Below are 60,948 nucleotides of genomic sequence, written 5' to 3'. Positions count from 1 at the left end.
TATGAACGGCTGTGGGAAAAGCTGTAAAACACATAAAAATACAGTTAAAGGTCCAAAAATGTATGCTCCCCTTCATATTTTCCAATGCCACCCAGTGGGCCAGATTGGAGTCTTTTCTGGGACGATTGTGGCCCCCGGGCCTTTTGTGTGACACCCAATAGAGCAATATAGCACCTTTGGGATGTGGTGAATGCAGAGCCTACAACTCTGCAGCAACCTTTGCTTTGAAGAGTTAAGGCACCTCCGAAGGCAAAAGAGGGTCCAACGTACCTAATAAACTGGCTGGTGAGTGTTTGTCTCTGTGCTTCTAATCAATCTTTACAGCACTTTAAATTACTTTTTGTTCGCAAATAAAGCTGACTGATTAACCATTTGTGTCACAGTGAAATCCAGTGCAATAAAAATGCAATCTCCAGCTGTTAAGCGGAGCAGGACTTGGTTGCGTGCAGCAGGATGTCGTGAGCAGTAAGAAGCTCTAAGGTCAATAACGGCGGCTCTATCGCTCGCACGCTTTATTGTTTTGGTTTCTTTTATCCCGGCTAATGGCCATTAGAGGCTGACAGCCGTCTGTCGACATGCAGGCAGGAATCTTCTTAGCCTGCAGATTACGCCGAGCCCGTGACTCTATTTTCACTCCCATCATGTACCTGTATAGTAAAATATGTCAGCGAATGAAGTCATGTTTCAGCAGGGCACTACCGGAGGAGTATATTGCAATGCTGACTAACAGAATGACAGATGCTTTGAGTGTTTCGCTGTTGAGTGACAGCAGACTTGTCAGGGCTTTTGTGTGGCTCTGCTGCCATCTTTTCATTTTGGCTGCTGCCAGTGAGGGAGGGACGCATCTATGCAGCCACAGCTGAGTGAAAAGGCACCTAGGAGGCATTTTTCTGAGCTTGTCAGACACAAGAAATCTAATCCAGACAGCCAAGAATTGGAATGTAAATGAGAAACCCGAAAATAGCAGCTGTCTCTGCGTAATTGGAACAAATGGAAGTTGGATGTGTGGTAGAAAATAAAAACAAGAAAACAACTGGGATGTAACGTGACACTATTTGCTGACAGTTACAATAAGCTGGGGAGAGCCGAGCCACAGGCAGGCTGTTGTTTGTAGCCAGGCAGCTTATAGTTTCTGTCAAACCGCTGCTGATCTCAGATCTTGAAGGTCGCAATTATGTGCCCCCCCTACCCCCCCGCCTCCTACTATTCCTGCTTCATCCCTTTCTGCTGTTATCCTCCTCTTTTCCTTTAAACCCCCTCTGGTGTCCTAAGCAGCATTTAATTGTGGAGGGCTGAGCCGAGGAAGGAGTAATCAGATGAGAACGGAGGCAGGGGGAATCACGTGGGCACACATTCACTAAAGGGGGATTAATAACACTGGCGTCTTGATTGAACTTCGGCTGCTCTCCGAAGGTGGGGCAAGGGGAGAAAAATAGTGACACGGAGAGAGGAGGCAAAGAGACGAGAGTTGTAAAGACGAGGACGATCGGAGGTTCTCAGATGAGAGCAGCAGGGAGAGGAGACACAGATGAGGAGAGAAGAGGGAAACAGAGAAAGGGAGTTAGAGCAGTGAGAGGGAGTGGGAGGAAGAAAGAGCGAGGAGAGGAGGCAGTGCAGCGCAGTGCGGGGGGGAGAGAGACAGGAAGGGAGAGAGAGAGAGATGTAGAGACAGGAAGCCTCCACTGCCACTGAGCCAGTGAGATGCAGGCAGGCAGAGAGAGACGACAGAGGGAGAGAGAGGCCCTCGGCATCTCCACGGCTGGCCCAGCGAGGGGGCGAGGGGCTCAAGAGCACTACAGCGGAGAGAAGAGTGGGAGGGGAAGCTGAAACTGAGGGAAAAGAAGAAGGGCGATACAATCAGAAGCAGGCTTTGCCAGGAAAAAGGGGAGTGGGGTGAGTGGGACTAGAGCTGAGGAGGGAAAAAGCAGATAAAAGTTTTGGAGACGGAGTAAGAGGGGGAGAGGGAAGGGGGGGACGAGACTAAACATCAGAGCGGATAAAGCCCGTTAATGGCAAAGGTAGGAGGAGATTCGTGGAAGAAGAGGACGAAGCTTTCGGTGTCTCAGGAGTCCTCCCGTTCCCCTTTTACTTCGTCTTCATTCTGCCAGGCTGCCGGACATCATCCATCACCATGTTCTCCGACAGCAGGGCTCCGGCGCCTGGGGAGCAGAAAGGCTTCAAGTCCCACACCCCTCACTTCATCCCGTGGCTGCGCAATAGCTTGAAGCCTCACCAGAGCAGCGACCTGGGGCTCAACGGACCGTACAAATCCAACTCAGAGACCCGAAACAGCCTGGCCCCGCTGGAGAGAGCCAAAGGGATCGGCTTTTTCTCCATCCAGGGGAAGGACCGCGGAAAAAAGGCTGAACTTCGGTGCAATGGGGTGGGGAAGGCGAGGATGCTGCCAGTTGCGCTGAGGGGGCACCACATCCTGCCAGGGAGCCTGGGGAAGCAGAGGGAGGACAGTCCTGCCAGGTGGAACCGGACTAAAGAGCTTGGCACAGACCGCAACGCACAGATCAGCCCAGGGGAGGGGCCGCAGGGACCAGCCAACAGCTCCTCCGCTGCTCAGGGCAACCACACCTTTGTTAGGAACCACAGCAGCCACCTGAGCCCCCATCAGACGCAGAGTGACAGCAGTAGCAACTCAGTCAAGAAATACGGGCCACTGCTTGGACCTCCTGCTGCTCCTGTTGCTGCGCTGCTCACTGAGGAGCCAAACTTTAACGTGCCTGTTGTTATGTGTATTGAGGGCAAAGAGGGGAGGGTGTGGGACTACGCCAGTCACACCACCCACCGTCAGAGAGACCACCGTTCATCCAGCTGGCTGAACTATGACACTCAGGGACTAATAGAGAGGCAGCATGGATTCAGCTCCAACTTCAGCTACACCAGTAAACACAGCAGGAGCTCCCAGAGCCAAAGAGACCTGACAGCGCTGCGGGAGCCACCTGTGGAGGATCTAAACGGAGTTATCTTCTCCACCGAGGTTCCTCACAGGGGGCTGAGCTGTACGACAACTCTACAAGGCCCCGAGAAACCCAGACCGAGCTCAGAGCGCACCGCTTTCCTGGCTCAGAACCAGACGTGGGCCCAGCACAGACCAAAGAGCGAAGGGGAGTCACAGAGGAAAGAGGCCAGCTGCAGGAGGAAGGTGGTGCGAAACCAAATTAAACGGGTGGTGGTCAACCTGGAGCAGGTTCTCAAAGCCCTGAGGGATGTTCATCAGGAAATGAAAGAGGTAACATGACGTATTTTTCTCGACTATGACTAAAAAATGAGATGAAAGCTTTTTCAGTGTCAGATTCAGCCACGTCACCCTCTCAATCATCACATTTCATTCGAGCGACTGAGAAGTGAGAAATACAAACAAAACAGGACAGAAAAGTTACTGCGTCCTTTCACATTCATTTTCTGAAAGTGTTCATGCTCGAGGGCCTGTGCACTGACGAATAACAAGCCGGTCTCCAAATGCACGTCCTCAGCAAGAATTTGCCATGCATTAAACAGTCAGCAGCACGGCTTGCATGAATGCAGCACCAAAATTTCCCAAATTTCCTCTGTCGTCTGTCTGCACGCTTCAGCTCGAGTCGTGTGCACATTTTCATAAAGGTGAATGAGACACTAGTCATGCCCCATTTGCCTGATGCGTTCAGAGGTTGTTGAGATGAAGGATCTCTCCCTCCACTCGCTCTCCTTATGGACAGATGTGCTCCAGGCACAGCTGGATTGCGTCCGACGCTTTTTATAATCCATTTATGTCTGAGTTTCTCTGTCTCACACAGTAAAAGTGACACATAAATCTTGCCTCTTGCCATTTGATCTGCGTCTGTGGGGTCACAGCTAAACCCGAGGTAGTGACCTCATCATCCTGGCTGCGAGCTTTATTAATAAAACCCCAACGAGTGCACACACAAAGAAGGGAAAGAGGGGGGTGAGTAAGCAGACACTGAAATAGAAAAGTCCCAAATTTTCACAACAGAGGCAATAGATGAAAAGAGAAATAAGGTACCAGAGAAGACTGGTCGCATATTTATTCCAAAGCTGTGTTTTTTATTCCGCTGCATGAGCAGCAAACCTCAGCTTTGTTTAATATTCATCACGGCTACGAAAAGAAATTAGTGGAGGCCTTTGTCTGAAGCTAAACAAATATTACACTAAAGATCTCTCTCACACACTGGAGGAGGAAAAGACATCACAAAAGTGGGCTTACACTTGAATATGGTAGCGATCCTCTGCTGAGGCGCTTTGACAGATCAAAAAACTGAACTATGACTCAGAACTTCAAGAGAAACAACAACAGAATTGAACTTAAAGAGCTAAACGCAACTTAAATAACGGCGCTCCACAACAAACGTCTCTCGGTACTCATCAGGAGGACCTGCAGGGTCAACCCCCCCACACTGCTTCTAACAAACACCCTTGGGGGAAGCACATGAAAACCAGGGTCCTCTGCACTTTTATCTCATCTGATTTCTGACATTAACGAGCAGCACCTGCCCAGAGTCACTGGATGCGCATATACACGCTGTACTTCAAAGCAATATGAAATGCCTCGCTCAAACAGCTCCAGCATTAAAAAAAGACAGAGAGAGACAAATCAGGTCATCCACTGACATCAGCAAGGATATTGAACACAGCGAACAAAACAATCCAGCACGGACCGAGGATTTATCTGTGCACATTGAGCAGGTGGCGTGATGGGTCAAGCATTTTCCCCAGAGTAATTTCCTCCAATCTCTTCCATCTATGTATGGCTGTGTGTGTGGCTGTTTCTTCTAGTCTTGTTGTGTGGGTTGTGTGTGTGGATGCTCTGCACGCACTTGGATACATGCACGTGTGCCTCGTCTGATTTTTACTAAACTGGCAGGACAAATCTGATTTGTTTTACCAGACTGAGCTGCACTGCTTTAACTTAGTTCTGTATGTTATGAAACATTTATTTGAGGTTTGCAGGGATTCATCTTTGTACAGCTCTGTTAAGCTCCTGCCAGTGTCTCAATTTTGGATGAGATCTGAGGTCTGTGGCAGATTTGACGCTGCGCTTGGGATCACTGGCCCCTCGCGTGATTCAATTTCAGCCAAGCTGTAGCCGTCGGACAGATGGCCTCACATTTACTCAAGAATACTTTGGTATACGGAGGAGTTCACAGTGGACTCAATGACTGCAAGGTGCCCAGATCTGCAAAACCAAAATCATCACCCTGCCACCACCGTGCTGACAGATGGTATGAGAGGGGTTGGTGCACTATGGTCAAACATCTCCACTTTGGTTTTGTCTGTCCAAAGAAATTTGTTCCAGGAGTTTTGTGGTAACATGCTAGCTGAGGCCTGTAGGCTCTGAGAAGTAGCTCTTGGGTTCTTTGCAGTTTCTCTGAGCATTGCACAGTCTGACCTTAGGGGGAATTTTCTGGGACGTCTGCTTCCGGAAAGATTGGAGCATTGTGTTCGACACATATAGAGGTGGTATATGTGCATATTTATAGAGGTGCTCAAACTTGCTGATGATAAAATAATGACGTATATATGAGACGTACTGGCTGCTATTTACCTCTTAATTCCTGAGGAAGCAGAAACGGCGGAGTTAGCGTTTCACATCCTGGTGGATTAGGGGATCAAGCTGATAAGCATTTAAACACAGTTTCCCAGCTGAAATTCAGCTGCAGATCTTTGTGGAATTATGAATCTTTCCCCTTCTTCCCTCTGCTTCAGCGCTGCTGTCTGCTGTCCAGGCAAAGAATATTTCCTCTTGTCAGCTAACTGAGGAAATGATCAAATTTAAGCCAATAGTTGTTAAGTGTGATTTGTTAAAATATCTATCATACATAATGCCAAATATTAACTGTTTCCAGCTGCACTCAAATTTGTGCTGCTATCGAGAGATTTGCTTTAGGAGTTTGACTCTTGGTGGTCAATTATGCAGAATTTATGGAGAAGAAAAAGCAGCAATTTGCAGATGGAAGTGTTATTTTTCTAGTGTGTTATTATCTCTATAATAAATTATGTATTGCAGCACTTTTATAAAACGAGTGACTCACAAGAGGCAGGTTAAACAGAGGATGGTGCTACACTGATAGCGTTAAAGTGAAAATGCAGCTCGTGGTGTCTTTGATTAAACCCTCTCTGCCCGGTAACAGAGGCTTTCTGACAAAGCTCAAAAACTCTTTGAGTTTAGTCTAAGATTACTCTGATGACATCACCATGACATCATCTGTTTTCACGGGCTATTACTCACTGCCAGAGGTGAACTGATCTGTATAAGGAAACAATGGAGAGCTCTGTTCTCAATCTATCGCCTCTCTTTTCATTCAGCACACACAGCTGGACCAGCAGCCAAGCAGAGTGGGCAACTCCCAAAAAGCTCAGTGTTTTACTTTACTCTGTATGTGCAACATTTAATCAGTCTGCTAATATGTGTTTCTCCAAAGGGGAACCTCGCCATCAGGTCCTGCATCCTCTTTCTTGGAGCAGTGGCACCAAAACCCAAAGCAAACAAAAACTATAGAAGACATTTTTCAATCACAGAAACTGGAGGAAAACTTCACTTACTGACTCTATCTTTATCTGTCAATCGTGTATTTTCTAGGTGGTGCAGCAGATTGACCATCTAACATCAACCATTGATCTGAGTGAGGAGGAGGAGGAGGAGGAGGAGGAGGGAACTGGAAGAGAAAGCACCAAACCTCCCAGCGACAGCAGCTACAGTTCAGGCTCGAGCTCCAGTGAAACAACTGTGGGCTTCCCACATCAGAGGCTGTCAGAGCCTGCAAACCAGCCAGAAACTGTGTATTTATCTGGCACCCTGAGGGGAGAGCATCATAGCAGGAGCCAGTCTCCACCCAATGTGCAGCTGCGCCCACTAACCTCTGGACTTTTATCGGAGAGGAGTCGGACTCTTCACCTCACCGGTAGTGTTGGGGCCTCACCCAAACACGGTGGGAAGCTGCCATACTCCAGTAACCTCACGACCCACGACCACACTCACTCCCCCCAAAGAAGCCTCCCTGCTCGGCCTCCAACTCCTGGTCTTTCTCCTCTAACGGTAAACTTCCATCTCCCCAGTAGCTCTGGTTCTCAGCCTCACTCTCCTGGGGCTACCTCCTCCATCAGGATCAGCCCCATCTCACCTCCCTCTCCCCTGTCTTCAAAGGCTAACCCACCCCCTGCTCTTAGCCCGTCTGTCATCATCCAGACCAAAGTGGGGTCATATCAGACCACACAAAGCGATCTCCCATCTGCTGGGCCGCTCTCTCCATCGTCCAACCTGCTGCCGTCTGCCAGCTGCCCACCCACCGACTCAGAGACTGAAACCGGGTTCGCCGCTAACACGGAGAGGCGAGCATCCTCAGCGGGACCGTCACACGTATGCGGCGCAGCACAAGGCCACAGAGGTCGCAAGCCTCCACCTTACCCACATCACAGACTCTCTGAAAACACAAAGAAAGTGAAGGAGCCCCGCAAAGCTCCTCCGTACCCTGAGAAAAGAAGGCTGCTCTCGACCACAGTGTGAGACAATGCAGCAGGAGAGGGGGGCTGATCGAATGGAGCCATATTCACAGCACCAGCCACAAGTCTGCAAGAGTGGAGAGTGATTTAAGGCTTGCCAAGCTGAGCTGAGACCAAGTTTCCAAGGTGACAAGGCGCAGACGCAACTTTGGGTGAGTATGTCAGGAGGAACAGCTTGCTTCTGCTAATGTCCTCTTACTCTCTCCTTCTATACAAACCTCTCGGGTTCACACACTGAACATACACAGGGCATCGTAACATCTGTCTGGTTAACTGCTCTGGTAACAAGAGCCTCTATACAGATGTTCACTTTGCACTGCAGATCTCAGACTCCCACCGACTGCACAGTTAAAGGGCAAGGGACTGAAAAGGCCTAATTAGAGAGAAATTGCAATTATTGCAAAATGACAAGGCAAAGCAAGAAGTGATTACCTTAGTGCACTTCAGCCCATGCAGCCAAAGAGGTCCACTCACATGTATCAGCATCATCTGAGGTGGATAATTGCTGTCTCACTGCAGCTCAGGCTACCTTGGCTTGCAGTGTTAAAGAGCACATGCGGGGGAAGTGAGGTCAGAGATCTGTGACAGAGCTAGAGACAAGAAAACGTGTCATAATATGAAAAACTTTGCAAGAAAGTGCCCGAGCCCAGTGTCCCTGCTCCGACTGGGTCACCAGCCTAGCACTGGGGTGCGCGTCAGGGGAGACAGGGGGCAGCTGGCCATTCGTTGTACCCTTCACCGGGCCCCTGGTGATACAAAAATCCCATCTCCTTTGCTGCCTCTGGCTTGACCGACCCAGCCACAATCTCCATCTGTTCCCCTCCAAATGTCAGGAGATGCAGAGAGAGAGAAATAGGGGGCAGGTGCGAGAGAGCAAAGAGAGAAAAGCAGACACGGGAATGCCAGCCGGATTAACTACATAAACACAGCACAGCAAATCGATGGCTCATTCATTTAGGTCAGCTTATGTTGTCCTCTCTGAAATGTTGCTTTGGGTTATTTCAGCTGGCTCTTTATTTTTCTCAAAGAATAAAGCTGAGGTTATTTTATATTCTCTCTCATGACCAACAGGCCCGATAAAAAGAGCCTGTTTCTCAATAGAGTGACCTAATGGTTACTGCCTGTGCCACTCAGAGGTACACATCTTCAACAGACGTCTAGTTTCAGTCTTTGTACAAAGACTCAGCTATTTACCCCAAACACTGTAGATTTTTAAAGGTTCCTTAGGACAACAGGAGTGCATTTTATATATATATATATATATATATATATGCTGTCAGCGTTAATCTTGTTAAAATGACGTTAACGCCATAACCGGATTAACGCGGCAAATCTCCGATAGCGAGTTAACGCGACTCGCCCCGTGCTTGGGGCTGGATGGCGCTTGTGCGTTAACGTTAGCGCGGTTCCTCAGCCTCACAAACAGCTAGGAATGAATAACCACTGGTGCTCCAGAGAGCGCTTTCATCTCCAGCATGGTATATGTGGGATTATGTTCATAATGAATATCACACAGTGATACTCTGTGACTCATTCAAGCATTTTTAGGCAAATGTTGAGATAGTTTTATTAGTAATTAGTCATTTTTGTGCAGCTCTATCCCTCAGAGGTGTCTACCATCATGCTACAAGTGCAATGCTTACATGCTTAAAGCTGGAGCGCCAACATGATGCTCAGAAAGAATCACCTCCTGAGTGTAATCTGCTAACCTGTTAACTTTAAGGACTAAAACCTTATGTGCAGCTGAGGTCAGTGGAGATCTTGTTAGTGTTGCAGGTAAACTGAATGGTTTTCCTAATAATGAGCAGTTCACAGCTAAAAAAAAATGCCACACTATAGCTGTGCAAAAACAAAACAAGTTTTCAAGTAATGGAAGTGCAGTCCTGTGGAAAAACTACATACATCCTTACTGCTTCCATAGGAACTGAGAAGCTACGTTGCAGCCAGGCGCTGCTAATTCAATGCATTTGATCAACTGATCATAAGCAGACGTTTTAGCAGTTTGCAGGTCTGAAACATTCAGGTGTGTGTTAACTTGATGCCAAGGAGAAAATACACCAGCAGTGATCTAAGAAAAGCAATTCTTGCTGCCGATCAATCTGAAAAAGGTCATAAGTCCATTTTCAAACAATCTGGTCCATCATTCTGCCGTGAGAAAGATTATTCACAAGTGGGAAACATTCAAGACAGCTGCCAGTCGTACCAGAAGTGAACATCCCAGCAAATCGACCCCAATGTCATACTGTGCAGTGGTCAGGGAAATTGAAACAACCCCAAAGACTACTGTCAATCCCTACGGGCCTCCATTAGCACCTTAAAGTTCATGACAATACATTTAGAAAGCAAAGTTGCACAAACCACAGACCACAAGGTTGGCCTTTGCCACTGGACTATGAGTGGTGATGAAGACTGAGGCAGAGTACGGTAGAAGGCAAGTCAAGCCGTCCAACTGCAACACAAATCAGACTTTCTAATATTCTGTTTCTAATTAAATATTATATATTTTAATCTTAATTAGCGCCATTATGAAAACACTCCAAACCCCACGTACAGGAATTCCCCACACTCATGTGACCCATGGCCTCTACTGGACCCCCGGGGAAACATCTGCACACACAGACAGGCGAGTGATCTCATCTCCACAAGCAAGTTTTACTCAACAGTAGACCTTATTTGGTGCCAGTGTCTTTGAACATACAAGACCAAAAAGGAAATGCTCGACAATAACGCACAGCACCACGTTTGCAGGAAACCAAACGCAGCACGCCAGCTGCCGAGCACAGTGGTGGAGGCGTGATGATTTGGGTTCGTTTTGCAGCCACAGAAACTGGACGCTTTACAGTTATTGAGTCGAACACAAACAGCAGCGGCTTAGCTGAAATATGTTCATGCAACAGAAAAAGCACAGCAGTAAATCTACAACAGAATAGCTGCAAAGGTGCTGCAGTGACCGAGTGTTATCCAGACCTCACCGGGACCTTGTTCCTGCAAACCTCAGTTCCTGCAATGCTGTAAAGACCAGCGGCCAAGATTCCTGCGCAACGATGTGGAAGACTGATAAAGTCGTACAGAAAACAATTCAAGTTATTGCTGCTAAAGGTGGCTGCAGAACCACACTGATTTGCTTTTGGTCAAACATCTCTTAACCTCCTGAGTCCCGAACTCTTTCATGGCAGCATTTTTAATTTCTCTTTGATATTTGGGCACGTTGGGACCTGATGAATGTAAAAACAAAGAATTTCCAGATTTTTGTTTCTGAGAGGAATGAGATCCACATAGGAGCACATTCGTTTTAAATTTCAGTAGAACAGTGGCAGCATAATGTCCTCGTAACTGCATATCAGGCCCTTGTGGAGCAAAATGTATTATTTTGGTCTAGACATCCCAAAATGTGATGTCCACATATGTGGACGCCAGGTCCTAGGAGGTTAAGGCAACAAGTGTACAAGCTTTGTTTTAAGGGGTCACAAGAAGATGGCAAACATCCTCCTGAGGCCAAGAAAGTTGTACCCCTCAACCCACAACTCCATGTTTAATTTTGCTCCATGTTTCTCTCCTGTCGGCCTGCACACCCTCTTGCAGTGGCTTTGTGAACCATTACAGTGTGTCTGCACCACATTTGAACAGTTAGAGGTATTTCAGTCTGGACAGCAGCGGGGTGGCAGGGTGGGGGGTTCTGATCAAAGCTCTTTAATTGACGTCATCATAATCTAGGCCAATTCTTTGCAGGAAAGTGTATTAATTCTTTGTGATGGTTGTACTGTAAAGGGAGAAGTTGAAAGTAAACATCTCTACCGCTGCCAGATGGTAAACAGCAGCGATATGTGTTCAGGGTTTGCCTGACAGCATCGAGTCCCATAGACGGAGTGAAATGATGATAATCAAAGAGCTACTGTGCAACAGAGACCTATTACTCGATGGAACAACCAACTCGAGAACAAAGTGTCTCATTTTTCCCCCCGCAAGGCCACAAAACTAGAAACGAGAGTCTGAAAATGTCCCCGCTTTGCTATAAGATGCTTTAATTACAAATAAGAGCCTCTGTGGGAGTTTCATCGCACAGCTTGTTGTGATCTTAGCTCTGCCACACTTGAGATTTTCAGATGTTTCATAGTCACGGCTGTAAAAGCAGCGCTAAATGTGCTGGTTACAGTTCTGACGCTACGCTTCAAACAAACTTGCGCCGATATGCCGACAATCTAGATTACAGATTTTTCTCTTTGGCTTAACATAAAATGAATAAATCCCCACCGACTTTCTATCTCTATAAACCCATAAAGATCAGAGCTCTATAGATTCCCATATGTGCCTGTGGATTTAGAAGAGCCTCGCTCCAAAGCTTTTCTCCCCAGAAATAAAGAAGAAACAATAGAAGCTCTTTATCTCATGGCAACATTTATCTGAGGACAATATATGTTAATTTCCTACGCCAGCAGAATACATTTTAAAACAACATTTCTTATAATGCTTATTTTAATTGCAAGTTTTGCTCGGGGCCTCAGATGTCCTGTACACTGTGTTTATGCTGCTTATAAACGGAGTCTAAATTAGGAATGCATTAGCGCTGGTACTAAAATTACTGTTGTTCTGGATGGGATATGATGGGGTATAAAAATGCTTTCCACCATGTTTACTGTTGCCCAGCTTTGACAGTGCTGCAAATATTTATTGTCTCAATGCTGGCACTCAAATCTTTCCTCTTTTTATGTTTACCCTCTAACAAGCTGTGGGAGCTTCAGTGAGATCATGACTGACATTAACAAGACACAAACATTGAGTTATCTCCAGAAAATGTCTTTATTGAGACGCCCATCACATTTCATCATGAATCAGAAGAATCAACAAGTAGAAAAAGAAAACGTACAAAATAAGTAACATTGGGTTTGTTTGTTTTTAAATCTGTCACGCCAGGATCTGGAGGTGATTATTTCCAGACGACGCATCGACATCAGCGGTGACAGCGAGGAAAAGGGGAAACGCTCCTGCTAAGCATTTCCTCCGTTCCTTAGGATCACCTCCGGACTGACGAGGGAAACCGATCCCGGGCCAAACAAGGCAGAGAGATAACAGGTAACACAACCACACAATCAAATCAGCAAAATCCTCAAATCTGAAATCAATCGTCCTCTGGAGACTGGCGTGGATCTGAGAGGGCTGGATCAATGACGGGGGGGATAAAGGTTCTCGCAACATAAGAGAACAGGGAGAGTCACGAAGGGGAGGGGGGGACGAAATAATGAAGTCCTTGTGAAACCTGCACATTATCCTCGCTGATCCACACATGTGGCACCGAAAGATGAAAGTAAAGGGTTCAAGAAGGACTCAGAGATACCTGCTGGCATCTCTTTTGCCTCGCGTGTTATCATCCAAGCGTCTGTGCATGCCCTACATTTTAGTATTCTGTGGTTAACAATGTAACTGAAAAGTTGTTGCAATAAACTCAAATTAGATCCATTTTTAATGGGAATTTCTTTGAGAACGATTTGCATCTTCTGCTGCAGAATGATGAAGATTTGAAGACATTTACAGAGACGGTGTTTAAGCAGGAATACATGTGTCCTCTTAACATGTTTAAAAGCTGCTATCTGCTGCATTATGGCTTCTGGCAAAAACACAAAACAAAGATTTATCACAAGAAGAAGTGATTGGTGGTTGCTGGGGATCAAATGTGGTGCTTACAATCATCTGGAACGGATAAACAGAGAGAGATGAAGACAGAATGAGGCAGTTCGCTCAACAGCGGCTCAGAGCAGAGCCAGACTGGGGAAATTGTTTATGTGCGCGCAGTGACGATATTGGGGAATACTCACTTTCCTCTGGGGATTACATAAGATGGATAAATCCTTCCCTAGTCTAAATATGTTATCTATACTCCACAAAGCCCCCAGACATCCTCTATACAATCACAGACATCCCCAGTGTATCAGAACACAACTCTTTGTAAATCTTGTAGCATAAGAAAAATAACAACTATGGAAGCACTTTATCTCAGAGCAAGCATTTTGTTGTTGTTGTTGTTGTTTTTTACTCAACTGATCCCTTTTGTCCCGTGTAGCTCCGATCCACTATAGCAACAAAGTATCAGGTAACTTTTGTAGCGACACAAAGTGCTGTCAGGGCAGTATCCAGTTTATCCTTCTTCAATTTTTAGTTGTAACTCAGGAATAAATCCATCCTTCATTGATCACTGAGGGAAAAGCAGAGGCTCGAGTCGGAGCTCGTCGGGATGCTCTGATTGGTCAAAGCGCTTCACTTCTGACCAGCTACAGCTCGTCTTTTCGTGTCCGTCCAATCACGGTCAGTTTGGAGAGTTGAGCGCTGAACTTTCCATCCCTGTGGGTCACTTGAGGTTAAAAAAGAGAGGAAATGCATTAAATGCTGCCACAGATGACGACAGAGCAAAAACAATCATTCAGCTGCAAACAAAGCACAAGGAGAATAACAGGACATCACGTCTGTAGGTTTGATGAGCTCCACCTGCAGGTGAGCTGGTGTAAATGAGATATTCCTGCTACCTGCAGGCAGTGAGCCCAACAGCAACGTTGCTGATCCTGTTAAAGACCTCAAACACAAACAGCATCTTTATCTTTTATGTATTTGAAAAATTCGATATTTCAGCATTTTTCAGACATGCACTAAAAAAAAATGCTTATTTGCTTTTTCGAAGAGTGGAAAGAAAAAAAAACCACATGAATCTTGTGTCTGTTTATTATACGCAGAGCTAGAAACCACAGCGTGGCGAGCTTAGCTTACAATGAATGCAAATGATAATTTAACCTTTATTACACTGGGGAAGATATTTATACAGGAACTAAACATATTTTTATTCCAGGCAAGCAGTTCCCATAAAGCAGGGGTGGGCAATTCATTTCCCCAAGGGGCCACAGCTTATTGGTGCGGCCCTACACAACAGTCCCAGTGTATCACGTGGCCCCTTGGGAAAATTAATTGCCCACCTTTACTCTAAAAGCTTAAATATGATCAGTTATTTTGTAATTTGATGGAGTCGTACATTAAAATACATTTTTGGATTCAGGGGCTGAATAGTTGATGCATGTTGTAGCTGTTAGCTTATAAACAAATGTAAAGGAAAATGTGTAATAAGTGGACTTCAAGCAATTTAATTAAAGCCTTACAAATTAAGAGCCTAACCATAACCTTAAAACACGTCCTAGCCTAAAATAAAACAGCACTTATAATAAATCACCAGCTGTAACACTCACTGCCTCCATGTGGCACTAACATAAGCAAAAGAAAGACTCTTTCTGTAGGTGGACATGTCAGCATGTCTTTATCTGCACGTCTGAGCTTCAGTTGCTCTCCTTTCCTATAGATGCTAAAGGCTACTCGTAGGTTTGTAATTAATACACTCTCCACTGTTAAGCAGTCTATCAAAACAAATCCAGACTGCAAGTGTTTTCCAGCATCTGTACCTGTAGCGTTTAATCTGCTGAAAAAGACACAGGAAATTGCTGGTCGGCTCGACTCGTCAAATCCTGCTAATCACAGTCTGGAGCCTCGGTTTGGGTGGAAACGGAATAACAAGAAATAATGCTACAGGGACAAATGACAACCCACTCACAGCTGGAGCATATGCTTTAGAGGGAAATCAGCAGGGTACTTGCAGCGTGATGGAGAGGGAGGGAGGCAGACGGAGAGAAAGAGCAAGGGATTGATGTGACAAGCAGAGGGAGTTGATTGAACACTCGGAAACACAATAAATTTCTCACCTGTTGATTCTCCGATGGTGAATTCTTCTGGCTTCAAAGGCACGTCACTCTGTCCTCCTGCTGCCGACTGAGACTGGAAATGCAAACAGCAGCCACGATGAAGACGAGGAGGAGGAGAGCAGGGGAAGAGAGACAAAAAAGAAACAATGACACAGAGAGGGAAACAGGATGGGAGGCGGCACAGATGACAACAATTTTGTTTGGAACAGACGGGCCGGGACAGTAGGAGGACGTGACGGCAAGGTCAAGGAAATGCTGCGCGGGGGTGGCAGGTGTGTTTGTTTGTGTGTGCAAAGTTATTTCGGTCTCATCATTTAGGGAAGTTGTGTTTTTTCCCCTGTGTGTTCGTCTTTGGCTTGCAGGGCACGGAGCTGAGCGGGAGGAGGAAACATGCGCTCGCACTAATGACAGAAAGTGTCAGGACTGTCCTTGCTGTGGGAAGGAGGCGTGTCGAGGTGCGCTCCACTTCACAGATGACCACATCAGACAGGCAGACCGCCGTAAAGTGGCTGAGCTCAGACCGGGCGCGGACATTAACCTTCCACGAGACATTAAAGTGCACAGACTCGATTCCGAGTGTGACGTCAAGAAGAAATAAAGTTTTCGTGCTACTTTGACTTACTCGACTTGTGTTAGTTTGTCAAGGGCACATTATGGGTTTGTTGTATACAAGTGGAGGGAAGATGATATGTCCAACCCACCCATGTCTAGCCGGGACCTTATGGTCGGGTACATTCTCCTACTCGGGTGACAAATCCAAGTCCTCAGGCTACAAAATCCCGCAGCTGCAACTTTGTCGACTTTGTGTCTGGGGGCACGCGTTATGTAACGGGCGCCATCGTTGTAGTAAAGCAACATATTATGCATTCGCTTTTCATTGATTTCTAAGTAGAGGGACCCAGTGCCGCCCCTTTTTGCAGAAGGCTCGTGTGCCAACATTTAAAGTTGAGCAGTTAATCAAACATATTTGATAGGTGATAAATCACAGAACACTGCAAAACATCATCTGCTTCCAGCTTTTCAAATGTGAGAACTGGCAGCTTTATAATCACTGAAAAATTAACCGTGAAATGCTTTGGACAGCCATTCGATCGCACCGAGAAACCTGAAGACGTACTCTTGGGCTGCGAGATGGAAGTTATTAAAATGGTAAGCTGCTGCTTCTTTCTCTTTGAGTCCGATTAGACAAAAGTCTGAAGGCAGCTCATCCTGTTCACAAATCATTAAATGTCAGACTTACAATAATCCTCGTTCGTGCGGAGACGTGGCACGCACTCTGACATTTACATATCCAGGAACGAGGCGTCATTATCAAACTGTTTAATTAAATACAGCTCTGAGATTTTTTCTCTATTTGTCGCACGAGACGAGATAAAAGTGCAGATGGCGACAGCTGTTACGATCTTACAGCCCCTACGTGCTGGAGAAAAAGCATATAAGAAGCTGCTGCGCACAAACGTCTGCCTCAGATTTGGTCCCAGAGGCTGATGAATGTGTTGCTGGTATAAAGGTGGATGTTTTATTATTTGCATGCTATGCAGAAATGCTCATCAACAGAGTTTCGCCTTGTTTTTCCTGACAACTGTGCTGATGAAGCTTTAATCTCTGCACTGAAGGGGCGCCTGGAACGGCGAGGCAATACAAAGCAGAAAGTTTTTGTTTGTCCTGTCAAACCAACCGCAGAACGGGGAAAAGCCAAAGGGGCAAAGTCTGTGAGGGGTTATGATGTGTTGCACCGACAGTATCGCAACTACGCTGCACAGGTTGTGGTGCAGTTTGACTACCAACAGGCAAACTTCAGTGCAAGGAAGAAAGACCTGCACTGAACCGCTGGCTTTAAGCGTGACTCATCTTGAATTTGAAAAAGAAACCAGATGAATCCAAGCTGAATGAGCTTACAGTGCTTTCATGTGATGTCAGGAAAATGAATCCCTGACTGGAGATATTCACATGTCTGAGAAACCTCTGGCTCTTTAGACAGAAACACAGCGAACATGACGGCAGAAACTCTTGGTGCAAATTCATGATTGGCAGGAGATTTGGTGCAGCGTCTGCATTAATGCGGATGGTGCCTGGGCTCCGGCTCGGAGAGGGGATGAGGAGCTTGGTCATTTGCGAGGAGCTCAGAATCAAGCTGACATCGTACGGAGCCAGCTGAGGTGGTTCGGCCATTTGATTAGGACGCCTCCTAGGTGAAGTGTTTTGGGCATGTCCAACAGTGAGGATAGCCCTCTAATATGCTGTTAGGCTGTAACCATTAGTTACCATCTATGCAGGCTGGGCTAGATTAGTGAAAGAGGTTATTTATTAGTAGTAATTCTGACAGAAAGTCAGTGGAGCGCTGTTCTGGAATCAGCTAACACAGCGTTGTCCTCCTTTGGGCCATGAGAGGATGGACGCGAGCCTCCTTGTGGACATCCTTCAATAGTTTGCATCTTCAAGGACCAGCCCGAAAACCAGTGAACCAACCACACACCTGCAGGCGAACTCCAGCCAGCTTTTTAAAGAATCATGTGGAATGAATATTTATCGGCAGTGTCCACAGCAAGTATGATCCTGGTTTTAAAAGCATCACTGAAGGACAGTCCTCCTCTGGAAATGGATCAGCCCACTGACAGTAATAAATAATAAACTCAGCAGCACAAAGAAAACAAAATCCAGCAATCACAAAGTTTTTCAGCTTTGTCCATGTTGAGCACTGGGATAATTTGACAACTCAAACACAAATGAATGAACACAGGCCCACTAAAAGCTCAGCTAACAGTTTCTTTGTACTTACATACGCGTTGGCATACTCGATTTTGGTTCCCTTCAGTTCAGCTTTGAACTGAGTGAAAAACAGGTACGACTTCCCCTGAGGCCTGGCGGGAATGAAAAGGAAATATTTGCTGTCAGTGTCATTTGCATAAATTCATTTAAATCAGAGGTTGGAAGTTTGCTGTGTTGTTTCCCCTGCTAGTCTCTACCGCCACTGTCACGATTAAGCAAAATCAATAAGGTGACTCAGCAGACGCACACATTAGCGGTGAGGGTGCTCTTAGCATCGGGGTCACCGAACTGAAGAAGAGTACCTCCGCGGGCTGCTCATTGGCCTGTGAGTGTTGTCCTGGTATAACTGCAGTTACGGGGACCTAAATCTGGTTACACAATCACAACATGGGGGCCCGACTTCCTTATGGGGACATTTTAGGGTGAAGGCAGGCTTTAAGGTTAAGGTGAGGTAAGCAGTAGTTGTGCAGCCTCCATTAAGCCAATGCAAGTCAGTGCAGCGTCCTCTAAAATCTGTGTGTCTCACCTCCACACAGAGCAGGAGAACAGTCTGTTGTCATCAGTCAGGCCCACACTCATCAGCCATTGCTGCGTTACAGAAAAAAGGGACAATATTTTAGCATAAAGACCGCAGTAATCAGTGATGTGAGGCTGGAGACGCACAGTGAGAGAGGGGGAGGCGCTCACCTCGTTGGTTCCTCCTTGGGAGGCGTACGTGAAAGAGCATTCATACTCCCCCTGCAGAAGGAGAATGAAACCAGGTGTTAGTGCTGTGTTTTGGATTTACCTACAAAACAAGAAACTCTTTGTTCCACTGATCTCACTCAGGTTTCAGTTTAACCTTACATAGAAATAAAGACAGAATATGGTTGCATGTAAACTCACATCCTTTCCAATAATACCCTGAACACTAACACTTTACTCTTTAGGAGGAACCCAAGAAGCTCTGTTCTGTCTGTGCATCGGAGGTTAGCGAGGGTGGTCTCTGCCAGACAGCTCCCCTTAGAAAAGCCCAGAAACTATTTCTTTATTTTGTACTGAGGTCTCAAAACCTTTCTTAATGCTAGAGCGTGTCAGATGTTGTTTATGGGGGAAAGAGTTGAGCCAGATTAAAAAAGCCATAAGAAATTACCGCTGGTCTTTTTGGTTTTGGATGTTTCTTTTGCTTGTTGATCATCATTTAAAAGAACGCCGTTTAAAGTCTGGTCTACGTGACCTGGTACAGATGTTTAGAATTAGCCTGGGTACTGCTAAAAAAACAATTTCTCTCTATTCAGATTTCAGCGTAGCACGACAGACACGCCTGTGGTTATTTTCTGCCATATTAGTACCAGCTTTCACCAGTTTCAGCTTGAACAGTTCATTCATATTAAGCTTTTCAGCATCACATAGACTGAATGGCTCCGTAACGTAGTGGTTAACATATTCACCTAACGTAGAAAAAGGCCCTTGGTTTGATACCAGGAGGAATCACAAACTGTTTGGGGTTGGGTCAGGAATCTGGTAAATCCAATGTGTACTGAGCCAACCTGAAAGTAGTTTTAAATATATTTAATTGGTCCTGAAATGACCTAAATGAGCTAAACAGGGCTTCCTGATGTGGAGATAAGATGTGCATGAAGCTTTAGACCAGACTGCTTTGGAAAATGTGAATAAGGGCAATAATGTTGGACATCTAACTGCAACATTTCCTACTGATGAAGGCCTTCCTCTGGACCATTCATACTATACTAAAGTAATTAAGTAACAGATTGAAAAAATGAAATGAAAGAAAAATTCCAGTTTTTTCACTTTGTAGTACAGAATTAGTTTACACCTTTATTTCTTAAATCTCGCTGACAGATCCCTCTCATTTACTACAGCAGCATTTGTCTATTACGTAGAAAGAAATGAGGTAAGGTTGTATTTGCACTTTTTTTTCTTATATCCAGATATCTGTGGGAATAAATGTGCAGTTAATCTTCGGTCCACTGACAGAGAAGGGGAATTCCACTGCTCTGGACTCTGGTCCACTTGAGATTAAAGTGGGCTGTTTGTGGCCAACGACGCAGAGGGAGTCTGACATTCCTGGTTTAGAGCATGAAAGTGAGTCAGAGTCACACCTCTGACATCAACAATGAGGAAATAACAAATAATAAGTCCAGCTACAGCTGGACGAGTCAGCGAGTTTCTTTTTCTATTTAAAATAATAATGTAATGTAACAGCTTGTAAAATGACTTTGACTTTTTTAAACTGCGACTTTGCAAACACCTCCCACGTCAGAATATTAGAGACACGTAATGGTTTTCTTTGTCACCGCTGAAACTATCAGGGACACCTGAGCTTTACCTGCTGTGACCAATGACAAGTCAGCTTTTCTTTGATTAATCAAACAAGAAAAACATTAATTCATTAAATAATTAGTTCGATCGTTAGTTTAGCAACCAGACAAAAGTTGTTTTTACAATTTAAAGTGAGCAGTCTTTCAGTTAAAAGAAAAGAAACTCTCAACCAATCAAAAGCGCCATTGTGACAGCGACGTGTCAGCCCCTCACAGGCTGTGTCGTCATCAGACAGCGACTAAAGCTGCCCAGCAGATTGTAGTTTTTCTCTTTTGTTGTTTATAACGTCGATTATTTCCGACTGTAGTAAGAGAAGCAGACCTCAGCTGCTCAATAATAATTAATTTAGTTATTAATGTGTTAATAACTGACTGATAGATCACATTGGAGTGGGTTACAGTGAGCTGCGCGGTGAATTTACTTGAATTCAAATTTAATCCACGTAAAATTAAATTTTACGATTCAGGATTTATCGGTAGCTCCGTGTTTCCCTGCACGAGGGCTCGTTTTAAAGCGGGAGATTTACAGCGAGAAATAAAGACACCGCTCGGCGGAGGCACTTACAATGCCCTCGGAGAAGGTGTGCACGACTCCTCCCGGTTTCACGTTGAACTCCACCGTCTTCGCCTGCTCCTCGGACGCCTCCGCCGGGACACGCGCTGCTATCAGCGCGAGCGCAAACAGAAACGCCAGATTACCGGCGCAGGTATTACTTTGACGAGCCATGTTTTCCTCCTCTGACCTGCAGCTGGTGCGAGCAGCGCCTCCGGTGTCCCGTCCACTGTGAGTGTCGTCACACTCACGTCACGAACGATGTAAATCAGAAACAAAAAGGGCTACGAGTAACATCACCGCGCGTGACTGACAGATAATAATAATAATAATAATAATAATAATAATAATAACTGTGTTAAACGTTGACTGAATAAAGTTACTTTAATGGAGACGCTGACCGTGTTGGCCACACGGTGTCGCTGTAGTTCAACCAATTTTACACAGTACTTTATGTTTAAGGGATACTAAGGGTATTATTATTATTATTATTATTATTATTATTATTATTATTATTATTATTATTATTTAAACACGAAGAAATAATTTAATTTTAGCATTTTATTTTACTTATTGTTATTATATAAGTGATGTAACAAAATAGAGATAAATAACAGAGAGATAAGAGGTGTGAAAGAGTTTCTATATTTGTCCTTGTGGCAGTAGAGATAATTCAGTCTGTTAGGAAATGTGCTCTGCTGTCTGTCCCGTAAGTGTTGCAGGGGGTGGTCAAAATGACTGAAGAGTCACCACCACACCTGCAAAGGAGTCCAGTTTGCAGCCCATCACAGAGTCGGCCTTCATCAGCTTATTGGTGCTTGTGTGTGTCTAAAGCTCAGATGAAGCTCCCCCGGCAGACCACAGCAAAGTATGCCGTGATCACCACAAACTGAGTGGCAGAAAATGATCACTGAATGATCTCAGCCTCCTCAGACAAGAGAGGCTGCTCATCCCCCATCATGCAGCCGGTGTGTTGCTCTTCCATTTCAGCCTGTTCTTATTTATAGGCTAATTTGTAGCATTACGCCACTACAACCTTTTTAATTCTACACTCTGCCGCATTTATCTGCCAGTTTACAAATTCTTTGTGCAAATCGATTGAAATCCTGGAAGGCAAAATAGTTAAGCCTGCAGTATGTCATCTATAATTTTTAAAAAGGGGTCATTAGTTGGTGCAATCATTGGTAAAATGTCTGACGCTCTGATGCTGGGTTATTTTATATAACGCCTTTAGATTACTTATACAGAACAATTAGTGTTTAAGCAACATGTTGCTGTTTCTGCTGCTGAGTTACTTTGAAGTATTTCATGTGCAGAAATATTAATATGTGGAGGCCAAATTAATCAGATGCGTCCAGAACTTTAATTAAATTGAATTTATATAGCAGCAAATTACAAGGCACTTTATACTGGAAGGTAAAGATCCTACAGAAAAGCCCAACAATCCGAACAAGGCTGACATCTGTCTTTATTATTTTTTAACCACCTGGCTGTAGCCCTGAATGTTTGGCCAAGGATGTCACATTCAGGTGTGAAGGGGTGAGGTCAAAGGGCACATTTTGTCTTTCCAAACACATGCAGCAGTTTAAGAGGAGCATTAGCTGCTGGCTCATTATTCTTATTCTTTCGCTGCACAGATACTGAACGCGATAACATCCTTCATTAAGATGAAAGCTGATAAAAGGACACGTTTCCTATAAAGCACACTGCAGTTACTTCCCCAGTGTGTCCACATTTTCTCCACAACTAGCAATGTTTGTATTTCCTGTCTGGGATTTAATAACACACTCGCAGCCTACATATGTACCACAGCCCTTTTAAAACTGTCTATGCTGCTGTAGTTATAAGTTTTGTTATAGAGTTTTATGTATAGTATATTTAATATAGTATATTACACACTGTGGCAATGCTCACAAGCATATACAAAGCGGGATGAATGAAATACTTAGATCAGCCTGTCTGGCACCAAAGTCCACGCCACATTCAGAGTGACTTTTAAAAGAACCTTTTTCCTGATTTTGATGTTCAGTTTGAACTTCAGCAGGTCGTCTCGGCCACGCCTCTATGTCTAAATGCACTAACGTGCTGCCACGCGGTTGGCTGATTAGAAATTTGCGTTAATGAGGAGTTGAGCAGGTGTACCTAACAAAGTGGCCGCTGAGTGTATATAACCTCTAGTGTAGAAGTAAGAATAAGTACTTAAACACAGCTCTTGCTGTCACAGTTAGACCTAGAAACTGTTACTGTCACGCTTCTGTACAGAACCACAGCAGATGAAATGAGTCAGTTAAGATGCAAATGAAGAGCAGAATCTCTGCTTTAATCCGAGGGGTTGAGCAAAGATCCTGCATCAACACTTGATGAACAGCTGTCATTTTATTTACTCAGATGTAATTGGACAAATTAACATAATAATAAACGAGCTGTGCATTTTCAAAACTTTGTCATAAATCCAGTAAGATTATTTGTTTTGTAATCCAGACATATTAAATCCAGATAGGCGTGTGTAAACTGAATTTCTTTGGCATTGCTTTTGACTTACTCGAGATTTCTTTAGGCGCTGTTTGAGGCCCGCTCTGCCTCAGCAGGCTGTGATTCATGAGGCAACCCTCTGATTAAACTTTGCACTAGTCTCGTGCTCTTACACGAAAGCATAATAGCAAACATGTCGACAACTGTCTTTTTCACACTGCAGTAACATTTTGTTTTACACGAGGCAGCAGCACAGTCTCACGTCTGCTCACGTCTCCGTGGATGTGTTTTATATGTCTCCGGAGCCAACATGCGTCCTCCCGGTGTAGCGTGAACAGATGTTAGGCACGGCAGGAGACACGCTAACGTCGTCTGACAGCCAAGTGTAAAACCCATAAAACAATATGAACATTAAGAACAGAAATAAATGGAAGGCTTCAGCTGGACGACCCCCCGCCCTCTCTCCCCTGCACCTCCTCATCCAGACCTCCTCCCGGCCCCAAAATAATACAATAACAGGATAAATAAAACAGCATGCATTTGCACAGGGCTGTCGAGTGTTTGCTTCAGGAGGGAAACCACACACAGGATTCTTCTCATTCAAACAGGGGAAGCTGTTGAATCTACAGCGGTGTGTAAACGGCCCGGTTTAGAGAGCCCTCGTCCCGTCCAGGTAAACATTGTTTCCACTTTTGGGACATCAGACGCCGCCGGCGGGAGAGCCGAGAAAATGATTCAGTCATTTCCCCCCCGCTCGCACAAATAGCTTCGACTCTTTGCTTTAGACAAACAGTTCACTCACAGCAAACAGAGCACGGATGGAGGAAGGGAACATTAAGTTGACGTCGAATAATTTCACTCGTGATGGAAGCTCGTATTCCAGACTTTACACACACACTCACACTCACACAGTGGGAGGAAAACAACACAGCAGCACGTCGGTGCTTTTATATGTATGTATGTGTGTGTGTGTGTGTGTGTGTGTGACTCTACAGGCGTCAGGGTTCATTTGGTGCTTTTATTAGTTCTGAGCAGCTGCTGTGGAGCTGAGTCGCCCTGTGGCGAGAAAACTTTCCAATTTCTTCCTCTTAGTTAAAACAAACAAACAACCAACACAGGAAAACTGTATCGTTTGTTTCTTACCTCTGGGTGATTGATCACTGTGGCTACAACTGCAATGTTTTGGTATTTATGTATTCATGGTGCTGATGTCTGCGATCTGAAACAGAGTCATATGTGATGGTTTTACGCTGTTATGAACATCTGGACCCACAGTGGGCCGGGCCTCGTGGTTTCTAACTGACAGGTGCTGAATACAGGAAGAGATCACACTGTGCACGTCGTGATGCGGCCACTGGTGTTTGGTGTTAACAGCAGATTGTGACTACATTCATCTGACACTTTATTAGGTACACCTTGTCAGCTCTGCTGTATTTCTTCGTGGCTCTGATTTTCACTGGAAACATCCCTGGGATATTCTGGTCCATACTCGCATTGCACAGCTGATGCAGATTTGTTGGCTGCACAGCCATGATGTGAATCTTCTGTTCCACCACATCCCAAAGGTCTCTTTTGGATTGAGATCCGTTGACTGTGGAGGCCATTTGAAGACAGTGAACTTACCGTCATGTACAAGATACTAGTTTGAGATGATTTGTGACACAGTGGACAGACATGGTCAGCAACAATACTCAGGTAGCCTCATTCTGATGCTCAGTTCGAACTTCAGAAGGTTATCTGAATGATATCTACATGACTATATGCACTGTGATTAGCCGATTAGACATTTGCAATAAGATGGACTACACCAGGTATACCTAATGAAGTGGCCAGTGAGCGTATGTTTGAGTCAGTTCCAAAATCAAAATGATCTCTTTTCAAAAAGTTTAGTTTAACAGATTAACAGGCATCTCTTCGGTGCCCCTCTTATTGTTTCTAGTGATACGTATTAACATCATTTTCTGCACAGTGTTAACATGCAGATGAATAGGTGTACCTAATGAAGTGGCTGGTCAGCGCTGTGAAAATGTTCTCTTGGAGTGCATTAAAGAGAACACTTGACATCGTGGCGCATAAAGCTGTGATTAAGTGAGTCTGTGACCTGTTAATGTGTCCTTTTAAAATGTGTTTCAGTGATCTGGACACAAGTGGAGCGCGTCATTGTCCACACCTGTTATTGTCACACACCTCCAAGCTGCCCGCTGTGGTACTTTGCACAAGCTTTTAGTGCTGTCCATTTGTGATCTGATTGCATTTTAAAAGGTGATGTGTTTTAGTGTCTTAGAGTGTTTTCTTACCCACAGTCTGTGGCAGGAAAAAATGAATTAAGAACAATTACCAAATACAGAGTAGAGTTAAATTGCACATAAATGTCTGACTTTGTGTGCAGGGGATGATCAGTGTTGTGCTCACATAGGCGGTTATGCTGCCACTAAGTGACTGTAAAAATCTGATAATGCATCTTTAATACAAGTGTGATGCTTTAGTGAAGTCACAAGACAAGCGTAACAATATGGGTGTGAAACTCTAAACACACGTGCATATTTTTAGTCTGTGACTGCTTATCGACACTGTTCCAGTCTAAGTCTGTACCCAGGAATATTGACGTCCATCATGTGTCGCTGGGGTCTGGGCTCTTGGCTCGGACACTTGTTGACTGGGCGTCTCAGACAGTCTGGGCACGGCCTCACAGACACTCAGCCCACAGTAAGAATGGCTCCGTCGCTGATGTCAGCAGTTTGCAGTCGGGTTTTCCTGCCCGTCAGTGGATCTGTGGAATTTCTCTCCTCCTTGTCATCTCCAGCCGGAGCGACCGGCAGCTCTGCCCACACCCTGCAGGCTTAGTGCACCAGCCCACCCTTAGCACACAGCAGCTGGGAGCGCTGGAGGAGGAGGCTCTGCCCTGACCCTCTTTCACACTCAGATGGTTCGCTGGCCAGAGACGGTGTAGGTTCAGCACAGAGTCCATGTTTGGATAAGAGGATGAGTGAAATGGGTTTGTGATGCGGTTATACAGGATGCGGTGCAGGCAGCATGCTTTCCATGTCATCTCTGGTAGTTTTTCCATCTCTTGCATCAGTGTGTGTATTTGATTTCCTCTGTGTCCTTAAAACATAACAAATAGAGGTGACCTCATCAGGACCGGCAGACTCTTACTATTATTGTGCGAGGAACTGGAGAAGTTGGCGACAGGCTGTGACTTGATGCTGCCACAGACAAACTCTGCAAATGATTCAGTGAATGTGATCCTAGAACAAACTCCCGTGACCCCGCTCTGCACCTGTTAGCATATGCATCTCATTAAAATCCTCTTTCATTTAGGCTTACTGCTGCTAAAAGCTTCCATTTTACTACAAGAAGTTTTCTGCTGAGGTTCAAATTACTGCAGTGGGCATGTTTGGTTTGGAATGGTTCCCACGACAGTCCTGCTGTGCCTAATGACGAGTGCCAAAGAAAAAGCCTGTACAACACAGGACATACCTCCTGCTTGTTTTTCTGCCAATCCTCTGTGAGGCAAACAGGCCTCATTAAAAAAATAATAAAAACACGGAGCAAAGAGGAAGAATTGTGTTTTGCGCTGGTTATTTCCTCCAGACAGCGTCCCAGTTGGTCCCGACTAAATTCGGTGACAAAGTGTAAACAGAGCGAGACACTCACAGGCGTCTCACATGGAGCCACTGCCAGGTGACTAAATGTTTTCCCAATCACTCACCAGCAATAACACAACACAACAAGCACGCAAAAACACACTAGTGTCACAGCGCTCTCATTCTCTCGCTGCTATTTTGATGACGTTAATGAGCAAAGTGGGATCATTTCAGGTATTTCTCTGAGGTGTGTTATTCCTAAAGCATTTAGGAAATGTACCGCTCGACACTGAACCGGCTCTCAGCCCGTGTTAACTGGTGTTAATGGGCAGCCAGATGAGTTCAGGTTGAGAAATATTTGCTCCCAATTGTAATTAGACTAATTCAATAATTAGATGTCGGGGTTGCCTTTGTTTTCAGAAATCTAAATAAGTTTTACCATAAAGTAAAAAGCTTTTAAAAGTCGAGCCTTGTCTCAGTAGAATACATAAAACTATAAACTGCTGCTGGAGCAAAGCATTGCAAATAATCCACACGTGACAGCTTTTGAACTTTTTAAATAAGAGCAGCGGCACGCTGTATACTTCAGGGTATATTTGCTGGTCTCTGACAAAATCCTAATAGATGTGATGGAGGAAAGCTGGAGCACCACTGCTTCCCCACAGTAAGCACCAAGTCAGTCTCACAGTAACAGCTAACAGCACAAAATCCACTTAAAATGAATATTCATATAAATAAGTAAAAGGTCAAATTGAGCCATCCTGGCTTTGGATACAATAAATCATATAAATACAGATTCATTTAGAAGCAAACAAGTGATGGTATCAGCAGCTGCTCATTAGGAGCAGTAAGAAGAGATTAAGTACATGTTTGCCTGTGAGATGTTCAGTCTTCTGTCAGGTCAGCTCCTGTGAAGCAAAGAAAAAATACTTTAAACATTTTTACCTCCAGTGTCACTCGTGAAAATCGGGAATACTTGACCTGACGTACACAACGATCCTGCAGTTTCTCGCCTGGACGTAGCTTCCCGTGTACCTGACGTCACACTGAGCCTCGTTGTTGGAGAAGTCAGACTCCTCGACCAGGTGAGAGGGGTTCACCGTTACCTGAAAATCAAATAAACAACAATCATTTAGAGATGAAATGTGAGTTCTGATTTAGATGATCCGATAATATAAATCCGTCCTGCAAACCCACCTTGAGTATGTAGTTCCCCGGCGGCACATTAGTGATGTCGATCCACTGGCAGTCGATGTTGGCGTGGTACGTGTCATAGCATCCAGGACTGAGACCCTAAGAAGAGGCCAAACTTACACAACCTGCTTCTGCGATGCTTTAAAAGTGGAAATCTTTACGTTTTTACGAGAAAGACGTAACCAGTGAAAATCCTGCACAGATAAAAAAGTGCAAACTGACTTGTGTGTGAGTAGTGCAGGCAAAGCGTCGCCGTACTCCTGCGTCACACGACGTGTCCTCTAGACAGAAACTGGCTTTGTGTCCCTCAGCAACCTTCAGTCCAGTGGAGACATCCAGCAGGTCGTAGTTACTAAATGCTTCCATGCTGTGGTAATGCCTGAAGAGGAGAGAGAAAGCTTCTCTGCTAATGTGTTCAGGAAATCGTCCTTTCTGCTGTATTTACAGTACGTAACATTCTCTTAAATCTCATGTTTCGCTTTTTAAAAAAACAAAACGTGTAATTACCCCAATTAAAACAGATGAAGAGATTTGGTCTACTCTCAGCTGTTTCTGAACTGTTGGCTCTGTATGATGTCAGAGTGGATGTTCCTAAAACGCTCACCTCAGTCATCTTTGGCTGAGAAACTACAGTTTCCTAAAATTAACTTCTCCCTCGGACATGTTTTAATGTTTTATCTGTTAGTTATAAATCCTGTGTCCACACATCACTCTGCAGGAACTGGGGTGTGACTTTGAGGACATATATGGTGTTTCCAACTCACTGGTGACAGCTGTGCCACTCCCACTCATGCCTGGGTCTCACCGGGAGGAAGTCTGCTGTTCCCTGGTTCTTCACTCGCTGTGGGAAGCGCAGCAGAACTCGATAGTCGAGGTCACTCACACTCGGGTGATATGCAGAGCTGAAGGAAAAGGAAACAGGAAATGAGCCAAGATACCTGGAGCACCTTCACTGTGTGCCGAGATAAGCACTCAGTGCGCAGCCGGAATCGACTTGCACCACCTTTTTAAGTCTTTGTCCTCCACACATACATGCCTCACTGCACAGTTTACTCTATTTCCTGCTCACCGAGCGGCAGACGCAATGATTTACTGCAGAGGTGGTTTCTGGTCTTGCCTCAGCAGTTTTTGCATTCACCTCAGAAATCCTTTGCCTTTCATTTCAGAGTTTATTTTATTTGGCAGAGTGGCTGCTCAGATCAGAGGAGAGAATCTCAGGCAGCAGCCAGGTTTGCGTCCAGTCATTCTGTCACTCAGCAGTAGCATCCAAATGGGATGTGGGCCAACACAGTGAGGCAGGCTCAAAGAAGTCCTATCTTTTATTATCTCGATGTAAATGTGTTTGTCCTGCCTGACGTCACACATTTCTGTTGCACAGCAGAAATAACCTGTATTGTAAAATGTCAGTGAAGAACAACTTAAATTATTTTTGACTTCACAGACAGATTCATATAAAGCCCAATAAAGCACCTGGAAAGACAGTTCTCCTCAGCTGCACAGCGAAGTGCATACATCTGTGCTCTCTGAATGTACGAGGCTGCTTGGATGTAGTAAGGGTCAGGAACCAAGTCTGGAAGACCTGCAGAGGAAAAAAATCAGAAACTTAAACGATTCATACGTAAAACAACCTAAAGGCAAAAACTGGGGCATCAACTTTCCACTAATGGGATTTCAAACTCATTTTACTCGTCAAGAGTCACATAAATGTCCACATTTAATCCCTCAGATATCTGAATATAAGATAAGGGCAATTTTAACAGAATATCCCAATTTTTCTACATGATAAATGTGTAAAATAAAAGAAAAAGTGCTCTTAGATCACTGACCAGACTGTCCTGTACTTATGAGACATAAAGCTTTGTTGATGGAGTCTGTCTTCTCTGTGTTTGACAGCTCTGTTCTAAACTGTCTAATAAACTGCATCTGTTAGTGTTGAAAAGTGCTGCATGTGTTGATTTGACTATGCAGACGTCACGAAACCTGTATCTATACAGATCAGCATAATAAGAATCTGCTTGGGAAGAATAATGAATGGACAACTTTAGATACTTATACTGTCATAAGCTGCAGAAGTAATTTCTCCATCACTGCTGGCTAATCACTAATGACTCTCAAAGTCTATCAATCAAGCATTTAATTTTAACTTTGCTCAGAGGCTCTGGCACGGGAGACATTAACTCCGGTTCTCATTAAAATGCATTAAAATCTGCATTAGATGGGATTTAAATGTGGGGCTCGGCACTCCTTTCGGCGCCAAACCAATTTGATTGATTGGCCGTGATAATGTCTCTAACGCTTCAAGATGCGTGCCTCTCCATAACTACATTTTAATACACTTTGGTCTCGGTGCTTCTGTCTCACCGTTGTGGAAGAACCTGGTCCCGTAGCCGGCTCCTGGTGGAGGGCGCGCACTCAGCCTGTTCCTGCGGTCTGGTGGGTAAACGTTATAGAAAACCGAGTTCCTGTGATGAATACTGTGCGGGTCTCGTGGGTCACTCGCGTCTGTAGTGCGTGAGGCATCGGGCCCGCTGCGTGGAAATTGTAATTCTACAGCGTTGCTGTACAGCGCTGTGGGAGAAACAATTAACTCTGGCGTGACTCTGGTCAGAGTGTGCGCTCTTTGCACACCGCGCGCACTGGGAGCGTCTCCCAGCGTGGTCTCCTGGGTTATACGACGTGCATTCCCAGCGTCCTCTGCCGTGGTCACCCATATTGATGTGGCAGGTGATCGAACAGTTGAATCCGTGCTCTGGGACCTGGTTCTGCCGCTTCGGCTGTGGGTAAAATCCGGCGATCTTGCCTGTGACGCGCTGGCCCGTTGTGCACCTGTATCATCTCCAAGTGCACTACGGCCTCCTCGTGGGACTCCGCTGCCGGAGAACTCTTGGACGGAGGTAAGAGCTGAAGAGCTGCTGGACTGTGACCGGAGGGACCCGGAGTATCCCACAGCCTCTGTGGTGGTTTGGCTGCGGGGTGGGGACTGACTGCGTGTGCCAGGTCGTCCCGAGGCGAGTATATACTGATCCGCATCAGCACCAAGGACCGACGCATCCATTTGACTGCGCTCGTTTTGTTGAAAATGGCCGTTGAGTTCGTTGAATTCCCAAGATCCGGTTCTGGTGGGTCTACTGGACGCAGCCGGAGGGTTCACTTGGTTGTTTGCTCTCAATAGAAGCTGAGCGCGTCTCCGCGTCTGTGCTGGTAAACGATACTGAGTCCCAGTGCTCAGTAAACTGTACACCTGACCGTTATTCTCCCACTGAATCCGGTGTGTCCACGGTCCAACACGTGCACGCAGATGGTGCTGACCGGTGCCCAAACACACCAGAACACCAAATAAGTAAAATAACACAAACACGAACTTCTCCATGGCTCGTCGGGATGGCAACTGTATCGGAGGAGCTCCAAAAGTGACACATGTACTAGGCTGACATTTGAGTTTGACACGGGAGGTGAGGGGGTGTTTTGAATATGCTTGACTCCGTCACGAGGTTGCGCACAGCATCACCGGCAAGAGGGCTTGGTTTGAGAGGTTTTTGGCATCTGTGATGTGATTTACAACCATCCACCCATGTACAGTAAAATGCCGCACTCACAACCGTGGGCATCAGCAAGTTGGTGAAATTTAAACAAAACAAAACAGCATTACATCTGAAACTCTTATACAAATTTTAGTGATTACATGTGGCTTCATTAATTATGTTCAAAAGGATGAATACATAACGCAAGTAATAACTTTATGATCAGTCAGTGAATGACGGAGCTCAAGAGTGCAAATATAGTTGCAATAAAGTGACAAATATGCCCTTTTATGTCAAACAAAGACCGAAATAAGTGGCATCAGTGTGAGGATGAAAATGAGCGATCCAACCTCACACTGCAGATATCAGGGCAAAGCACAGTGGGAGGGGGGGTTGCAGTCTGCGCGCACAAGAGGGCTAACAACGCTGTGAGTGACGGAATCCACCCAAACTGAGGAACAGCTTCTTCCCCGGAGCTGAAGCCTGCACTGTTTGCACTATAATATAATATAATAAAATATAATATATGATGTTGCTATTTAATGTTTTTTGTTCGTGTTGCAGCTGCTCTGTGAGCCAAGCTTTCGTAGTCTAAATTCAATGGCAATATGTCTCTGCACCACACGATGGCGATAGATTCTCACAGACAGTCTGTGCTCTGCTTCCGCCACCAGTCATCTTTAAATCTTTTTTTTTATTCAATGAAACCTTTATTTAACTGTCCATCTCGCAGCATTACTTAAAAAAAATCATATTTAAATACCAAAAAAAATTTAAATACATGAACGACAGTAGTAGAAAATTGATAAAATAACACCAAATAAATATATTTACAAACGATAGCAACATCAATGGAATAAAACCATGAACACCAGCAGAAGGAGAAAGAGGCCTGTAGGGCAGCGGTCCCCAACCTTTTTTGCGCCACGGACCGGTTTATGCCCTACATTATTTTCACGGACCGGCCTTTAAGGTGTCGCGGATAAATACAACAAAATAAAACTAGTACCGGTACCGAAAAAAAGAAGATTTATTCATAACACACGTGAAAAGACCCAGGAAAACCGAGTTAACGATAAAAACGATAACAAAATAACGCTGAAAACCGATAAAAACCCTGAAAACCAGACATTTCACACCTGAGCCTCAACTCTCGCGGCCCGGTACCGGTCCGAGGCCCGGGGGTTGGGGACCGCTGTTCTACATTATTAATCTGGCAGCTCTCAGTCTCCATACAGACAGGACACGTTGCAGCGTAATTGCAGACAGGTGCGTGGGCCTGAGCTCCGCCCAGGCAGAATGACGAGTGGAAGAAAGCAGCAACACAATAAACATATGTAGCCTTGCGGAGCCGGCCGGGCAGACACCGAGACCATGACAGAGTGCAAACATTTTATACTTGACAACACACAACAAAAATCAGAATGTGTTTGTGATTTGGATTTTTATTTAAAGGTGAAACCTTTTTTCTTTTCTTTTTTTGCCAGATTAGACATTTTGGATTAATTTCATTGAAGTATACTTTAGTTTTTTGTTTTACTTTGATGCTATAATAGATGTTTTTCAAATTTAGTAATATTTAATACTATATTGCATCATGGCAAAACAACAGTCTCCTCAAGCTGCTTTATACTGTAAGGTGAAAACACTACAGTAAAAGCCAGAAAACCCCAACAATCCAATGATCCCCTTTGAGCAAGCACTGGGCGACAGTGGGGAGGAAAAACTCCCTTTAGGAAGAAACCTCCAGCAGAACCAGGCTCAAGAAGGGGCGGCCATCTGCTGCGACCGGTTGGGGGTGGGTGGGCAATCTCAGTCCACGAGGGCCGGTGTCCCTGCAGGTTTTAGATGTGTCCTCGAACCAACACAGCTGATTTAAATGGCTAAATTAGCTCCTGAAGTTCTCCAGAGGCCTGGTAACCAACTAATCATGTGATTCAGGTGTGTTGACCCAAGGTGAGATCTAAAACCTGCAGGGACACCGGCCCTCGTGGACTGAGAATGCCCACCCACGATATAGGGAGACAAGATGAAGTATACTTCTGAAATTATTAAATGCGTCAATACCCGTTTGAATTTTTAACAATCAACTGGTGGTAATCCATCATCAGAATTGAGGAAAGGTGGTGTTGATGGAGACTCTACAGGAGGATTCACTGGGGAAGCCATACCTGCACTTCTGCCAGAGTGTTTTGGACATACCTGAATAAATGTAGTTTTCCCTGGAAGTGGACGAGGATTAATCTGAGACGGAGTCGGAGTCTCCTCATAACATCTCCCCATCATGCTTCTATGGACCAACGATGCCAGCTTTTGTCCTTTCTGTTTTTCTAATTTAAGCTGGAGTTGAACGTCTTTCACTCTAGATTTTAGATGACCTATCTCTTTTTCTTCATTGCCAGCCTTTTGGATAATCTGGTTCACTGGTCCAATGAGCTCCTCTCTTTGTCTGAATAAAGCGTTTTCGGAAGACTTTACCATATCATTGTACTGCTTTTTAAATGATTCCAGCTCCCGTGTTTTATCCAGTAAAGCTGCATCTAGATCCTTGCATCTGATACGTAGACAGTTCAGCTGTTTTTCAAGAAACTCCTTCGTTGTTCCAACAAAGGGGATGCCTTCCACTCCGTCTACGTATTTCTTTTTCAAGTTGTGGAACATATCCCTAAATCCCACCTTTTCTTTTTCTCTGAAGTGACCTGCATGTGGAAATGCCTTTTCAAAGGACAAAACGCACTGGTACAATTCCTCTTGGAAGTAGCGCTCTTTCTTCTCCAGACAATTCACTTTGGATATAAATCTTTCCCGTTGCTTTATTGTGGAGCGCAGTTTGTCTTCGAGCGCCACCTTTTCAGCCAGTGCCTGCTTGTGTGCCGTTTTTACTTTATACCTGTCCACTGCTGTCTTTCTGTGGTTTTCCTGCTCTGTGCTTAGGGCCCTTTTTAGTTCTTCATTTTTCTTTTTCAAAGAATCAACTTCATTTTCGACCATAGCCTTCATTTTCTTTTCCAAGGCCAGAGCCCTAATATTCCTCTGACATTTCCGTTTGATCTCCATATTCTGGCTCTTTTGGGCGTCTATTTCTTTGCCCATTTGATCTTTTTCGCCCGTTAATTCTTTCACGGTTTTGTCCATTGAGTCGTTTTCGTCCTGTAACTTTGTATTACGTGTCACAAGACCCTCAATCCAATGCTGCGAGGATCGACGATCCTCCTCGCGTTCTTTAACGGCATTGACGGTCACACTTGTACTAGTTTCTAGTCGTCTCTCAAGATCTTCTATTTTATTGTCATACATTTGTATGACCTCTTCCAACTTTGCTTCTGCAGCATTTGCTTTGTCTTGCAGTTTTTTTGTATTTTCGATGTAAAATTGCTGCATATTATTTGTTTCCTGTTTGTGGCGCTTCAATAATATTTCAACAACTTGGCTGTTGTGAAATTCCTGACGCGCCACCTTTTCTCCTTGTGTTTCCAGAAGTCCCTGTAGGACTTCGACTTCTCCCTCGTGTTTTTCTTTAAGTTCAGCCAGAGTTTTCTCCGTCTCTGCGCGGAACTTTAGGAGAGCTTCGTGGTCATCGTTTATGGAGTTTAACCTGTCTGTGATATTTGTCCTGTCATCCAAGACCGAACCCAGCATCTTATTATTCTGCAAAAGTTCATGGTTTTCTTTGGTTAGATCCTCGATCCGTTTCTTATTGACCGCATCCCGTTTTTTGAAGTATTCAAGCTCTGTTTTAAGCTTTTCAACCTCGTCGATCATTGGACGCAGTCTTTGGTCGAACTGTCTGGCATATGTTTCTTTTTCTTTTTCACTTTTCTTAACCATTGTTTTCAAGAAACCATCTCTGTCTTTGTTAGGTTTCGAACTCATTTCTGCTTTTTATGTGCTGTGTCACTCCAACAAAACGATAGCTTAATGAATTCCCTTTGACAGGTTTCCTCTATTTAAGGACTTGAACATCAAAGGAAGAAAGGACTGTCACTATGACATCACCACGTTCTGTGACAACGTCACGTTCTGTGGTAATTCGTTTCTTGCCTTGTTGTTTTTTAAACAACACATTCGAACAACAACTCTGCCTGCTTCCTCAAGGTTGGTTGATAAACAATGTTCCCTCTAACCTGCGCGCACTGTTGGCACGGTCTCCGCACACAGAAAATCTGCGTTGTGCACAAAAAAAATCTAACCTGAATTGAAATTAAAATAAATACGTTAATTTATTCTGTTTTGCAGTGTGAGTCAGTAGTGACCGGTGACTAGCTGCTCCAGCCAGTGATGCACAACTAATCAACGTCGTTCACAGGCTATGACAGCGTCCTTATGTGCCGACACCGGTGTTTTAGCTAGCAAAGCGGCATAGCTGATGTGGCGTGAAACCACGTTAATGACACCGTGTAAAACCATTGGAGATGTGAGCAGGACAGACGGAACGTGTGGACTTTATACCAGTTTTTAAATTGTGTTAAAACCAGAGTTGTGATTAAAAAATATATGCAATGTTTGTTGTTTTCTGAATACTGTTTATTTATATATCTATAGATATCGTGTAGAAACGGTAAAAGCTGCATTTTAGAAGGAAAGCGCTCGAAAGCACTCTCTGCCTGTGAGCAAAAACAAACAAAAAACCCCCCCACCCTTTCCTATTGGTGGAAAAATGCGCAATGTCGACTAATCGATATGGCAACATGGCATTTAGTTGTTTAGGAAGTTAGTTAATGAGTCAGTTAATAAGAGGGGAAAAACAAAACAGATTTTCGGTCTTTTTATGTTGTCATTTGTGCATTTTCTCTGCTTTACTGCATATAGCTCCATACAAACAATAAAAATGTGCGATAGTCTCAATAAATTGTCCTCCGTCCTGCATTTTTTTAAAAACGCTTATTATTTCCACTTTGATCTTAAATGTAACAAATATGTGATTTAACCCTCCTCTGTTAGTGAACGGGACTTGAAAATGGCAGGGCTTGTGGTGTCTTACATAAACTCAAGCTTTCTGGCTTTAGATGATAAATTGGTACTCCATGCTCTTGTCTAATTATGATCACTTCTGGATCCAAAAAAATCAACATGGTGGTGTCCATCACACTACACACAACACAGAGTGCAATAACCGGGGGTGAGGTCACGGTGGCTGTGTCCAATTTGATATCACATGTCAGCGTGTTTGCTTCAGTTCCTCAAGCTCCTGAAGCCAAAGCCGGCCAGCCTGAGGCGAAAGAAGAAACAACACCCCCAGCCGATGCACCAGTCAAGGAAGAGCCACCCGCTGCCACTGCGGCTGCTGTCTCGGCACCCTCGGAGCCTGAGCCCACGCCTTCCTCATTTCCTGATGACACTTAGCTGAAGAACCACGAGCCTCATCTGGGACCCAAGCCTCGCACCCACAACAGGGTCCTCAACGCTCCTGGAGGAAAGTCTAGTGTGGTATTCTACTGGTCAGCTGAGCGTGCCACCTCTCCCAGTTTGTGTCCATAAAGCTCTTTGTGAGCTCCCCTACACTGCTCTTTTGATGGTCATGTGATCTGTACACCTAAATGCAGCCCAGTTATTGTTGTTGTTCACACCTGACGCCTGGGCTTATAAGTTGTCCTCAACATCTTGCATTTCCATCCCCCGTTTCTGACTCCCTGCCGTCTGTCTTCTCCTTGAAATTCTTCTATAATGAAACCTGCAATCACCAATGAGTCAGCTGAATGGCTGGCTTATCATTTTAACTGTAACACTGTTCAGTCTCAACTTTGCAGCTACCGTTTTCATCATTTATGTCACAAGCATTTGTAAGTGCAATTTGTTTGGAGGCACAATCGTCTGATTTTTGTGTGTGTGACAACATTTCTGCATCTCAAGAACGGTTTAGTTTGGACTACTTGCACAATTTTGCGCTTTAAACTGACCTGCAATTTGGTTTGACTAAAAACTTGACAGCAGACATTTGCCCAAATTTCTGGGAGCTTTCTGGGGTGAACACAGCCTCTCATCAGTTTAATATATGAAGTGCCAGATCTTTATTGCATGTCCACATCTCCACTCATGTGACCGAGGCCTGGTATCAGCTTGGCGTCCTTTCATCTCTCTAGCCTTTTAGTTAATTATGCCTTACGAGCACAATCTGTGATTAGGTATTGAAACAGCTGTTTACTCCCCAGATGTTTGTGTCCTCAAAGAAATTCCATTTTGATTTATGTGAATGTATTGTGCAGGTACTTTCTCTGCTTCGCCCTCATTGCTTGCTTTATCTGAGAACATAATCTGCCTTCTTTTAGCTTGGGGTAGGCCTCAGTTTATGTTTTAAATTAAAACGCTTGAAGACAAAGTGAACTCTGGACAAGCGTGCGGCCTACCTGAAGCCCAGGTGGGCTTGTTGATAATCACATTTTCACACTCATCTCGGGGCACATCCGTGGTGTTCTGGTGCCAGCCTGTCCCCTCTGTTTTTGTGGGGGTTTTCCCCACATACAAAAATGGCCGCTTCTGCCTGGAGGGAGTTTTTTATTTTTGCTTTGCAGCTGCACAGGATCTGTATAGAAGTTTTAAACATTTCTCTTTTAGGCAATTTTATAATATTTTAGACGACAGCACATAAAACACTGTTTGCTTGGATGTGTGTGTGTGTGTGTTTGTGTGTAAAAACTGAGATGTTCAGAGGTCTTGCTTCATGGTATCGAGCAGCCCACACAAAACAGGTTCTTTATGTTTTAATTTAAGTGCTGATGTAAACCACAATGTTCAGCAAACATCTATCAGGTCATTGGACTGTATTTTTTTAAAGCTTAAGTATGCGCACATGGGATATATTAAAAACTGACAAGCCGTTTGAACACATGATGTGAAATCACTTAATTGACCTGCTGGATTTGCCAAAAGTTAAAATATTTATACTACTTTGGCACATTACTCTTAACTTATTAAGTGGCTATTAGTGAGGGTCATGATAATCAATTCAATTGAGCAGAAGTGACATTCTTACTTCGATTCGTCCAAATTCATGTGAGTTTCAGTCTGTTCAGCCTGTTTCTGTGTAGCACCAAGCAGTAGACCTAAACCTGGATGTGCTTCTGGGTTCTGCCTCTAATGAAAACCATTGTTTGTAGTTTGCTGCCACCTACTGAGTGAAAAAAGAACTGAAGCTGTAAAAAGCAAACAGACGTTACAACAAAGTCAGTATTCCTAATGATAGGCTTCGTTTTGTTTCAGTTTCAGTTCACTATACAGCTCATCAAACTGTTTTCCCTTTACGTTTTGATATAATAGCTTTTTAGTACTACTGAGACACATATTGTTAATTAATTGCTGCCTTTTTCTTCCGTTAGAGTAATATTTTCTTGAGCTGTGTAACTGGATTCGTTCAAACATAGAGGTAGTTTGGATTCACTGGCACAGGAGCCATACGCCCTTTCTGCAGTTTCTATGCTTCCTTAGCTCGTTTATGTCGCCATTGTTAATCCTGTCCTGTGCAAACAAAAGCCCAAGCTACACTTGTCTGACTGACAGAAGGTTCAAGAGAAGGACATTTGCTCTCAACTCTTTCCCTGTTGAAATGTTATTCCAAGGAAGTGAGTTTCCTACAGGGTATGGAGGGTTAGCATGTGTTAATGATTTCAGTGTCATGCAGGGGAAAGTAGCATTCAGTGGAAGCTTCTCGGTGATTGTTTTAAATCCAAATATGACCCTTATTTGTGGCGCATGTTAACATACAGTCAGCTCAGGAGTTAGTATCAGTGATGTGGTTGTAAAATGAGTAAATCCAACCTCAGATTATCACATATTGCACTACATCTAAGTTTATTTAGCAAAAGTTGAGTCACAATGCAGAAGCAGTATGTGAAAATCTATACTCTTACTGTTTCCATAGGAATTAAAAGGGTAAGAAGCAGTCATTTGCTGCTAATAGTTTAATGCAAACTTGCAAATGTTAATGCAAGATTTTTTAGGTTAATTAGAAAAATCTAAATTGCCCATAGGTGTGAGTGCGAATGGTTGTCTGTCTCTATGTGTTAGCCCTGCAACAGACTGGCGACCTGTCCAGGGTGTACCCCTCGCCCTATGACAGCTGGGATAGGCTCCAGCACCCGCCGCGACCCTGAAAAGGATAAGCAGAAGTGAATGGATGAACACGATGTTGGGTGAGACTGGGTGGATTTCTGTTTGCTGTTTTGAGAATATGAGGCATAGTTTGAAGAAATGTGTTTAAGTGTCACGGGGTGGAAAGGGACAAGTTATCTCGGGTTTTTTACTATGCATGTTTTGCTGTGTTTTACTTTTTTAATATTTTAATATTGTACACTGGTTTATTTTTATGAGTTTTACTGCATGTTTTTATGGTATTTATTTGGTGACTTGTCCTGGAAAGACTCCGCCCCTACCTGATTATAAACCTGATCACACCTGGGAGGTCCCAGAGGCCAATAAGAGGGCCTGGCAGACCACAGAGAAGAGGCTTGAGGACGGGCAGGAGTGAGTGGTGTCAGGCGGCGGCGCCTGCAAGCCCGGGGCACTGGTGGAGCTTGGTGTCAAGCAGGGCAGGAGGATACAGCGTCAGCGACCAGGGACGCGGAGCGAGCGGTCCGACTGCTGCAGCAACAGGAGGCCAGATTACGCACTGCGGGAGATTAGAGGCGGCAGGGCGGGCCGGTGCCGATTGGCGGTTACAAAGAAGCGGCGGGCGGAGTTGAGAGCTCTGCCCACCCGGGGTAAGTCTTTTGACTTGTCCCCTTTTAATGAATGAAAGCTGCCTAAAGGAGTAGTGACTGCCGCTGCCTCCCTTTCTTTAGCGCACCGGGGCGCAGAACGCGGAGAGGAAGGCGAGGACGCCGCCGGGTTTCCCTCCTGTACCGCTTCACTGGATTTTTAATTCTTAGTGACTCTCATACGCCACTGGACTTTTAATGTTGTGTTTTATTGATTTTTATTGTGTTGTCCCCTGGCCAGGGTTGTTTTAATTCATTTTATATTTTTAACTATTTAAATATAATAAATTCTATTTTAACTATACAGTTTTTATTCGTGTGCTTTCCCTTGGCGGCTCCACTGCTCTGTCCGTTTGGAGGAAGGTTTCCCTCCTTTAAAAAAACACTGTGGAAATAAAATCGCCTTCGCTCCGTTACATAAGCAATCGAGAAAAACTGTAAAACACTAAAATCTCATTTGTGTTATGATGAAAGTCTTTAATCAAACAGAATTCAAACATCAGAAACATTTCATATGTGGAGTTAAAAATGAATCATTGTTTCAACAATATATTTGTTTTCATAAACAGACAAGAAGACAACAACAATCTGCTCCTCCCATTCAACACATGTCAGTCCATATCCCAGCAAACTAAATCATCTCCATTTACACACATCAAATAGAAACATGAACCACTTGTAATGATTAGAAACTTGATGAATTTCAAATCTGGTTTGGGGAGTCATTCAGTGAGAAACAGTGAAATGATTTTCAATGTGAAAAGGTGGAGAGCAGGAACAATGAGAACTAAAAAAGAAACAAAGGGCTTTGGAACCAAGAGGCAGCAGGAGGACAGCTGCAGTTTAACAGCTTCAACTCACTGACAGGAAACGACATGAGAAATATAATCATCCTCAACTCATCTGCTCCACTGACACCTTCAACGGCAACACCTTCACATCATCCCCAGTTTGGATAAATGGAAACATCCTGTGAGCGAAAGTGTGTGTGAAGGTGTGTATGTGTGTGTTAGAGAACGACAGCTTTCCTCTGTTCCAGTCCAGATTCACTCTGATCCTCTGGAGCTTCTTCTGAACTGAGAGAGCAGTGAATCCAGCTGATGGTTGAGTATTTACCTAAACAGCCCACTACTCCCCAAAGCCCAGACTCTATGTTTCCCTTCCTGTTGATAGACTCTTCTACCACACCAAGCATCCAGCTTGTACTGTCTCCAACCTCGACATCCCAGCTGTGAGTCCCTGAGTTAAAGCCCTCAGAGCTCATGACAGAATAGAACCAATCAAACCTCTCTGGATTATCAGGAAGCCGCTGCCTCGCTCCTTCTCTCACTGTTCAGATCTTCAGACAGGATAAGGTCTGGATGAGCAGTGTTTGGGTCCAGAATGAGAGGAGTGTAGGAGACCGTGTCCTTCATGTTGTTCCAGATGTTGAAGGTCAGGTTGCCCAGGTGTTTGGCTCAGTCTATCAGAGCTCCTGAGGGCAGCTGTGGATCATCCAGCAGGGGGCAGCGCTGGACTTTTTCCACTGCAGCCTTGTAGTTGTGCAGAAATGAGCCGCCTTCAGCTCTCAGCTCCTCTTCTGTGGCTCTGTGTCTGAAAGAGCTGCTATCTCTCTGCCCAGAGCCTCCATCTCCTCCTTCATCACCCCTCTCTTCTGCTCCTCTTCCTCCCTCAGTGCGGCCAGCCTGGCCTCCTCTTCCTCTGCTAGAAACTGGTGAAGCTTCTTAAACTGCTCCTTAATCTGCTTCTCTGTGTGCCGGGCCTGGACCTTAATGTGTTCTGCTGTTTGATCAAACTTCACTTGAACTTCTTCACAAACCTTTAACTTCTTCTTTAAGGCCTCCAGAGTTTCCTTAAATTCCTTCTTGTGTTGTTGTGCAGCTTCATCGACGGGTCTGAATCTGTGCTTGGTGTGTTTTTCTGAGTCTCTGCAGACGAGACACGCTGGCTGCTGATGGTCCAGACAGAACAGTTTGAGTTTCTCCGACTGCAGACAGCAGAGAGCCTCTGAAGCTCTCTGATCTTTCTCCTGTAAGAACAACTCACACAGGTTTTCTTAAAGCCAGGTTTAAAAGAGCGTCCTCTTTTCGAGATTTTCGAGATAGATGATAGATGTCCGGGTTTTCCTACCCATATGTGTGACGTCATCCCTGAGCTGCTGCTTTGTGAGTTGTTGTTCCGCGCTCACAGACGGGACAGAGCTGCAAAAGAAATTTCCCTCGTACCGTCCCGGTACAAACAACAAACAAACAAATGAACAGAAGACTTTCTCCTTCATTTCTGTCAAACAAAGCTGTATGACACGTTTCCAGCTGTTAGTATCATGGTTGCTAGGCAACCTGGGCAGCGCAACGGAGGCTAGACCGTCCCATTTCACAAGCCTCGCACTTCCGGCCTTAGCGGTCTTTAAGTACGCGGCCCTTGAGGATCGTCGAGGCTGCGTACTTTAAGGCTGCAGTACCTGAATTGGGATACAGCCATTATTTTCACGGACCGGCCTTTAAGGTGTCGCGGATAAATACAACAAAATAAAACTAGTACCGGTACCGAAAAAAAGAAGATTTATTCATAACACACGTGAAAAGACCCAGGAAAACCGAGTTAACGATAAAAACGATAACAAAATAACGCTGAAAACCGATAAAAACCCTGAAAACCAGACATTTCACACCTGAGCCTCAACTCTCGCGGCCCGGTACCGGTCCGAGGCCCGGGGGTTGGGGACCGCTGTTCTACATTATTAATCTGGCAGCTCTCAGTCTCCATACAGACAGGACACGTTGCAGCGTAATTGCAGACAGGTGCGTGGGCCTGAGCTCCGCCCAGGCAGAATGACGAGTGGAAGAAAGCAGCAACACAATAAACATATGTAGCCTTGCGGAGCCGGCCGGGCAGACACCGAGACCATGACAGAGTGCAAACATTTTATACTTGACAACACACAACAAAAATCAGAATGTGTTTGTGATTTGGATTTTTATTTAAAGGTGAAACCTTTTTTCTTTTCTTTTTTTGCCAGATTAGACATTTTTGATTAATTTCATTGAAGTATACTTTAGTTTTTTGTTTTACTTTGATGCTATAATAGATGTTTTTCAAATTTAGTAATATTTAATACTATATTGCATCATGGCAAAACAACAGTCTCCTCAAGCTGCTTTATACTGTAAGGTGAAAACACTACAGTAAAAGCCAGAAAACCCCAACAATCCAATGATCCCCTTTGAGCAAGCACTGGGCGACAGTGGGGAGGAAAAACTCCCTTTAGGAAGAAACCTCCAGCAGAACCAGGCTCAAGAAGGGGCGGCCATCTGCTGCGACCGGTTGGGGGTGGGTGGGCAATCTCAGTCCACGAGGGCCGGTGTCCCTGCAGGTTTTAGATGTGTCCTCGAACCAACACAGCTGATTTAAATGGCTAAATTAGCTCCTGAAGTTCTCCAGAGGCCTGGTAACCAACTAATCATGTGATTCAGGTGTGTTGACCCAAGGTGAGATCTAAAACCTGCAGGGACACCGGCCCTCGTGGACTGAGAATGCCCACCCACGATATAGGGAGACAAGATGAAGTATACTTCTGAAATTATTAAATGCGTCAATACCCGTTTGAATTTTTAACAATCAACTGGTGGTAATCCATCATCAGAATTGAGGAAAGGTGGTGTTGATGGAGACTCTACAGGAGGATTCACTGGGGAAGCCATACCTGCACTTCTGCCAGAGTGTTTTGGACATACCTGAATAAATGTAGTTTTCCCTGGAAGTGGACGAGGATTAATCTGAGACGGAGTCGGAGTCTCCTCATAACATCTCCCCATCATGCTTCTATGGACCAACGATGCCAGCTTTTGTCCTTTCTGTTTTTCTAATTTAAGCTGGAGTTGAACGTCTTTCACTCTAGATTTTAGATGACCTATCTCTTTTTCTTCATTGCCAGCCTTTTGGATAATCTGGTTCACTGGTCCAATGAGCTCCTCTCTTTGTCTGAATAAAGCGTTTTCGGAAGACTTTACCATATCATTGTACTGCTTTTTAAATGATTCCAGCTCCCGTGTTTTATCCAGTAAAGCTGCATCTAGATCCTTGCATCTGATACGTAGACAGTTCAGCTGTTTTTCAAGAAACTCCTTCGTTGTTCCAACAAAGGGGATGCCTTCCACTCCGTCTACGTATTTCTTTTTCAAGTTGTGGAACATATCCCTAAATCCCACCTTTTCTTTTTCTCTGAAGTGACCTGCATGTGGAAATGCCTTTTCAAAGGACAAAACGCACTGGTACAATTCCTCTTGGAAGTAGCGCTCTTTCTTCTCCAGACAATTCACTTTGGATATAAATCTTTCCCGTTGCTTTATTGTGGAGCGCAGTTTGTCTTCGAGCGCCACCTTTTCAGCCAGTGCCTGCTTGTGTGCCGTTTTTACTTTATACCTGTCCACTGCTGTCTTTCTGTGGTTTTCCTGCTCTGTGCTTAGGGCCCTTTTTAGTTCTTCATTTTTCTTTTTCAAAGAATCAACTTCATTTTCGACCATAGCCTTCATTTTCTTTTCCAAGGCCAGAGCCCTAATATTCCTCTGACATTTCCGTTTGATCTCCATATTCTGGCTCTTTTGGGCGTCTATTTCTTTGCCCATTTGATCTTTTTCGCCCGTTAATTCTTTCACGGTTTTGTCCATTGAGTCATTTTCGTCCTGTAACTTTGTATTACGTGTCACAAGACCCTCAATCCAATGCTGCGAGGATCGACGATCCTCCTCGCGTTCTTTAACGGCATTGACGGTCACACTTGTACTAGTTTCTAGTCGTCTCTCAAGATCTTCTATTTGATTGTCATACATTTGTATGACCTCTTCCAACTTTGCTTCTGCAGCATTTGCTTTGTCTTGCAGTTTTTTTGTATTTTCGATGTAAAATTGCTGCATATTATTTGTTTCCTGTTTGTGGCGCTTCAATAATATTTCAACAACTTGGCTGTTGTGAAATTCCTGACGCGCCACCTTTTCTCCTTGTGTTTCCAGAAGTCCCTGTAGGACTTCGACTTCTCCCTCGTGTTTTTCTTTAAGTTCAGCCAGAGTTTTCTCCGTCTCTGCGCGGAACTTTAGGAGAGCTTCGTGGTCATCGTTTATGGAGTTTAACCTGTCTGTGATATTTGTCCTGTCATCCAAGACCGAACCCAGCATCTTATTATTCTGCAAAAGTTCATGGTTTTCTTTGGTTAGATCCTCGATCCGTTTCTTATTGACCGCATCCCGTTTTTTGAAGTATTCAAGCTCTGTTTTAAGCTTTTCAACCTCGTCGATCATTGGACGCAGTCTTTGGTCGAACTGTCTGGCATATGTTTCTTTTTCTTTTTCACTTTTCTTAACCATTGTTTTCAAGAAACCATCTCTGTCTTTGTTAGGTTTCGAACTCATTTCTGCTTTTTATGTGCTGTGTCACTCCAACAAAACGATAGCTTAATGAATTCCCTTTGACAGGTTTCCTCTATTTAAGGACTTGAACATCAAAGGATGAAAGGACTGTCACTATGACATCACCACGTTCTGTGACAACGTCACGTTCTGTGGTAATTCGTTTCTTGCCTTGTTGTTTTTTAAACAACACATTCGAACAACAACTCTGCCTGCTTCCTCAAGGTTGGTTGATAAACAATGTTCCCTCTAACCTGCGCGCACTGTTGGCACGGTCTCCGCACACAGAAAATCTGCGTTGTGCACAAAAAAAATCTAACCTGAATTGAAATTAAAATAAATACGTTAATTTATTCTGTTTTGCAGTGTGAGTCAGTAGTGACCGGTGACTAGCTGCTCCAGCCAGTGATGCACAACTAATCAACGTCGTTCACAGGCTATGACAGCGTCCTTATGTGCCGACACCGGTGTTTTAGCTAGCAAAGCGGCATAGCTGATGTGGCGTGAAACCACGTTAATGACACCGTGTAAAACCATTGGAGATGTGAGCAGGACAGACGGAACGTGTGGACTTTATACCAGTTTTTAAATTGTGTTAAAACCAGAGTTGTGATTAAAAAATATATGCAATGTTTGTTGTTTTCTGAATACTGTTTATTTATATATCTATAGATATCGTGTAGAAACGGTAAAAGCTGCATTTTAGAAGGAAAGCGCTCGAAAGCACTCTCTGCCTGTGAGCAAAAACAAACAAAAAACCCCCCCACCCTTTCCTATTGGTGGAAAAATGCGCAATGTCGACTAATCGATATGGCAACATGGCATTTAGTTGTTTAGGAAGTTAGTTAATGAGTCAGTTAATAAGAGGGGAAAAACAAAACAGATTTTCGGTCTTTTTATGTTGTCATTTGTGCATTTTCTCTGCTTTACTGCATATAGCTCCATACAAACAATAAAAATGTGCGATAGTCTCAATAAATTGTCCTCCGTCCTGCATTTTTTTAAAAACGCTTATTATTTCCACTTTGATCTTAAATGTAACAAATATGTGATTTAACCCTCCTCTGTTAGTGAACGGGACTTGAAAATGGCAGGGCTTGTGGTGTCTTACATAAACTCAAGCTTTCTGGCTTTAGATGATAAATTGGTACTCCATGCTCTTGTCTAATTATGATCACTTCTGGATCCAAAAAAATCAACATGGTGGTGTCCATCACACTACACACAACACAGAGTGCAATAACCGGGGGTGAGGTCACGGTGGCTGTGTCCAATTTGATATCACATGTCAGCGTGTTTGCTTCAGTTCCTCAAGCTCCTGAAGCCAAAGCCGGCCAGCCTGAGGCGAAAGAAGAAACAACACCCCCAGCCGATGCACCAGTCAAGGAAGAGCCACCCGCTGCCACTGCGGCTGCTGTCTCGGCACCCTCGGAGCCTGAGCCCACGCCTTCCTCATTTCCTGATGACACTTAGCTGAAGAACCACGAGCCTCATCTGGGACCCAAGCCTCGCACCCACAACAGGGTCCTCAACGCTCCTGGAGGAAAGTCTAGTGTGGTATTCTACTGGTCAGCTGAGCGTGCCACCTCTCCCAGTTTGTGTCCATAAAGCTCTTTGTGAGCTCCCCTACACTGCTCTTTTGATGGTCATGTGATCTGTACACCTAAATGCAGCCCAGTTATTGTTGTTGTTCACACCTGACGCCTGGGCTTATAAGTTGTCCTCAACATCTTGCATTTCCATCCCCCGTTTCTGACTCCCTGCCGTCTGTCTTCTCCTTGAAATTCTTCTATAATGAAACCTGCAATCACCAATGAGTCAGCTGAATGGCTGGCTTATCATTTTAACTGTAACACTGTTCAGTCTCAACTTTGCAGCTACCGTTTTCATCATTTATGTCACAAGCATTTGTAAGTGCAATTTGTTTGGAGGCACAATCGTCTGATTTTTGTGTGTGTGACAACATTTCTGCATCTCAAGAACGGTTTAGTTTGGACTACTTGCACAATTTTGCGCTTTAAACTGACCTGCAATTTGGTTTGACTAAAAACTTGACAGCAGACATTTGCCCAAATTTCTGGGAGCTTTCTGGGGTGAACACAGCCTCTCATCAGTTTAATATATGAAGTGCCAGATCTTTATTGCATGTCCACATCTCCACTCATGTGACCGAGGCCTGGTATCAGCTTGGCGTCCTTTCATCTCTCTAGCCTTTTAGTTAATTATGCCTTACGAGCACAATCTGTGATTAGGTATTGAAACAGCTGTTTACTCCCCAGATGTTTGTGTCCTCAAAGAAATTCCATTTTGATTTATGTGAATGTATTGTGCAGGTACTTTCTCTGCTTCGCCCTCATTGCTTGCTTTATCTGAGAACATAATCTGCCTTCTTTTAGCTTGGGGTAGGCCTCAGTTTCTGTTTTAAATTAAAACGCTTGAAGACAAAGTGAACTCTGGACAAGCGTGCGGCCTACCTGAAGCCCAGGTGGGCTTGTTGATAATCACATTTTCACACTCATCTCGGGGCACATCCGTGGTGTTCTGGTGCCAGCCTGTCCCCTCTGTTTTTGTGGGGGTTTTCCCCACATACAAAAATGGCCGCTTCTGCCTGGAGGGAGTTTTTTATTTTTGCTTTGCAGCTGCACAGGATCTGTATAGAAGTTTTAAACATTTCTCTTTTAGGCAATTTTATAATATTTTAGACGACAGCACATAAAACACTGTTTGCTTGGATGTGTGTGTGTGTGTGTTTGTGTGTAAAAACTGAGATGTTCAGAGGTCTTGCTTCATGGTATCGAGCAGCCCACACAAAACAGGTTCTTTATGTTTTAATTTAAGTGCTGATGTAAACCACAATGTTCAGCAAACATCTATCAGGTCATTGGACTGTATTTTTTTAAAGCTTAAGTATGCGCACATGGGATATATTAAAAACTGACAAGCCGTTTGAACACATGATGTGAAATCACTTAATTGACCTGCTGGATTTGCCAAAAGTTAAAATATTTATACTACTTTGGCACATTACTCTTAACTTATTAAGTGGCTATTAGTGAGGGTCATGATAATCAATTCAATTGAGCAGAAGTGACATTCTTACTTCGATTCGTCCAAATTCATGTGAGTTTCAGTCTGTTCAGCCTGTTTCTGTGTAGCACCAAGCAGTAGACCTAAACCTGGATGTGCTTCTGGGTTCTGCCTCTAATGAAAACCATTGTTTGTAGTTTGCTGCCACCTACTGAGTGAAAAAAGAACTGAAGCTGTAAAAAGCAAACAGACGTTACAACAAAGTCAGTATTCCTAATGATAGGCTTCGTTTTGTTTCAGTTTCAGTTCACTATACAGCTCATCAAACTGTTTTCCCTTTACGTTTTGATATAATAGCTTTTTAGTACTACTGAGACACATATTGTTAATTAATTGCTGCCTTTTTCTTCCGTTAGAGTAATATTTTCTTGAGCTGTGTAACTGGATTCGTTCAAACATAGAGGTAGTTTGGATTCACTGGCACAGGAGCCATACGCCCTTTCTGCAGTTTCTATGCTTCCTTAGCTCGTTTATGTCGCCATTGTTAATCCTGTCCTGTGCAAACAAAAGCCCAAGCTACACTTGTCTGACTGACAGAAGGTTCAAGAGAAGGACATTTGCTCTCAACTCTTTCCCTGTTGAAATGTTATTCCAAGGAAGTGAGTTTCCTACAGGGTATGGAGGGTTAGCATGTGTTAATGATTTCAGTGTCGTGCAGGGGAAAGTAGCATTCAGTGGAAGCTTCTCGGTGATTGTTTTAAATCCAAATATGACCCTTATTTGTGGCGCATGTTAACATACAGTCAGCTCAGGAGTTAGTATCAGTGATGTGGTTGTAAAATGAGTAAATCCAACCTCAGATTATCACATATTGCACTACATCTAAGTTTATTTAGCAAAAGTTGAGTCACAATGCAGAAGCAGTATGTGAAAATCTATACTCTTACTGTTTCCATAGGAATTAAAAGGGTAAGAAGCAGTCATTTGCTGCTAATAGTTTAATGCAAACTTGCAAATGTTAATGCAAGATTTTTTAGGTTAATTAGAAAAATCTAAATTGCCCATAGGTGTGAGTGCGAATGGTTGTCTGTCTCTATGTGTTAGCCCTGCAACAGACTGGCGACCTGTCCAGGGTGTACCCCTCGCCCTATGACAGCTGGGATAGGCTCCAGCACCCGCCGCGACCCTGAAAAGGATAAGCAGAAGTGAATGGATGAACACGATGTTGGGTGAGACTGGGTGGATTTCTGTTTGCTGTTTTGAGAATATGAGGCATAGTTTGAAGAAATGTGTTTAAGTGTCACGGGGTGGAAAGGGACAAGTTATCTCGGGTTTTTTACTATGCATGTTTTGCTGTGTTTTACTTTTTTAATATTTTAATATTGTACACTGGTTTATTTTTATGAGTTTTACTGCATGTTTTTATGGTATTTATTTGGTGACTTGTCCTGGAAAGACTCCGCCCCTACCTGATTATAAACCTGATCACACCTGGGAGGTCCCAGAGGCCAATAAGAGGGCCTGGCAGACCACAGAGAAGAGGCTTGAGGACGGGCAGGAGTGAGTGGTGTCAGGCGGCGGCGCCTGCAAGCCCGGGGCACTGGTGGAGCTTGGTGTCAAGCAGGGCAGGAGGATACAGCGTCAGCGACCAGGGACGCGGAGCGAGCGGTCCGACTGCTGCAGCAACAGGAGGCCAGATTACGCACTGCGGGAGATTAGAGGCGGCAGGGCGGGCCGGTGCCGATTGGCGGTTACAAAGAAGCGGCGGGCGGAGTTGAGAGCTCTGCCCACCCGGGGTAAGTCTTTTGACTTGTCCCCTTTTAATGAATGAAAGCTGCCTAAAGGAGTAGTGACTGCCGCTGCCTCCCTTTCTTTAGCGCACCGGGGCGCAGAACGCGGAGAGGAAGGCGAGGACGCCGCCGGGTTTCCCTCCTGTACCGCTTCACTGGATTTTTAATTCTTAGTGACTCTCATACGCCACTGGACTTTTAATGTTGTGTTTTATTGATTTTTATTGTGTTGTCCCCTGGCCAGGGTTGTTTTAATTCATTTTATATTTTTAACTATTTAAATATAATAAATTCTATTTTAACTATACAGTTTTTATTCGTGTGCTTTCCCTTGGCGGCTCCACTGCTCTGTCCGTTTGGAGGAAGGTTTCCCTCCTTTAAAAAAACACTGTGGAAATAAAATCGCCTTCGCTCCGTTACATAAGCAATCGAGAAAAACTGTAAAACACTAAAATCTCATTTGTGTTATGATGAAAGTCTTTAATCAAACAGAATTCAAACATCAGAAACATTTCATATGTGGAGTTAAAAATGAATCATTGTTTCAACAATATATTTGTTTTCATAAACAGACAAGAAGACGACAACAATCTGCTCCTCCCATTCAACACATGTCAGTCCATATCCCAGCAAACTAAATCATCTCCATTTACACACATCAAATAGAAACATGAACCACTTGTAATGATTAGAAACTTGATGAATTTCAAATCTGGTTTGGGGAGTCATTCAGTGAGAAACAGTGAAATGATTTTCAATGTGAAAAGGTGGAGAGCAGGAACAATGAGAACTAAAAAAGAAACAAAGGGCTTTGGAACCAAGAGGCAGCAGGAGGACAGCTGCAGTTTAACAGCTTCAACTCACTGACAGGAAACGACATGAGAAATATAATCATCCTCAACTCATCTGCTCCACTGACACCTTCAACGGCAACACCTTCACATCATCCCCAGTTTGGATAAATGGAAACATCCTGTGAGCGAAAGTGTGTGTGAAGGTGTGTATGTGTGTGTTAGAGAACGACAGCTTTCCTCTGTTCCAGTCCAGATTCACTCTGATCCTCTGGAGCTTCTTCTGAACTGAGAGAGCAGTGAATCCAGCTGATGGTTGAGTATTTACCTAAACAGCCCACTACTCCCCAAAGCCCAGACTCTATGTTTCCCTTCCTGTTGATAGACTCTTCTACCACACCAAGCATCCAGCTTGTACTGTCTCCAACCTCGACATCCCAGCTGTGAGTCCCTGAGTTAAAGCCCTCAGAGCTCATGACAGAATAGAACCAATCAAACCTCTCTGGATTATCAGGAAGCCGCTGCCTCGCTCCTTCTCTCACTGTTCAGATCTTCAGACAGGATAAGGTCTGGATGAGCAGTGTTTGGGTCCAGAATGAGAGGAGTGTAGGAGACCGTGTCCTTCATGTTGTTCCAGATGTTGAAGGTCAGGTTGCCCAGGTGTTTGGCTCAGTCTATCAGAGCTCCTGAGGGCAGCTGTGGATCATCCAGCAGGGGGCAGCGCTGGACTTTTTCCACTGCAGCCTTGTAGTTGTGCAGAAATGAGCCGCCTTCAGCTCTCAGCTCCTCTTCTGTGGCTCTGTGTCTGAAAGAGCTGCTATCTCTCTGCCCAGAGCCTCCATCTCCTCCTTCATCACCCCTCTCTTCTGCTCCTCTTCCTCCCTCAGTGCGGCCAGCCTGGCCTCCTCTTCCTCTGCTAGAAACTGGTGAAGCTTCTTAAACTGCTCCTTAATCTGCTTCTCTGTGTGCCGGGCCTGGACCTTAATGTGTTCTGCTGTTTGATCAAACTTCACTTGAACTTCTTCACAAACCTTTAACTTCTTCTTTAAGGCCTCCAGAGTTTCCTTAAATTCCTTCTTGTGTTGTTGTGCAGCTTCATCGACGGGTCTGAATCTGTGCTTGGTGTGTTTTTCTGAGTCTCTGCAGACGAGACACGCTGGCTGCTGATGGTCCAGACAGAACAGTTTGAGTTTCTCCGACTGCAGACAGCAGAGAGCCTCTGAAGCTCTCTGATCTTTCTCCTGTAAGAACAACTCACACAGGTTTTCTTAAAGCCAGGTTTAAAAGAGCGTCCTCTTTTCGAGATTTTCGAGATAGATGATAGATGTCCGGGTTTTCCTACCCATATGTGTGACGTCATCCCTGAGCTGCTGCTTTGTGAGTTGTTGTTCCGCGCTCACAGACGGGACAGAGCTGCAAAAGAAATTTCCCTCGTACCGTCCCGGTACAAACAACAAACAAACAAATGAACAGAAGATTTTCTCCTTCATTTCTGTCAAACAAAGCTGTATGACACGTTTCCAGCTGTTAGTATCATGGTTGCTAGGCAACCTGGGCAGCGCAACGGAGGCTAGACCGTCCCATTTCACAAGCCTCGCACTTCCGGCCTTAGCGGTCTTTAAGTACGCGGCCCTTGAGGATCGTCGAGGCTGCGTACTTTAAGGCTGCAGTACCTGAATTGGGATACAGCCATTATTTTCACGGACCGGCCTTTAAGGTGTCGCGGATAAATACAACAAAATAAAACTAGTACCGGTACCGAAAAAAAGAAGATTTATTCATAACACACGTGAAAAGACCCAGGAAAACCGAGTTAACGATAAAAACGATAACAAAATAACGCTGAAAACCGATAAAAACCCTGAAAACCAGACATTTCACACCTGAGCCTCAACTCTCGCGGCCCGGTACCGGTCCGAGGCCCGGGGGTTGGGGACCGCTGTTCTACATTATTAATCTGGCAGCTCTCAGTCTCCATACAGACAGGACACGTTGCAGCGTAATTGCAGACAGGTGCGTGGGCCTGAGCTCCGCCCAGGCAGAATGACGAGTGGAAGAAAGCAGCAACACAATAAACATATGTAGCCTTGCGGAGCCGGCCGGGCAGACACCGAGACCATGACAGAGTGCAAACATTTTATACTTGACAACACACACACAAAAAAAACACACAACAAAAAGCAGAATGTGTTTGTGATTTGGATTTTTATTTAAAGGTGAAACCTTTTTTCTTTTCTTTTTTTGCCAGATTAGACATTTTTGATTAATTTCATTGAAGTATACTTTAGTTTTTTGTTTTACTTTGATGCTATAATAGATGTTTTTCAAATTTAGTAATATTTAATACTATATTGCATCATGGCAAAACAACAGTCTCCTCAAGCTGCTTTATACTGTAAGGTGAAAACACTACAGTAAAAGCCAGAAAACCCCAACAATCCAATGATCCCCTTTGAGCAAGCACTGGGCGACAGTGGGGAGGAAAAACTCCCTTTAGGAAGAAACCTCCAGCAGAACCAGGCTCAAGAAGGGGCGGCCATCTGCTGCGACCGGTTGGGGGTGGGTGGGCAATCTCAGTCCACGAGGGCCGGTGTCCCTGCAGGTTTTAGATGTGTCCTCGAACCAACACAGCTGATTTAAATGGCTAAATTAGCTCCTGAAGTTCTCCAGAGGCCTGGTAACCAACTAATCATGTGATTCAGGTGTGTTGACCCAAGGTGAGATCTAAAACCTGCAGGGACACCGGCCCTCGTGGACTGAGAATGCCCACCCACGATATAGGGAGACAAGATGAAGTATACTTCTGAAATTATTAAATGCGTCAATACCCGTTTGAATTTTTAACAATCAACTGGTGGTAATCCATCATCAGAATTGAGGAAAGGTGGTGTTGATGGAGACTCTACAGGAGGATTCACTGGGGAAGCCATACCTGCACTTCTGCCAGAGTGTTTTGGACATACCTGAATAAATGTAGTTTTCCCTGGAAGTGGACGAGGATTAATCTGAGACGGAGTCGGAGTCTCCTCATAACATCTCCCCATCATGCTTCTATGGACCAACGATGCCAGCTTTTGTCCTTTCTGTTTTTCTAATTTAAGCTGGAGTTGAACGTCTTTCACTCTAGATTTTAGATGACCTATCTCTTTTTCTTCATTGCCAGCCTTTTGGATAATCTGGTTCACTGGTCCAATGAGCTCCTCTCTTTGTCTGAATAAAGCGTTTTCGGAAGACTTTACCATATCATTGTACTGCTTTTTAAATGATTCCAGCTCCCGTGTTTTATCCAGTAAAGCTGCATCTAGATCCTTGCATCTGATACGTAGACAGTTCAGCTGTTTTTCAAGAAACTCCTTCGTTGTTCCAACAAAGGGGATGCCTTCCACTCCGTCTACGTATTTCTTTTTCAAGTTGTGGAACATATCCCTAAATCCCACCTTTTCTTTTTCTCTGAAGTGACCTGCATGTGGAAATGCCTTTTCAAAGGACAAAACGCACTGGTACAATTCCTCTTGGAAGTAGCGCTCTTTCTTCTCCAGACAATTCACTTTGGATATAAATCTTTCCCGTTGCTTTATTGTGGAGCGCAGTTTGTCTTCGAGCGCCACCTTTTCAGCCAGTGCCTGCTTGTGTGCCGTTTTTACTTTATACCTGTCCACTGCTGTCTTTCTGTGGTTTTCCTGCTCTGTGCTTAGGGCCCTTTTTAGTTCTTCATTTTTCTTTTTCAAAGAATCAACTTCATTTTCGACCATAGCCTTCATTTTCTTTTCCAAGGCCAGAGCCCTAATATTCCTCTGACATTTCCGTTTGATCTCCATATTCTGGCTCTTTTGGGCGTCTATTTCTTTGCCCATTTGATCTTTTTCGCCCGTTAATTCTTTCACGGTTTTGTCCATTGAGTCGTTTTCGTCCTGTAACTTTGTATTACGTGTCACAAGACCCTCAATCCAATGCTGCGAGGATCGACGATCCTCCTCGCGTTCTTTAACGGCATTGACGGTCACACTTGTACTAGTTTCTAGTCGTCTCTCAAGATCTTCTATTTTATTGTCATACATTTGTATGACCTCTTCCAACTTTGCTTCTGCAGCATTTGCTTTGTCTTGCAGTTTTTTTGTATTTTCGATGTAAAATTGCTGCATATTATTTGTTTCCTGTTTGTGGCGCTTCAATAATATTTCAACAACTTGGCTGTTGTGAAATTCCTGACGCGCCACCTTTTCTCCTTGTGTTTCCAGAAGTCCCTGTAGGACTTCGACTTCTCCCTCGTGTTTTTCTTTAAGTTCAGCCAGAGTTTTCTCCGTCTCTGCGCGGAACTTTAGGAGAGCTTCGTGGTCATCGTTTATGGAGTTTAACCTGTCTGTGATATTTGTCCTGTCATCCAAGACCGAACCCAGCATCTTATTATTCTGCAAAAGTTCATGGTTTTCTTTGGTTAGATCCTCGATCCGTTTCTTATTGACCGCATCCCGTTTTTTGAAGTATTCAAGCTCTGTTTTAAGCTTTTCAACCTCGTCGATCATTGGACGCAGTCTTTGGTCGAACTGTCTGGCATATGTTTCTTTTTCTTTTTCACTTTTCTTAACCATCGTTTTCAAGAAACCATCTCTGTCTTTGTTAGGTTTCGAACTCATTTCTGCTTTTTATGTGCTGTGTCACTCCAACAAAACGATAGCTTAATGAATTCCCTTTGACAGGTTTCCTCTATTTAAGGACTTGAACATCAAAGGATGAAAGGACTGTCACTATGACATCACCACGTTCTGTGACAACGTCACGTTCTGTGGTAATTCGTTTCTTGCCTTGTTGTTTTTTAAACAACACATTCGAACAACAACTCTGCCTGCTTCCTCAAGGTTGGTTGATAAACAATGTTCCCTCTAACCTGCACGCACTGTTGGCACGGTCTCCGCACACAGAAAATCTGCGTTGTGCACAAAAAAAATCTAACCTGAATTGAAAATAAATACGTTAATTTATTCTGTTTTGCAGTGTGAGTCAGTAGTGACCGGTGACTAGCTGCTCCAGCCAGTGATGCACAACTAATCAACGTCGTTCACAGGCTATGACAGCGTCCTTATGTGCCGACACCGGTGTTTTAGCTAGCAAAGCGGCATAGCTGATGTGGCGTGAAACCACGTTAATGACACCGTGTAAAACCATTGGAGATGTGAGCAGGACAGACGGAACGTGTGGACTTTATACCAGTTTTTAAATTGTGTTAAAACCAGAGTTGTGATTAAAAAATATATGCAATGTTTGTTGTTTTCTGAATACTGTTTATTTATATATCTATAGATATCGTGTAGAAATGGTAAAAGCTGCATTTTAGAAGGAAAGCGCTCGAAAGCACTCTCTGCCTGTGAGCAAAAACAAACAAAAAACCCCCCCACCCTTTCCTATTGGTGGAAAAATGCGCAATGTCGACTAATCGATATGGCAACATGGCATTTAGTTGTTTAGGAAGTTAGTTAATGAGTCAGTTAATAAGAGGGGAAAAACAAAACAGATTTTCGGTCTTTTTATGTTGTCATTTGTGCATTTTCTCTGCTTTACTGCATATAGCTCCATACAAACAATAAAAATGTGCGATAGTCTCAATAAATTGTCCTCCGTCCTGCATTTTTTTAAAAACGCTTATTATTTCCACTTTGATCTTAAATGTAACAAATATGTGATTTAACCCTCCTCTGTTAGTGAACGGGACTTGAAAATGGCAGGGCTTGTGGTGTCTTACATAAACTCAAGCTTTCTGGCTTTAGATGATAAATTGGTACTCCATGCTCTTGTCTAATTATGATCACTTCTGGATCCAAAAAAATCAACATGGTGGTGTCCATCACACTACACACAACACAGAGTGCAATAACCGGGGGTGAGGTCACGGTGGCTGTGTCCAATTTGATATCACATGTCAGCGTGTTTGCTTCAGTTCCTCAAGCTCCTGAAGCCAAAGCCGGCCAGCCTGAGGCGAAAGAAGAAACAACACCCCCAGCCGATGCACCAGTCAAGGAAGAGCCACCCGCTGCCACTGCGGCTGCTGTCTCGGCACCCTCGGAGCCTGAGCCCACGCCTTCCTCATTTCCTGATGACACTTAGCTGAAGAACCACGAGCCTCATCTGGGACCCAAGCCTCGCACCCACAACAGGGTCCTCAACGCTCCTGGAGGAAAGTCTAGTGTGGTATTCTACTGGTCAGCTGAGCGTGCCACCTCTCCCAGTTTGTGTCCATAAAGCTCTTTGTGAGCTCCCCTACACTGCTCTTTTGATGGTCATGTGATCTGTACACCTAAATGCAGCCCAGTTATTGTTGTTGTTCACACCTGACGCCTGGGCTTATAAGTTGTCCTCAACATCTTGCATTTGCATTTCCATCCCCCGTTTCTGACTCCCTGCCGTCTGTCTTCTCCTTGAAATTCTTCTATAATGAAACCTGCAATCACCAATGAGTCAGCTGAATGGCTGGCTTATCATTTTAACTGTAACACTGTTCAGTCTCAACTTTGCAGCTACCGTTTTCATCATTTATGTCACAAGCATTTGTAAGTGCAATTTGTTTGGAGGCACAATCGTCTGATTTTTGTGTGTGTGACAACATTTCTGCATCTCAAGAACGGTTTAGTTTGGACTACTTGCACAATTTTGCGCTTTAAACTGACCTGCAATTTGGTTTGACTAAAAACTTGACAGCAGACATTTGCCCAAATTTCTGGGAGCTTTCTGGGGTGAACACAGCCTCTCATCAGTTTAATATATGAAGTGCCAGATCTTTATTGCATGTCCACATCTCCACTCATGTGACCGAGGCCTGGTATCAGCTTGGCGTCCTTTCATCTCTCTAGCCTTTTAGTTAATTATGCCTTACGAGCACAATCTGTGATTAGGTATTGAAACAGCTGTTTACTCCCCAGATGTTTGTGTCCTCAAAGAAATTCCATTTTGATTTATGTGAATGTATTGTGCAGGTACTTTCTCTGCTTCGCCCTCATTGCTTGCTTTATCTGAGAACATAATCTGCCTTCTTTTAGCTTGGGGTAGGCCTCAGTTTATGTTTTAAATTAAAACGCTTGAAGACAAAGTGAACTCTGGACAAGCGTGCGGCCTACCTGAAGCCCAGGTGGGCTTGTTGATAATCACATTTTCACACTCATCTCGGGGCACATCCGTGGTGTTCTGGTGCCAGCCTGTCCCCTCTGTTTTTGTGGGGGTTTTCCCCACATACAAAAATGGCCGCTTCTGCCTGGAGGGAGTTTTTTATTTTTGCTTTGCAGCTGCACAGGATCTGTATAGAAGTTTTAAACATTTCTCTTTTAGGCATAATATTTTAGACGACAGCACATAAAACACTGTTTGCTTGGATGTGTGTGTGTGTGTGTGTGTGTGTGTGTGTAAAAACTGAGATGTTCAGAGGTCTTGCTTCATGGTATCGAGCAGCCCACACAAAACAGGTTCTTTATGTTTTAATTTAAGTGCTGATGTAAACCACAATGTTCAGCAAACATCTATCAGGTCATTGGACTGTATTTTTTTAAAGCTTAAGTATGCGCACATGGGATATATTAAAAACTGACAAGCCGTTTGAACACATGATGTGAAATCACTTAATTGACCTGCTGGATTTGCCAAAAGTTAAAATATTTATACTACTTTGGCACATTACTCTTAACTTATTAAGTGGCTATTAGTGAGGGTCATGATAATCAATTCAATTGAGCAGAAGTGACATTCTTACTTCGATTCGTCCAAATTCATGTGAGTTTCAGTCTGTTCAGCCTGTTTCTGTGTAGCACCAAGCAGTAGACCTAAACCTGGATGTGCTTCTGGGTTCTGCCTCTAATGAAAACCATTGTTTGTAGTTTGCTGCCACCTACTGAGTGAAAAAAGAACTGAAGCTGTAAAAAGCAAACAGACGTTACAACAAAGTCAGTATTCCTAATGATAGGCTTCGTTTTGTTTCAGTTTCAGTTCACTATACAGCTCATCAAACTGTTTTCCCTTTACGTTTTGATATAATAGCTTTTTAGTACTACTGAGACACATATTGTTAATTAATTGCTGCCTTTTTCTTCCGTTAGAGTAATATTTTCTTGAGCTGTGTAACTGGATTCGTTCAAACATAGAGGTAGTTTGGATTCACTGGCACAGGAGCCATACGCCCTTTCTGCAGTTTCTATGCTTCCTTAGCTCGTTTATGTCGCCATTGTTAATCCTGTCCTGTGCAAACAAAAGCCCAAGCTACACTTGTCTGACTGACAGAAGGTTCAAGAGAAGGACATTTGCTCTCAACTCTTTCCCTGTTGAAATGTTATTCCAAGGAAGTGAGTTTCCTACAGGGTATGGAGGGTTAGCATGTGTTAATGATTTCAGTGTCATGCAGGGGAAAGTAGCATTCAGTGGAAGCTTCTCGGTGATTGTTTTAAATCCAAATATGACCCTTATTTGTGGCGCATGTTAACATACAGTCAGCTCAGGAGTTAGTATCAGTGATGTGGTTGTAAAATGAGTAAATCCAACCTCAGATTATCACATATTGCACTACATCTAAGTTTATTTAGCAAAAGTTGAGTCACAATGCAGAAGCAGTATGTGAAAATCTATACTCTTACTGTTTCCATAGGAATTAAAAGGGTAAGAAGCAGTCATTTGCTGCTAATAGTTTAATGCAAACTTGCAAATGTTAATGCAAGATTTTTTAGGTTAATTAGAAAAATCTAAATTGCCCATAGGTGTGAGTGCGAATGGTTGTCTGTCTCTATGTGTTAGCCCTGCAACAGACTGGCGACCTGTCCAGGGTGTACCCCTCGCCCTATGACAGCTGGGATAGGCTCCAGCACCCGCCGCGACCCTGAAAAGGATAAGCAGAAGTGAATGGATGAACACGATGTTGGGTGAGACTGGGTGGATTTCTGTTTGCTGTTTTGAGAATATGAGGCATAGTTTGAAGAAATGTGTTTAAGTGTCACGGGGTGGAAAGGGACAAGTTATCTCGGGTTTTTTACTATGCATGTTTTGCTGTGTTTTACTTTTTTAATATTTTAATATTGTACACTGGTTTATTTTTATGAGTTTTACTGCATGTTTTTATGGTATTTATTTGGTGACTTGTCCTGGAAAGACTCCGCCCCTACCTGATTATAAACCTGATCACACCTGGGAGGTCCCAGAGGCCAATAAGAGGGCCTGGCAGACCACAGAGAAGAGGCTTGAGGACGGGCAGGAGTGAGTGGTGTCAGGCGGCGGCGCCTGCAAGCCCGGGGCACTGGTGGAGCTTGGTGTCAAGCAGGGCAGGAGGATACAGCGTCAGCGACCAGGGACGCGGAGCGAGCGGTCCGACTGCTGCAGCAACAGGAGGCCAGATTACGCACTGCGGGAGATTAGAGGCGGCAGGGCGGGCCGGTGCCGATTGGCGGTTACAAAGAAGCGGCGGGCGGAGTTGAGAGCTCTGCCCACCCGGGGTAAGTCTTTTGACTTGTCCCCTTTTAATGAATGAAAGCTGCCTAAAGGAGTAGTGACTGCCGCTGCCTCCCTTTCTTTAGCGCACCGGGGCGCAGAACGCGGAGAGGAAGGCGAGGACGCCGCCGGGTTTCCCTCCTGT

At 44.3% G+C, this 60,948-nt stretch overlaps 3 protein-coding genes across 4 annotated transcripts; 1 reads left to right on the top strand and 2 right to left on the bottom strand.

Moving 5' to 3' along the window:
- Nucleotides 1-1,367: 1,367 nt before the first annotated feature.
- LOC146362239 (uncharacterized) lies at nt 1,368-15,853 on the top strand. 2 transcript variants are annotated; one of them, XM_084921751.1, is made up of 4 exons: nt 1,368-3,241; nt 6,587-7,658; nt 12,418-12,576; nt 15,599-15,853. In XM_084921751.1, exons 1-2 carry the CDS (start codon nt 2,132-2,134, stop codon nt 7,508-7,510), a joined length of 2,034 nt encoding a protein of 677 aa, XP_084777877.1. In that variant the 5' UTR covers nt 1,368-2,131; the 3' UTR covers nt 7,511-7,658; nt 12,418-12,576; nt 15,599-15,853. The 2 variants fall into 2 exon arrangements, with proteins under 2 accessions (XP_084777877.1, XP_084777876.1); XM_084921750.1 differs by having other exon boundaries at nt 12,418-15,479.
- mydgf (myeloid-derived growth factor) lies at nt 12,285-21,130 on the bottom strand. Its single transcript, XM_084921753.1, has 6 exons — nt 20,892-21,130; nt 18,693-18,743; nt 18,532-18,593; nt 18,016-18,097; nt 15,237-15,309; nt 12,285-13,849 (listed from the first exon to the last, which is right to left on the bottom strand). The coding sequence occupies exons 1-6, from the start codon at nt 21,051-21,053 to the stop codon at nt 13,770-13,772; spliced, it is 510 nt and encodes a 169-aa protein (XP_084777879.1). The 5' UTR covers nt 21,054-21,130; the 3' UTR covers nt 12,285-13,769.
- Nucleotides 21,131-27,517: 6,387 nt separating this feature from the next.
- On the bottom strand, nt 27,518-31,594 carry loxl5a (lysyl oxidase-like 5a). Its single transcript, XM_084922492.1, has 7 exons — nt 30,494-31,594; nt 29,603-29,711; nt 28,897-29,034; nt 28,355-28,511; nt 28,136-28,231; nt 27,929-28,044; nt 27,518-27,846 (listed from the first exon to the last, which is right to left on the bottom strand). The coding sequence occupies exons 1-7, from the start codon at nt 31,500-31,502 to the stop codon at nt 27,840-27,842; spliced, it is 1,632 nt and encodes a 543-aa protein (XP_084778618.1). The 5' UTR covers nt 31,503-31,594; the 3' UTR covers nt 27,518-27,839.
- Between the last annotated feature and the right edge of the window lie 29,354 nt (nt 31,595-60,948).

This window comes from Perissodus microlepis, chromosome 23, assembly GCF_051167445.1.
Source record: "Perissodus microlepis isolate ML-2025 ecotype Zambia chromosome 23, ASM5116744v1, whole genome shotgun sequence".
In the NCBI taxonomy this organism is placed as follows: domain Eukaryota; kingdom Metazoa; phylum Chordata; class Actinopteri; order Cichliformes; family Cichlidae; genus Perissodus; species Perissodus microlepis.
Note: the sequence above shows the minus strand (reverse complement) of the source record. Positions and strands in the feature narration are given on the sequence as shown.

Excerpts from the sequence above, each read along its gene's own strand:
- LOC146362239 (XM_084921751.1), top strand. The coding sequence starts at position 2,132 with ATGTTCTCCGACAGCAGGGCTCCGGCGCCTGGGGAGCAGAAAGGCTTC. Across the intron at positions 3,242-6,586 it reads TTCATCAGGAAATGAAAGAG|GTGGTGCAGCAGATTGACCA; the intron begins GTAACATGACGT and ends TGTATTTTCTAG.
- mydgf (XM_084921753.1), bottom strand. The coding sequence starts at position 21,053 with ATGGCTCGTCAAAGTAATACCTGCGCCGGTAATCTGGCGTTTCTGTTT. Across the intron at positions 18,744-20,891 it reads ACACCTTCTCCGAGGGCATT|GGGGAGTATGAATGCTCTTT; the intron begins GTAAGTGCCTCC and ends CTCCTTCTGCAG. Across the intron at positions 18,594-18,692 it reads CCCAAGGAGGAACCAACGAG|CAATGGCTGATGAGTGTGGG; the intron begins GTGAGCGCCTCC and ends TCTGTAACGCAG.
- loxl5a (XM_084922492.1), bottom strand. The coding sequence starts at position 31,502 with ATGGAGAAGTTCGTGTTTGTGTTATTTTACTTATTTGGTGTTCTGGTG. Across the intron at positions 29,712-30,493 it reads GACCAGGTTCTTCCACAACG|GTCTTCCAGACTTGGTTCCT; the intron begins GTGAGACAGAAG and ends TTTCCTCTGCAG. Across the intron at positions 28,045-28,135 it reads CGGGGAACTACATACTCAAG|GTAACGGTGAACCCCTCTCA; the intron begins GTGGGTTTGCAG and ends TTTGATTTTCAG.